We start from the raw sequence: 66,140 nt of genomic DNA on the forward strand, positions 1-66,140 counted from the left end.
GACCAGCACCAGGAGAAGACGCGTGACGCAGGAGCGGTCGCGGGAGCAGGTAAGAGGAGTCTCCCTGTCCCGGACGCTGCCAGCCAGCGTCAGCCTGCTCCCGGGCCACCCGGTGGAGCCGCCGATCCCGGGCGCTGCAGACGCAGACCTGCTCAGGATCCCGCAACAAGCCCTGCAGCCGAGCCCTCCAGACCTGGGCACTGCCACCACCAGCCCGCGCCCAGGTCCAAAGTCGCACCCCCTGACCCCGGGCGTCATTAACAGTACCACTCAGACCCCGAGTACCAAGAGGGCCCGGACGGGTCTGAACCTGAGAAAGAGAAAGGAGCGTGTGGAGCACACCGTTAATCGTAAACGGTAAAAGAGGAGATGTAAATAGTTACCCGACCGGGTATAAGGACTGTTGTGGGACTGTTTCCACTAAGAGTGTGGTCCCCGTTGGGACAGAAAGAGAACTGTTTCCCTTACCCCCTACCTGGCTGGGGACTGAGAACAGCCACCCCTTTTTCCCTCTAACTGGCTGGGGACTGAGAACAGCCACCCCTACCTGGCCGAGGACTGAGAGCGGCCATATCCTGTAAATAATTATGTGTTTCTAGTAATGTATAGGAGTCCTTGGTGGATTTACCGGGAATCCTTTGTACAGTTAGTGGAGCGTAACCCAGGATGGACTAAAAGACTGTTAAGGACTCGGGGCAGGACAGACCCCTACCTGGTTACGTCTCCCTGTTTTAGGAAAATGGACACCTGGTTGCAGAATAAACTGTGACCTGTTATAAAGAGACTTCTTCATGGATCTGCTGCTAGAAATGTTTTATATGAAAAATTTATATGCTAGAATGTGTTACTATGAAAAAGAGTTCCAGAACAGTACATATGCACTTATACCGTTTAAGAGAGAGCCGTTCCCATAAAGGGAAACTGAATGTTGATACCTGTTATACTTGTTGTTTATGAAAAATTTGCATGTTCTAATGTATACCCTGTCTTTTGCTCAGTTCCAGCCCGCGGACGTGCTGGGTTTTGCCAGGGGGGAATGTAGCACCCCGAGGGTTCGGTTGCTACAGAGGTATTGCATCTCACCCAGATGTGCGATATCTCACTTCCAGGTAAGGATGGAGTGTGGCTCAGGACCCTAACACCCACATGCACTACACCACATTTCCGGGGGACAGCTCGACGGTGCTCCCATTAGTTATGCAGGCACGAGTGAGCATGTCCCTGGCTGGAGTGGGGGGAGGGAACACCTAGAGAAGGGAACCTGGTAGTGTGTGCGTGGGGGAAGTAGATCCTGGGTGCACTCTGTACAGGAGTATAAAGGGAGGCACCATCTTGGAAAGGGAGTGAGTTGAGAGAGTAGAAGACAGGGAGCAGAGCTGCTTTATGGGCTCTGCTCCACAGGCAGGCCCTGTCAGGAGGCCTGAGCCTGGAGGAGGGAAGAAGGAGGAAGAGGAGCAGACTGGGCTCCAGGAAGGACAGAGGGGACCCCAGGGGTGTGGACTGGCTGGTAGCCACCACACGCCCGCCGCTACCTGAGTAGGGGGGTCAGATCAAGAAGATGGGAACCGGATCCCAAATTAGTGGAGGAGAGAAACTACCCTCAACTAAGAACCGGAGGCTGCGACATTACATGTGGAGCAGCCCCTCACCACACCCGCTAGAAAGGCACCACATAGGACCTGGGAAACGCAGGCCAACGTTTGCCCACCAAGAAGGTCCGAGGCAGCTGGACATAAGCGTGGTCACTAGTGGGGTTGAAGACCAGAGACAGGGGACATAAAGGGGGTCCTGCAAAGCACTCCAGAAAGACCTGGGAGTTAACCGAGCCCCTCACCTGGTGAGCACAGCGCGAAACAGGCGGCCACCTCTGCAGCGGTGGCCTGGAGCAGTAACCGAGTAACCGTGAGTAAAGACCCTGAACTGCACCACCAAGACTCCGAGTTGTCTTTGTTGCGCTCGTGTACCACCATCACCCCCATCATTTATCCCTGCTGCCCTGAGGCCATACCCCTCCCGTTGGGGGTTATAACATTATCGCTGCACCCATACCACCGGCCTCAGCGGACTGTTCTGCAGCGGCGGCTGCAAAGCCGCACTCAATGGGTGGCGTAGTCGACATCCAAGTTAACATCTACTGCCATAGACTGCCACTTAGTTTGACACCCTGGGCACGGACCGGATCACGGCCACGAGACTACAACCCTCAAGAGATCCGGCTCCGGGTAAGCTCCCGCGTGCGCAACGCAGCGCGACACAGGCCCAGGGGCGCGTCATATGCAATACAATTTTAATAATCGTTCTAAGCTATTGAAGGCTCCATTTTTCTCTTTGTTATAAATAATGGCATGTATATGGAGTTGTTTTTGGGGGACAAAAGGAGCACTGTTCCCACTTTTGAACCTCTAATCATGATGGTTGTGATCCAAATGGGTTGTTGTATAAAATAAACATTAGCACAGGTATGAATAATACACTTTTATGCATATCGCAATAATTAAAGCCCCCAAACACAATTAGACTAATATGGGGGTACCGGCAAACCAACTGTTGGGGAAGATGTCGAAAGGGCATGTTATAGATGTTTTCATAGAGAACACCAGAGTACTCGGCCGAACGAGCGCTCCTGTGCATGGGAGAAATAGCCGACAAGGCTGTCGACTAGTGTTGAGCGAGCATTAAAATGCTCGGGTGCTCGAAGCTTGGGCCGAGCTCACCGTGGTGCTCGACCCGAGCAACGAGCCCAATGTTAGTCTATGGGAGACCAGAGCATTTTTGCGGCGGCACCCCCGGCAGTCTGTAGAAAGCCTAAAAAGTGCCCAAAACGATAGTGACAGTGCTCAAAAGGCATGGGGATTGCCCCAGGAAGCATTTCTGACCCCCAGGTCACTGTTGTCAACAACGTGGTCAGAGGTATTAAGCCACTTTTAGGGGCTCCCAACAAACCGTTCAAAAACTAAACTGAAATGGTTTTCCTGTGAAATATGTTAAGGAATTTCCTTTCCAGAGTAAAGACTAGTGTTGAGCCACCCCCGTAGTGTTCGAGTTCGGTTCGGTTCGTCGAACACCCGTGTGTTCGCCGAACTGTTCGTCGAACTGTTCGTCGAACACCTTCGAACACCGTTAAAACCAATGGCAGGCAAACAAAAACACATAGAAACACATAGAAAACACCTTCAAAGGTGTCCAAAAGCTGACAAACTGCTCAGAAGACACAACTAACACATGGAAAAGTGACAAGTACATATAGTCATGCGAAAATAAAAGAGGTGGAGGAGTAAAAGGAGGGGGAGACACAGATATAGGCATGTCATGCCCTTCTAAAATCCAAAAAGTGAGAAACCGACACGGCCAGTCCGCTCCTGCCCGTGCCACCTCCGTGTCGCCGGGTTTGTGCCAGAGCCGCGGTGAACCCTGATGGCCAGCCCCCCTCTCCCAATACTGGTGCCTGTCCGCTGGTGGGTCGAGCGAGCCCCCCTGTGGTGGAGGCAGCTCTAAGCTTTTTAATTTAAATTGTCTCTCTAATTTGAATGAATACACTTTAAATCCATTTACAAGGATCTATTGGAGGGCAAGTCTCATGCCAGCAGCCGCGTAATTCCAGCTCCAGTAGCGTCCACTAAAGCTGCTGCAGTTAAAAAGCTTTTATAAGGATCGAGCTCGGCTGTCCACCGCAAGGCATCCTACTGCCAGTCCCAGCCCCTATGCCTTGGGGTGCCTCCTGATGCTCTTCACTGAGTATCCCATGGTCCCGAAGCATTTCCTTTGAAAAAATTAAGTGTCTAAACTACAGGTGGTGTAGCTTGCTTAACAGCCGGGATAAACCGCTGACTAGCAGACACTGCTACTAGGCACAAAGTATTTCCTGGGCTAGATGCAGTTAAGAATTTGTAATTAGATACTCTCGTTGGATGCTGAGAAAGCATTCCATAGAGTCTCCTGGCACGCCATATATGATTCTCTTAAAAAGCTTGGGGTAGGGGTCTAGGGGACCCTTTTATAGCCAAAATCACGGCCCTGTATCGCAATACGTCACCTAGGCTGAAGATAAATGGAACTGTAGCACCCTGAGGGCTCGGTTGCTACAGACGTATTGCACCTCACCCAGAGGTGTGATATCTCACTCTCAGGTAAGGATGGAGTGTGGATCAGGACCCGACACCTGCATGCATTACACCACATTGCCGTGGGGCAGGGCGACCGATATGCCCCTGAGATGGGCACGACAGTCCCTGTCCCTGGCTGGAGTGGGGGGAGGGAACACTGAGGAAGGGGAACCCTGTAGTGCAGGAGCAGGGAGGAAGCAGTTCCTGGGTGCACTGAGAAGGGAGTATAAAAGGTGGGCACCATCTTAGTTCAGTGCACAGAAGTCTGAGCAGAAGTGGCAGGGAGCAGGGGCTCTGCATGAGCTCTGCTCCGGAGGCGGGCCTAGTAACAGAGGCCCAGGCCTGGAAGAGGGAGAAGGAAGGAAGAGGAGCGGAGAAGGCTCCAGGAACGAGGAATGAAGGGATCCCAGGGGTGCGGACGGGCGAGTCGCCACCGCACGCCCGAATCCACCTGCGTGGAGGGGTCAGGCCAAAGGGGGAGACCGGTCCCCGAACTAGTGGAGGCAGGAAACGACCCTCAGCTAGAAACCGGAGGCTCTGACATTTTATGTGGCGCAGCCCCTCGCTACACCCGCTAGGAAGGCACCACATAGGGTCAGGGAAACTGGCGCCAAGTTTACCAAGAGGAGGCCCGAGGCAGCCGGACAGAAGTGTTGGTAAGAAAGGCCAGACAAAGGACACACAAAGGGGGTCCTGTGAAGTGCTCCAAAGTTATCTGGGAGTTGTCTGAGCCCCTCACCTGGTGAGCACAGTACGACGTGGGCAGCCGTTACCTGCAGACGTGGTCTGGATAATAAGAACTGTGAGTAAAGGCCCTGGACTGCATCACTGACTCCGTGTCGTTACTGCTGCTGCCCTGCACCATCACCCCCATCCTCTGCATACACTGCCCTGAGGCTATACTCCTCCCGTGGGGAGTTATGCTACGCTCTGCTGCACCCACAACACCAGCCTCAGCGGTCTGCCCTGTAGCGGCGGTTCACTCTGACCGCAATCCACGGGTGGCGTAGTCGGACATTTAAACATCAAAACCACATAAATAGTTCCGCCACTGGTTTGACCGCCCTGAGCCACGGAACCGGGTCGCCGCCACGAAGACTACAACCACCAGCATCCACCAAAAAGGGTCCGGCTCCGGGTGTCCCAAGGCCCAGGGGGTGCGTCAGAACATTTTCATCACCTTTCACAATCACCAATGGGACAAGGCAGGGATGTCCTCTGTCCCCTCTCTTATACATCCTAGTGACGGAGCACCTGCTCTCATCAATTCGCCATAACCCCAATATTAGGTGGATTGAGGTGGGAGGCACCGAGTACAAGTGCTCTCTATTTGCTGATGATGTCCTAGTATATATCACTCAATCACATATATCCATCCATGCTGTTATGGCTGAAATAGATCACTTTGTTACATGGTAAAATTTTAAAATCAATGCAGCGAAGTCTGAGGCCCTCGATGTCTCCCTCCCCAAATCCATATAGGATTCCATCCAGTCCAACTTTCCCTTTGCCTGGCCCTCACAGGGTATCAAATACTTAGGAATTCCTATTCATAGAGACCTCTCCCATCTATGTTATCTTAATTTTGGGCCCTTTATTGAACAATTCCATACAGACCACGGTTGGCAAGTTAGAACTGTAAGATTCACTACGTGAACCGCTGGTGTTTTGTGGAAAAGCACATGTACACCGCGTTCCAAATTATTATGCAAAAAGTGTTTAGGAGTGATAAGGGAAGAATTTGTTTGTTTGTCAGTTAAACTCATTGATGGTGATGTGTGTCTGGGCTCTTTATATCACTGTAAGCAATTGCAGACACCTGTGCTAATTAGTTTGGCAGGTGTGTCCAATGAAAGGCAAGACTACTTAAGAAGGCTGTCTCACATTATTAAGCAGCCTACATTTTCTGCCAAAATGGGAAAAAAAAAGGATGTGTCGGCTGCTGAGAAGCAACAAATTGTGGAGTGTTTAGGTCAAGGCATGACTACAATCAACATTGTGCGATGATCAGGATGAAGTGTCTTGGCAATCAAGAAGTATGTAGCTGATTCACAGTACACACGTGTGCGTGCTGATAAGGGCAAATTGAGGACTCTTTCCTACAGGCAATTACGTCAGGTTGAAAGAGCAGCGGCAAAAAAGCCTTGTCATAGCAGCAGACAAGTTTTTGAAGCTGCTTGTGCCTCCAACGTCCCCCGAACAACAAGATGCAGGGTCCTTTAGAGGTTTGCAGCTGTGCATACGCCATCCTGTCAACCTCCTCTATCCACTTCACACAAGCAGAAACGGCTCCAGTGGGCCAAACATTACATGAAGACTGATTTCAAAACTGTTTTGTTCACGGATGAGTGCCGTGCAGCGCTCGATGGTCCAGATGGATGGAGTGGAGGATGGCTGGTTGATGGACACCCCACGCAAACACGGCTACAGCGCCAACAAGGAGGAGGTGGAGTAATGTTTTGGGCTGGAATCATGGGGAGAGAGATTGTCGGCCCCTTTAGGATCCCTGAAGGCGCTAAAGATGAACTCCATAATGTATGTGGATTTTCTCAAACAGCACTTCCTGCCATGGTTCAAGAAGAAGAACCGTGTATTTCACAGCAAGATCATTTTTCTGCATGATAATGCACCATCTCATGCTGCACATAAAACATCTGCATCTCTGGCTGATATGGGCATAAAAGGGGACAAACTTATGGTGTGACCCCCATGCTCCCCTGACCTCTACCCCATTCAGAACCTTTGGAGCATCATTAAAAGGAGTGTCTATGATGGCGGGAGGCAGTTCACATCTAAGCAACAGCTCTGGGAGGGTATTCTGTCCTCATGCAAAACAATTGAAGCAGAAACCATCCAAAACCTGACAAATTCAATGGACGAGAGAGTTCAGAAGCTCCTTTCGAACAAGGAGTCCTATGTGAAAATGTAACATCACCTAGAATAAAGTTTTGAGTTGAAAACTGTTTGATTTCAGTTTCTAACAACCTGCTAATGCTTATAATTTCAAAAATGACCATTTTTTTGGTCTTTATTAAAATGAAAAGGTTGATCGAAAAGTTTGGGGGATCTAAGAGTGTGGCAACCCAGTAGTCATGATTACTTCGAATTCTGACAATATGAGGGTCATGCTGCAGGTAGTGCAGCAAGAAGGCACTTATGTGTCTTGCGCATCTCGGAGCCCCAAAATTATTTTCCGGGCTAGATGCAGCTAAAAATTATTTTTAATTTTAAATCTGGTGGAGCTTATTATAGATGGCCTAATAGGATCAGTGCTGCACACTGCTACAAAGCCCAAATTATTTTCCAGTCAAGATACAGATAAACATGATTAGTAATTTGAAAGCTTAAAACGTTTGGTAGGGTGATTTTAACCAATCATCAAGCTTTTACTCTCCCCAGGATGACACAGGGGTAGAAAAGTCGTTTCGGATCCATGATTTGTTCATCTTTATGAACGTGAGTCTGTCTACATTATCAGTGGAGAGCCGCGTGCGCTTATCTGTCAGCACACCACCAGTAGCGCTGAACACACGTTCAGACAGAACGCTGGCTGCGGGGCATGACAAGATCTCCAAGGCGTAAGTGGCTAGCTCCGGCCATTTATCCAGATTGGAAGCCCAAAAAGAGCAAGGGTCCAGTGACACAGTCGTGGCTTCAATGTTTACTTGGAGATACTCCTGTACCATCGTCTCTAGGCGTTGACTATGTGTCAGACTTCTTGTCTCCTGTGGCCTTGCAAAGGATGGGCTAAAAAAGTGGTGAAATGATTCCGCAAAATTGATGTTACCAGCAGATACTGTGGTTCTGTTACGGTTTGAGTGCTGAACACTTGACGGTCCCACGGTTGGCAAGTTGGAACTGTGAGATTCACTACGTGCACCACTGGTATTTTGTGGAAAAGCACATGTAAGATTCTGCAACAGTCTCTGCTGATACTCCTGCATGCGTGCATCCCTTTCTATGCAGGAATAATTTCTGCAAATTTACTTTTGTACCGGGGATCTAACAGTGTGGCAACCCAGTAGTCAGGATTATTTCTAATTCTCACAATTCGAGGGTCATGTTGCAGGTAGTGCAGCAAGAAGGCACTCATGTGTGTTGCGCATCCAGGAGCACCAAGTCCCTGTTGTGTTGGTGGCGAGGTAACAATCATGCTTCCTTCCTTTGTCCTCTCCCCCCAACCTCGCACAACAGAAATGTGATCAAGGTCTCCCTCATCTGATGAGTCTTCCATCAGTTCGTCCTCCACTTCTTCCTGGGCTCCTGCACCTTCCTCACTAGTTTGGCTGCTACCATGCGCCCTGGTAAAACCATCTCCCCCACCCTCACATGCCTGCCGCCTTGGTGCTGCCGACCTTCTGGACCTTGCAGATGTTAGCCCTTCCGCATACAACTCCTCCTCCTCTACTTCCTCCACCTCCTCTTGTGCCACCACCTGACTCCGAATTCTGTTTAACATGTGCTCCAGCATGTAAATCACCGGAATAGTCATGCTGATAATGGCATCGTCAGCACTAAACATCTTCGTCGCCATTTCAAAACTGTGCAGAAGGGTGCATAGGTCCCTGATCTGAGACCACTCCTCCAGCGTGATTTGCCCCACCTCTGAATCTCGTTGGCCCAGGCTATACATCAGAACGTATTGCACCAGGGCTTGTCGGTGCTGCCACAGTCGCTGCAACATGTGCAGAGTTGAATTCCACCGGGTAGGCACATCGCATTTTAGCCGGTGAAGTGGCAGGCCCAACGACTTCTGTAGAGATGTAAGTCGCTGAGCTGCGGGATGCGAACGGCGGAAGTGAGCACACAGCGACCGTGCCCTCTGCAGAAGGCCATCTAGTCTGGGATAGTGGGCTAAAAATTGCTGGACAACTAGGTTCAACACGTGAGCCATACAAGGCACGTGTGTGACATTGCCCCGGCAAAGGGCCGCACCCAGGTTTGCAGCATTGTCGCACACGGCCTTCCCTGGTTTCAGGTCCAGTGGAGACAACCATTCATGACATTGGTTCTCCAGAGCTGACCACAACTCCTCAGCTGTGTGACTCACATTTCCCAGACATTTCAATGTAAAAACCGCCTGATGACGTTGAGCCCTACTGCCAGCATAGTAAGGAGGTGTGCAGGATCCCTTCTGCGCAGTTAGAAAGCTTGTGGCATGACCAGACAGGCTTTGGGTGCAGGTGGAAGACCGAGAGGAGGTTGAGGAGGCAGAAGCAGTGGAGGAACTTTGACATAAAGAGGATTGACGCACAACTCGTGGGGACGGCAAGACTTGGACAGCAGCCCCTTGTCCTGCTGTCACCATAGTTACCCAGTGCCCAGTCAGCGACATGTAACGCCCCTGTCCATGCCTACTCGTCCAAGTGTCTGTGGTGAAATGCACCCTGTCACACACAGAGTTTCTCAAAGAAGCGGTGATGTTGTGTGCGACATGCTGGTGGAGCGCAGGCACACCTTTCTTTGAGAAGTAGTGCCGACTGGGCATCTGGTACTGGGGCACTGCGACGGACATAAGGTCTCGAAAATCCTCTGTGTCCACCAGGCGGAAAGGCAGCATTTCTGTAGCCAAGAGCTTGCAGATGGTGAAATTCAACCTCTTAGCTTTCTCATGGCTAGGAGGAAATGGTCTTTTACTTGTCCACATCTGAGGGACCGAGGGCTGGCTATTGTGCTTAGACGGGGTTGATAAGGGTGTCCCCGGCAAACTGCCGGTCTGTGAGGAAGATGCAGGCGGACATGTTAGGTTGCCTTCATCCAAAGGTGGTGCTATCGATGTCGGACAGCGCTCAACACCAGCTGGTGTTACCACCTCCAAAGAAAATGATGACCTGCCAATCACGCTGGCTGTTGCGGGTAAAGAGGTGGCAGGTCTGCGCCCCAAAACAGGTGTGACTGCTGTCCCCCCAGTCACAGAGGATGAAGGGGCCGCGGATGCACAAGATATGGCAGACGGTGGTTGGCCCGGCCGGCTAGGCCGCATTGTAGCACACTGAGCTTCCCACTGCAACTTATGCTTCATGTCCATGTGCCGGTTCATGCATGAAGTACTCAAACTATGTATTTTTTGGCCTCTACTTAGCTTTTGCTGACAAATGTTACAGATAACACGAGTTGGGTCATCTTTATCGATCTGAAAAAATGCCCAGGCTATGCAAGGCTTAGCACCCATGCGACCTGAAGAGCCACCACGACTTGTGGTGAGAGGCAGAGTTGTGTTTGAGGATGCAGTTGTTGACGTGCTTCCAGTACTACGTCTCTGTCCAGGAAGGCGCAACCTGACCTCGTCGTCACTAGCATCTTCCTCCACCTCCTCTGCTGACCTCATCTCTTGGCTGACTGTGGGTTGACAGTAAGTGGGATCTCCGACCTCATCATCATCACCCTGTGCGTTATCACACCCGTCGTCCTCAGAGCCAACCTGTTCCTGCCCTGACAAAAAACTAAAGTTGTCGCTCCAATCAGGTATTTGAGTCTTATCATCGTCTTCCTCATTGTCTCCACCAACAGGAGTTACAGTTTGGGAATGAGGGTCTACATTATGGTCAGAACCTTCTGCGTCTGGTCCTGGATCCGACTCATAAAGATTCTGGGCATCAGTGCAGATCATTTCCTCGTCTGGATTCACAGAAGCGCTGGAGTCGACCTCTGATTCCCAGGCTATAGTATGAGTAAACAGCTCTGCAGACTCAACCATCTGTTCTACCTCATACTCAGACGGGCAGCTGGAGATTTGGGAGCTGTGAGGAAGCAAGTGCGATTTGGGTGACACCTTTGAGGACTGGAGTATTTGTGATGTTGAAGTTGATGTGGAGGAGAGCCCACTTAAAGGAGCACTTGATATCCGTTGAAGCACCTGCTGTTTTTGTGCCTCATCTGGAATTTGTAGCGATTGGCCTGGCCGTAAGAAAGGGATCTTATCACATTGTCCGCTAAAAGAAGTAGACATTTTAGTTTGGCTGGAAGATGGTCTTTCTTCTGCAGATGTTACTGTTGCTTTAACACCTACCCCACGGACACAACCTTTTTTCCCCTTCCCAACACGCCTATTCCCCTTTCCACCAGCAGCAGGCCTTTTTCCACTCATTTTGGTGGTTAACTAATTCACAACTCTGGAGTTGTTTGCACAAAAAAACAATGGATGGTAACCGAGCAGAGCTGAGTGGCCAAACTGTGGTATTAGGCCAAAACTATTGGCTGGGTTAGATGCAGAAAAAAATTATTTTGAATTTGCAACCTGATGGAGGTCAGTATAGATGGACTAATAGAGAAAGTCCGACACACTACTAGAAGGCCAAATATTTTTTCAGAGCTAGATGCAGAAAAAAATTATATTCAGTTTGCAACCTGATGGAGGTCAGTATAGATGGACTAATAGAGAAAGTCCGACACACTACTAGAAGGCCAAATATTTTTTCAGAGGTAGATGCAGAAAAAAATATATTCAGTTTGCAACCTGATGGAGGTCAGTATAGATGGATTAATAGAACAAGACCCACACACAGCTAGAAGCCCAATATTTTTTCAGAGGTAGATGCAGAAAAAAATATATTCAGTTTGCAACCTGATGGAGGTCAGTATAGATGGACTAATAGAACAAGTCCCACACACTGCTAGAAGCCCAAATATTTTTTCAGAGGTACTGTAGATGCAGATAAAAATTAGTTTTAATTTGCAACCTGATGGAGGTCAGTATAGATGGACTAATAGAGAAAGTCCGACACACTACTAGAAGGCCAAATATTTTTTCAGAGGTAGATGCAGAAAAAAATATATTCAGTTTGCAACCTGATGGAGGTCAGTATAGATGGACTAATACAACAAGTCCCGCACACAGCTAGAAGCCCAAATATTTTTTCAGAGGTACTGTAGATGCAGATAAAAATTAGTTTTAATTTGCAACCTGATGGAGGTCAGTATAGATGGACTAATAGAGAAAGTCCCACACACTACTAGAAGGCCAAATATTTTTTCAGAGCTAGATGCAGAAAAAAATTATATTCAGTTTGCAACCTGATGGAGGTCAGTATAGATGGATTAATAGAACAAGACCCACACACAGCTAGAAGCCCAATATTTTTTCAGAGGTAGATGTAGAAAAAAATATATTCAGTTTGCAACCTGATGGAGGTCAGTATAGATGGACTAATAGAACAAGTCCCACACACTGCTAGAAGCCCAAATATTTTTTCAGAGGTACTGTAGATGCAGATAAAAATTAGTTTTAATTTGCAACCTGATGGAGGTCAGTATAGATGGACTAATAGAGAAAGTCCGACACACTACTAGAAGGCCAAATATTTTTTCAGAGGTAGATGCAGAAAAAAATATATTCAGTTTGCAACCTGATGGAGGTCAGTATAGATGGATTAATAGAACAAGACCCACACACAGCTAGAAGCCCAATATTTTTTCAGAGGTAGATGCAGAAAAAACTATATTCAGTTTGCAACCTGATGGAGGTCAGTATAGATGGACTAATAGAACAAGTCCCACACACTGCTAGAAGGCCAAATATTTTTTCAGAGGTACTGTAGATGCAGATAAAAATTAGTTTTAATTTGCAACCTGATGGAGGTCAGTATAGATGGACTAATAGAGAAAGTCCGACACACTACTAGAAGGCCAAATATTTTTTCAGAGGTAGATGCAGAAAAAAATATATTCAGTTTGCAACCTGATGGAGGTCAGTATAGATGGATTAATAGAACAAGACCCACACACAGCTAGAAGCCCAATATTTTTTCAGAGGTAGATGCAGAAAAAACTATATTCAGTTTGCAACCTGATGGAGGTCAGTATAGATGGACTAATAGAACAAGTCCCACACACTGCTAGAAGCCCAAATATTTTTTCAGAGGTACTGTAGATGCAGATAAAAATTAGTTTTAATTTGCAACCTGATGGAGGTCAGTATAGATGGACTAATAGAGAAAGTCCGACACACTACTAGAAGGCCAAATATTTTTTCAGAGGTAGATGCAGAAAAAAATATATTCAGTTTGCAACCTGATGGAGGTCAGTATAGATGGATTAATAGAACAAGACCCACACACAGCTAGAAGCCCAATATTTTTTCAGAGGTAGATGCAGAAAAAACTATATTCAGTTTGCAACCTGATGGAGGTCAGTATAGATGAACTAATAGAACAAGTCCCACACACTGCTAGAAGCCCAAATATTTTTTCAGAGGTACTGTAGATGCAGATAAAAATTAGTTTTAATTTGCAACCTGATGGAGGTCAGTATAGATGGACTAATAGAGAAAGTCCGACACACTACTAGAAGGCCAAATATTTTTTCAGAGGTAGATGCAGAAAAAAATATATTCAGTTTGCAACCTGATGGAGGTCAGTATAGATGGATTAATAGAACAAGACCCACACACAGCTAGAAGCCCAATATTTTTTCAGAGGTAGATGCAGAAAAAACTATATTCAGTTTGCAACCTGATGGAGGTCAGTATAGATGGACTAATAGAACAAGTCCCACACACTGCTAGAAGCCCAAATATTTTTTCAGAGGTACTGTAGATGCAGATAAAAATTAGTTTTAATTTGCAACCTGATGGAGGTCAGTATAGATGGACTAATAGAGAAAGTCCGACACACTACTAGAAGGCCAAATATTTTTTCAGAGGTAGATGCAGAAAAAAATATATTCAGTTTGCAACCTGATGGAGGTCAGTATAGATGGATTAATAGAACAAGACCCACACACAGCTAGAAGCCCAATATTTTTTCAGAGGTAGATGCAGAAAAAAATATATTCAGTTTGCAACCTGATGGAGGTCAGTATAGATGGACTAATAGAACAAGTCCCACACACTGCTAGAAGCCCAAATATTTTTTCAGAGGTACTGTAGATGCAGATAAAAATTAGTTTTAATTTGCAACCTGATGGAGGTCAGTATAGATGGACTAATAGAGAAAGTCCGACACACTACTAGAAGGCCAAATATTTTTTCAGAGGTAGATGCAGAAAAAAATATATTCAGTTTGCAACCTGATGGAGGTCAGTATAGATGGACTAATAGAACAAGTCCCACACACTGCTAGAAGCCCAAATATTTTTTCAGAGGTACTGTAGATGCAGATAAAAATTAGTTTTAATTTGCAACCTGATGGAGGTCAGTATAGATGGACTAATAGAGAAAGTCCGAAACACTACTAGAAGGCCAAATATTTTTTCAGAGGTAGATGCAGAAAAAAATATATTCAGTTTGCAACCTGATGGAGGTCAGTATAGATGGATTAATAGAACAAGACCCACACACAGCTAGAAGCCCAATATTTTTTCAGAGGTAGATGCAGAAAAAAATATATTCAGTTTGCAACCTGATGGAGGTCAGTATAGATGGACTAATAGAACAAGTCCCACACACTGCTAGAAGCCCAAATATTTTTTCAGAGGTACTGTAGATGCAGATAAAAATTAGTTTTAATTTGCAACCTGATGGAGGTCAGTATAGATGGACTAATAGAATGATGCTATGCCCAAAAGATTTTACTTCACTAGGTGCAGTAAAAAAATTGGTATTCTATACACAGGTGGTATATCTTGCAACACAGATAGGCTACTCCACTGACTAACACACTCTGCAATAGGCCAAAGAGGATTAGCTTTGCTAGATTCAGCCAAATGCTGTGAAAAAAACTTGCACAGCACTGGCACAGACCTGGCTGGCAAAAACTGATAGGAACTGATGTAACCTAGTCCTGAAAAGGACTGCAATTACAATTAGTCTTTACTCCCACAACCGATCTATTTAAGAGCACAGACCTCCCTGATAAAAGTCGTAGGAAATGCTGTAACCTAGTCCTTAAAAGGACTGCAATCACAACTATTCCCTACTCCCAAGCTATCTGTATATTTGTGCGAAAATTGGCTTGAAATTAACAAGGTATAGCGCACACAGCAACAGCGGTGCCGTCTAACACGCAGCTGCAGCAGTGAGAAAATGGTGGCGACGGGGAAAATGGCTTGGTCTTATAGGGCAAGGACATGTGACATACACTGCCAATGACACATGCCCTTGCTTGTGTGAAAAAAAGCACTTCGCTCCGTGTGTGCGCTGCTGATAGGCTGACAGATTGCACCTCCCCACTGTAAATGCGGGAAAGAGAAAAAAAAATGGAGATCTTCATTGTTCCTGCAGAGATCCATCCCCTGCCCCTCCCCACACCCCGCTGTACACTCAAACTGCGTATTAACATTAATTTTCATCATTACTGAGAAAAAATCCAGTTATGATTTTGGTGCACGAACAGTTATCGAACATAACCTCGAACAGCCGAATTTTTCTCAAATTGTTCGTGTTCGCCGAACGGCTCGAACACCGCCCAAAACAGCTCGAATTTGAGATTGGCGAACAGTTCGAGTAGAACAACGCTCATCTCTAGTAAAGACGTGTGTGTGTGTGTATAAGGTAAAATAAATAACCAAAAACTAAAATACTCCTCCACACCTTGGGCTATGTTCACAAGTAGCATTTTTCATGCGTTTTTGTATTGCTTTCAACCGTAACAAATGCATTCACTGGGAAATGTCATTTTAACATTTTACAATCTTATCTGGCCATATGCTGTATGACACATACATACAGTGCTGAAAAGACATGGGAACAGCATGGGGAAGACCCCTGGAAGCATCTCTGACTCCCAGGTCACTGCCTAAAAGTGTGCCCATCAGAAGTGATCCTTGCCGCATCAGAAGATGCAGACTTGCAACGATCCCCGTGCAAGTCCTTGTCCCAGGGCAATGTTCAATTGTACCTCCCCCATTCCTTGCAATGCAAGCACAAATATGCAGCCAACCACCCACCCACTCGCAGGCTGCAATGCCCTACTTGTAGCTTGCACTTGAAATGGGGCCTTTTAGTTTAGAGGAGGCCGAAGCTGGCCACTACCTCATGGCTGCTTCGGCAGCGAGGTATCCATACTCTGTCCCCAGCCACCTCACGGCCGGGTGTCCACACACGGTCCCCAGCCGCCTGGGGGTGGCTGGGTGTCCATAAACGGTCCCCAGCCGCCCCTATTTCTCCTGTCGCCTTCCTCCACACTTTTCTTAGCCTGACCTGCTTTAGGGCAGCATTGGACGAGCCCACCAGAGAACCAGACTCCTCCGGTGGACCCTGGCCTCTCCATCAGGGTGTTAGAACCCTCCTGTTAGTTTTTGCTATCTTGTGTTTTGCGGTCACGTGACCAGCTGCCTATATATATTCCAGCTCCGCTCTTCTGGCTTTGCTGGACTTCAGTGTTGTTTAGACTGTCTCTCTAGCCAGGTGCTTCGGTGCCTATCTCTTTCAGTTCTTGGTCCTCTGGGACCTTTAGTACCTTTTTGTCAGTTTGTACTTTTTGCTCTGCAACAACTTCTGTTTAGGAGGTGTCCCATTTTTGTCCCAGTCCTTAGTTCATTTAGGGACCCCTCCCTTGATTCTATAGGTCTCTGTTCAGACTAGCCGAGGACGAAGGCGGGTCTGTTCACAAGGAACAGGCAGCCCGCTACATCATAGGGATTCAGCTTAGTGTTACTGTAGGGACAGCTTTCCCCTATCTTTCCTTTGTTTATGTTGCAGATCACACACAGGCAGTTGAGAGTGCCAAGGTGAGGAGCATGATGATGATGACGATGATAGAAGTTAGCATCTGCTTTGTTTTCTTTTAATGCAAGCATAAGTGTGCAACCTGCCACCCACCCACCCCCAGGCTGCAATGCCATACTGCTAGCTTGCACTTGAAATGGGGCCTTTTAGTTTGGAGGAGGCCGAAGCTGGCCACTACCTCATGGCTGTTCGGCAACGAGGTATCCATACTCAGTCCCCAGCCGCCCCTATTTGTCCCGGTGTGCCTTATACATATCATTAAGCGCGCATACCAAAACATTACCTGTGCCCTCCCCAGTGCATTTAGTGGGAAGGACAGCCTATTCCGCTGTAGTGTGTGCATGCCAACCCCCTGTTCATCGTACATGCAAAGATGCCTCCCACCCTGCACCTGTCGTTGAAGACTTGCAACTATCCCCGTTCAAGTCCTTGTCCCAGGGCAGTGTTCAATTGGAACCTCTCCCATTCCTTGCAATGCAAGCGCAAGTATGCAGCCTGCCACCCACCCACCCCCAGGCTGCAATACCATACTGCTTGCTTGCACTTGAAATTGGGCCTGTGGAGGTGGAATCTGGCCACCACGTCATGGCTGCGTCGGCGGCCTGGTATCCATACTCAGTCCCCAGCCGCCAGGGGGCGGCCGTTTGTCCTTACTCGGTCCCCAGCTGCCCCGCGGCTGGGTGTCCACACACGGTCCCCAGCCGCCTGGGGGCGGCCGGTTGTCCATAAACGGTCCCCAGCCGCCCCTATTTCTACTGAGAACGTCGCCCACACTTTTCTTAGCCTGGCCTGCTTTAGAGCAGCATTGGACGAGCCCACCAGAAAACCAGCCTCCTCCGGTGGGCCCTGGCTTCTCCATCAGGGGAGTTGAGAGTGCCAAGGTGAGGAGCATGATGAGGATGATAGAAGTTAGCATCTGCTTTGTTTTGTTGGAATGCAAGCGCATGTATGTAGTAGCGGCTAGGCCTGAGGTGGTCAGCGTTTTGGCGCATATCCTACCTCCTCCGAGGATTGCTGGATGTTTTCCTGCTACTATCTCAGTTCTGACTCCCGTTAAAACAAAGCATCAGGTGATAAATGATGGATGAGGTAGTGGCAAAGGAGAAAGAGCAGGAGGAACAGGGACCATTCACATCAATATCAGGCCAGTCAACCACACATGTCATGTAGGATATGTTTCTGTAACAAAAGGAGCGGTTCAGCTACACAGTTATAGGGCATACAGTGAGTGCAATGCCTACCAAAAATTTCGAGGCACTCGAATGCCCCTTGAAAATGACATGGAGGTCAGAGGGCCTTAACTAAACCATTTTTTCCATTTATAGCAACTGGGTCTCCTGTACACTGTTGGCCTAAGCAGTGAATAGAAGGCTTTCCAAAAACTGAGGAACTGCAATGCCCCTTGAAACAGACGTGGATTACAGTGTACTAAAAACCTTCTACCCATTATTGGGGAGTGGGTCTCCGTTAGTTTTCGCCTTTGCATTGTAAAGCAAAAGCTGACTAAAATTAGGAGGAATTGCAATGCCCATTGGAAGAGTCGTTTAGGTTAGAGGTAATTAAAAACATTTCAATGCCCCTTGGAAGAGCTGTGGAGTTCAGAGTGGTTTAAGAAGACTCTTTTAATGCACCTTGGAAGAGACGTGGAGGTCGCAGTAGCTTGGCAAGATGGTTTTAATGCCCCTTGGAAAAGTGGTGGAGGTGGCAGTAGCTTAACAAGATGGTTTTAATGCCCCTTACAAGAGCCATACAGTACAGCATCTTAAAAACATTATTCCCATTATTGGGGAGTGGGTCTCCCATAGTCTTTGCTTATGCCTTCCAAGCAAAAGCTGCCAAAAATAAGGACGGAGGAACTTTCAATAATGGCAACACGGACCACGGTCACCCTGGTGGCATAGTGGTGGTGGAGGCTGAGGATAAGGAGAAGAGCCAAAAACAGCCGAAATGAGGAAGCGTATACCCATGTGTGGGTGTGAAGCGGTGCATGGGAATACACCTCCCGAAATAACACAGTGGATTTGACTTTATGTTACTCTGCTGTCATTTGGTGGTGATGAGAAATCTGGCCCAATCCAGCCCCTGTTCATTTTGATAAGGGTCAGCTTGTCAGCATTGTCAGTTGACAGGCGAGTGTGCTTATCAGTTATAATTCCCCCAGCGGCACTAAAAACACGCTCCGATAACACGCTAGCGGCAGGGCATGCCAGGACCTCCAAGGTGTACAGAGTGAGTTCATTCCAAGTGTCTAGCTTGGATACCCAATAATTAAAAGGCACGGAGGACGCTGGTACGGTCGGCAAGGTACTCCCACACCATCTTTTGAAACTTTCTACTCCTTGTGAGTACCCCGCTCCTCAGCGCCTGTAAGCTGGGCGAGTCTCAGAAAACTGTCCCAGAAAGTTGACAGTGTTCGCCTGCCTCTGCTGGATTGGCGTTGCATCTCTCTCGCATATACGCCTTGGTTGGTCAACGAACTGTGACCTCTGCCGCTAGCGTGTTCAGATGGGAATTTTTTTAAGAGTTCTGCAGCAAGGGCCTTCTGGTACTGGCCCATTTTTGTAGACCTCTCCACCTCAGGAATAAGAGAGTGAAAATTCTCCTTGTAGCGGGGGTCTAAAAGTGTCACCAACCAGTAATGACTGCCACCCAACATTTTGACAATGCAAGTGTCATGGTTAAGGCAGCGTAACATAAAGTCAGCCATGTGTGCCAGACTGGTAACGGGCAAGACTTCCGTGTCCTCACCAAGATGATGACTGACCATGTTCTCCTCCTCCTTCCCCCCCCTGTCCTCAGGTCACCCACGCTGAACCGACGGTATGACAGTTGTACAGGTACTATCATCTACCGTGCATGATTCCTCATCCTCATCCTCATCAGATGAGGCTGGGCTGTGTAATCGCCCGCTACTGCTTCTTGATCCATCTCATCATACTCTGGCTGCAATGCCTCCTCTTTAATTCTCTGCAGAGAGCGTTGCAAAAGGCAGACAAGTGGAATGCTGATGCTAATGATGGCATCATCACCATCTGGGTGGACTCCTCAAAGTTTGTCAAGATGGTACATATGTCAGACATCCAGGTCCACTCCTGAGGTCTTATGTGTGGAGTCTGACCTGAATATCGACGGCCTTGTTGCAGCTGGTACTCCACAATTGCTCTCTTCTGCTCACAAATCCTTTGCAACATGTGGAGGGTAGAGTTCCAACGTGTGGGGACATCACACACCAGTCGATGTGCCGGAAACTGCAAACGCTGCTGCAACACAGCAAGGGCGGCGGAAGCTGTAGCCGACTTCCGAAAATTAGCTGACAGGCGGCGTACTTTGACAAGCAGATCTGGCAACTCTGGGTACGATTTAAGAAACCGCTGAACCACGAGGTTAAGCACAGGAGCCAGGCATGGTACGTGTGTGATCTCGTCTCGCCTCAGAGCCGCCTCCAGATTACGGCCATTGTCACACACGACCATGCCTGGATGTAGGTTCAGCGGTCTCCGCCACAGATCTGCCTGCTCTTTCACAGCTGATCACAACTCACAAGCAATGTGAGGTTTCTCACCTAAGCTTGAGTTTCTGCACAGCCTGTTGCCGCTTGATGGAGGCAGTACTGCAGTGCTTCCAGCTTGTAACTGATGTGGTGATATCTGAGATGGAGGATGATGCGCAGGAGCTGTACACTGTGGGGGCAACTCTGACTGACATAGGGCCCACAATCCTCGGTGTGGGGAGGATGTGTTCCGTCCCAAGGTCCGACTGGGTCCCGGCTTCCACGATGTTTACCCAGTGTGCCGTCAGGGAGATGTAACGTCCCTGGCCACAAGCACTTGTCCACGTGTCCGTTGTCAGGTGGACTCTCCCAATAACTGCGTTGTTGAAGGCACTGCAGATGTTTTGGGACACGTGCTTATGTAGTGCGGGGATGGGACACCGGGCAAAAATAGTGTCGGCTGGGGACCGAGTACCGAGGGACAGCCACCGCCATAAGGTTGCGGAAGGATTCCGTCTCCAGCCTAAAAGGCAGCATTTCTAACGCAAGCAGTCGTGAAATGTGCGAATTTAGGACTGTGGCCTGTGGGGCGTTGGCTGTGAATTTCCGCTTTCGTTCAAAGGTCTGGGATATGGACAATTGAACACTGCTGTGGGACGTGGACATGGACGTTGATGCTGTTTCTTGAGAAACTGCCATAACAAGTGAAGACTTAGAGGAGGGGGTATCTTTACATGCAGTATGGACAGGGGATTGCCTTGCACACACAACAAGGGGTTCTATTGCACGCACAACAGTGGAAGAAGCAGTGGTGACACCCGCTGACACTGGTCATGGACCCTGGGGTTCACCCCACAAAGTCGGGTGCTTTGCTGCCGTGTGCCTGATCATGCTGGTGGTGGTAAGGCTCGTAGTTTTGTCACCCCTGCTGATGATAGCATGGCAGGTGGTACAAATGGCCTTTTTGGGGTTATCAGCAGAGTCTTTAAAAAAATTCCAGACTCTGGAAGACCTACAGGTTGTACTGGCAACATCCCTCGTGTTGGTGTTACGGGGAACTGTTGCCTGCCTTCTGTGTGCGGCCACCACACTGCTTCTTCCTACCTGTTGGGGTACTCTGCCTCCCTCACCCTGTGTGCTGCTGGCCTCGCTCTGCATGTCCTCCTGCCATGTTGGGTCAGTTACTAGATCATCCACCTCCTCCTCTTCCACTTGCGAACCACGATCCTCCTCCTCACTTCTAGGCAATTGTGTCTAGTCATCGTCCACCTCTTGTGACAAATTGCCAGCGTCGACTTCCTGTGGCTGTTCAAATATTTGGGCATCGCTACATGGGATCTCCTCTTCCACCCCTTCTAGCGGAGCAGACGAGGGGCACAAATCTGGAAATGGACCAGTGAACAGCTCTTCAGAGTGTCCAAGTGTGGGATCAGTTGCTGTCTGACACTCGGCATGGTGGGAGGAAGAAGCATCAGGGTGAGGAGGAGTATGCGGTCGAGACTCACGGCTACTAAGATTTGACCGTGTGGAAGACAGACCGGAGCTGGTGGTGGCCAGGTAACTGGAATTATTATCTGCTATCCAATTAATAACCTGTTCACACTGATCAGGTCGCGATACTGGTGGTGTTCTGTGCTTCCCTAGTAATTCGGTCAAGAACTGGGAGTGAGATGTGGCTGTTGGTTGTGGCACATTTTCACCTTGGCCAGGGCCCCGTCCTCTGCACGCACCATCACCAGAACGTCCAGTTCCACGTCCCTTGCCACTCGCCTTGCCCATTGTAAATGAAGTAAAATAGCTTACACTCGCACGATCAATGGAAAAAGGTTAACAAAAAGTAGATTGTAACCGTGGAAGAGGAAAACCAGAGTTCTATTTCTCTGGCCTACACTTGACTCTTTTAAACAATCAGGGAGAAACTATTACTGTTTATCTTTACGGAAAAAATACCAAAAGCTGGATAATAGAGATTTTTTTACCGTGGAACTGCAAAACCACAGTTATAATTTACTGGTGTATACCAGACTTTTTTAAATAGATATATTTGCGGCTGAACAGTGAGCCACACACTCAAACTGTTTTTTGTTATTTTTTAGGTAAAAATGGCCCAAAAGCGGATAATACAGAGGGTTTGAACCATGGAACTGCAAAACCACACTTCTATTTCTTTGGCATACACCAGACTCTTTTTTTTAAACAGATATATTTGTGTCTGAACTGTCAGACACACTTTCTTTTTTTTTTTTGTTGGGGGGGGGGGGGGGGTTTCACCAAAAGGTTAATAAGACGGGTATTTGTACAGTGTGAAGGAGGAAAAAAAAAGAGGATTTCGATGAAAAAAAAGGATTTTTCCTGGCCCCCGAGACCTGGAGCTAAGTCCCAGAAATTTCAGTAACAGGAGCACACAGGACTGTAATGCAGCGTTTGCTGGTATAACCACTGCGTCTCCTATACAGCCTGCCTGCCTGATATCTGGGATGGATATTAGTCCTGAGAAGGACTGTTTGTTTGATTTGGCAGCCATTACAGACCCTACACTAACTATTTTGCAGTATATATCTCTCCCTAAATCAGCAGCGCTGTCCCTACACTGTCTGATCCCAGCCGTCTGTGTCCAAGATGGTGGCGCCCAGTTTTAAATACTCGAGGTGACGCTGTGCGGCCAGCCAATCAATGTAATGCCCACAACCAACATGACTGCGGCATTACAGTGACTGGCTGGCAATCCCTGCATGTTCATTGGCTCTGTAAAGAGCGCCAAACATGCAGGGTGGAGACCCGAGCTCCCGCCCGAGTAACCCGGAAATGCTCGGTGCTCGCCGAACATCCCGAGTAGCGTGATGCTCGGGCCAGTACCGAGCAGTGTCGAGCATGCTCGCTCAACACTACTGTCAACCAAACAATCGGCAAAAGCTTCTAATTGTATGGGGTCCTTTAGGATCCCTCAGCATTCGTATTATACCGGTTTTGGTCAGATAAGATAAAAGCAGCCAAAATGGACATTTTCACTATAACAATCGATCGTCGGGTATTTTTGTGAAAAAAAAAAAAGATTGATGAAAACAATGTCTGACCGGCAAATCATCGTTCTAAACACAGATCTCCGATATTGGATATTTTTTAGCCTGATGATAACCACTGGCTGCATCAATGGCTGAAAACAGTCTAACACGGTCAATGTGGTCTGAGATGATGGTTTTCTATCACCAACGAACAAACGTTCACACAAGGAATGATCATTCGGCAGAGGACCTTTGTCTTATGTGTTTGGGGGACTTCTCAGTGGTTAATCCAATGGCAAAAATGATCAAAATGTGTCACAATGAATGACAGTAATCACTAACGGGCTGCAATCTCCTCTACTTATACAGAGGGAAAAGCTATTAAGATTAAATAGTAAAACAGCGTCATACAAAAATCGTGGAGATCAGAATCAATGAAGCTTATTAACTTATACTAGGGACAGACAAACATCTAAACTTGTTCTTCCAAGTGGGGGGTCCACAAGACAAAATAACAAATACAGCTCATACAATTGAAGCTTCCATAGAGGGGCATGGAAGTTCAGTCTCTAGTAACACCCTCCAACTGACATTAGCCAAAACAAATGCTCCACTGCATAATTTAGGGCTTACAGGGTGAGTATATTTTTCCCGCGATGCTGGGTGGGTCCCCTGAGTATATTTGGCCCGCTATTCTGGGTGGGTTCCTCACCCGGCATTGCACTTTCAACTGTATCGGCATCTTAGATGCCTGTGAAAGAAATGATGCAGGACGGAGAGTCAGGAATCAGCTGAAACTCCCTCTCCCCTGACTCCCCCTTTGCGTCTGATGTCTCAGTGCAGCGGGTGCGATGACATTGTTACAAAGCGCCCGCTGTACCGAGATGTGCAGAGGATCTGAAGACACCATGAAGAAACCAGAGCAGAGAGGGAACGGGCAGAGGTGAGTATTTCTTTTTTTAATGTAGGCCCCTTATACTGTATGGAGCCCCATGTAGGACCCTTATTCTGTATGGAGCACAATGCGGGCCCATTATTCTGTATGGAGCACTATGTGATGCCCATTCTGTTTGGAGGACTGTGTGGGGCCCATTATACTGTATGGAGGACTATGTGGGGATTACAGTTGGAGACCCATACTGTGAAGGGGTCCATTATTTTTTGTTGGGTGGATTTATGAAGGGGCGGTACAGTAGGGTTATCATACCGTGCGTGTGGAGGAATTCACGGTGGGTGTATCAGTGTGTTTGGGTTCACTATTGTTGGCATCATAATGCATTATCCAATGTTTTATTACATATTTAAATTAGACCTATTGGGCCATATGCTTTTTACTGATCTTACATAAAATAAAATATTGGAGTAATATAATATAAGATCTATTAATTAAAATGTTCTTTGTTCGTGGGACAACCCCTCTAAGTTTGTTTCCATATGAAAAAAATCATCGTTATATTTGATAAGGAGAAATGTCCTCAATAATTTTAGGCATTTTTTTAATAAATATCAAGGTTGGCCACGACTTTGTCCAAGCTGTTAATTTTGGCCTCTGTGTATTTGAGTTTGACATCCCAGGTTCGGGGTAACCATTCACATGGTCAATGAGTATATTCCACTGCAGTATGAAAAAGTGGGGCCGCTAAATAATACAGATGTCTACTGATGAGTGAACAATGAACTACGGAATACGGAAAAGGAAGACATCATAAACCACCAGAACTCCTCCCATATGGATAAAGAGACATCTATATTCAGGGTCGGACTGGGCTGGCGGGATACCGGGAATTTTCCCGGTGGGCCCCGCCCCTTGCTGCAGAGGAGAGGGGGAGAAAAGAGCAAAAAAAAAAAATCCTGCGGTTTTAAGGGGCACAGGCCCTTTAAAAGCGCAGGCACAGTGTATGCGGGGACGCACGCACGCGGCGTTCATTACCTGAACCACCGCGGCGCACGTCCCAGTGAAGCAGCTGAAGCGGCGCGTCTCCCTTCGCCGGCCGGCGTATGACGTCATCGTCATGCGCCTGCTGTGAAGGAGGCGCGCAGCTCAGGAGAAGGAGGACACCGCACGGGAGCGCAGGAAGGTAAGAGGTGTGTGTGTGTGTGTGTGTGTGTATGTAATGGTCTGGGCCCCTGGCTGGACACACAAGGGGGGGAAGCCCAGCTGGACAGACACACAAGGGGGGGAAGCCCAGCTGGACGGACACACAAGGGGGGGGAAGCCCAGCTGGACGGACACACAAGGGGGGGGAAGCCCAGCTGGACGGACACACAAGGGGGGGGGGAAGCCCAGCTGGACGGACACACAAGGGGGGGGGGGAAGCCCAGCTGGACGGACACACAAGGGGGGGGGGAAGCCCAGCTGGACGGACACACAAGGGGGGGAAGCCCAGCTGGACGGACACACAAGGGGGGATGCCCAGCTGGACGGACACACAAGGGGGGAAGCCTTATAATCAAAGTTTCTCAGCAGGTGCATATTAACTAATAGTTAGAGCTCCATGGCTAGCACCTAATGACATTTACTGTAGGCAAATCGCTAATGATACATATACCGCGAAGGAAAAAATGCGATCAAAGCTACACAGCAGGTAGTTGATCATAAAATATAGCTTTTATTAAATATATGATTTAAAAAGAATACATCACATAATATAGCAGAACAGTGCACAACGTACATAACAAAAATATCTTAAAATACCATCATATTCAATGGACAAAGAAGTCCACACGTGAGGCGCCCACCAAAAATATATAGTATAGACACTAGTGGTCCTGATCAACAGATCTCTAATGTATATGTCCAAGTAGTGTATCATTGGTGGTCAGCTAGTGCTGCCCAACTGTATAGCAAGATACCCATGTCAGTGACCATATAATGTAAAAGTAAAGTCTACCTGGACAGAGGGCTGACAACGAAAGTGCTCACATGTGCTCACATGTGCTCACGAAAGTGCTCACATGAAGAAGGTAACGCCGAAACGCGCGTCGGGGTGGACGCGTGGTCCACATGTGAGCACTTTCGTTGTCAGCCCTCTGTCCAGGTAGACTTTACTTTTACATTATATGGTCACTGACATGGGTATCTTGCTATACAGTTGGGCAGCACTAGCTGACCACCAATGATACACTACTTGGACATATACATTAGAGATCTGTTGATCAGGACCACTAGTGTCTATACTATATATTTTTGGTGGGCGCCTCACGTGTGGACTTCTTTGTCCATTGAATATGAAGGTATTTTAACATATTTTTGTTATGTACGTTGTGCACTGTTCTGCTATATTAAGGGGGGAAGCCTGCCTGGACACACAAGGGGGAACCCTGCCTGGACACACAAGGGGGGAAGCCCACCTTGCCTGGACACACAAGGGGGGGAACCTTGCCTGGACACACAAGGTGGGGGAACCTTGCCTGGACACACAAGGGGGGACCCTGGTTGGACACACAAGGGGGGACCCTGGCTGAACCCAGGCAAAGGGGGGGTGGGCAGGATGGATATATGGGGGGGGGCAGGCTGGACTCATGGCGGCCAGGATGGATATATGGGGGCAGGCTGGATATATGGGGGGGCATGCTGGACACATGGGAGGCCAGGACGGATATATGGGGGGGCAGGCTGGACACATGGGAGGCCAGGATGGATATATGGGGGGGCAGGCTGGACACATGGGAGGTCAGGATGGATACATGGGGGGGGCAGGCTGGACTCATGGAGGCCAGGATGGATCTATGGGGGGGCAGGCTGAACACATGGAGGCCAGGATGGATCTATGGAGGGGGGGCAGGCTGAACACATGGAGGCCAGGATGGATATATGGGGGGGATAGGCTGGACACATGGGGGGCTAGGATGGATATGTGGAGGGGCAGGCTCGATACACGTGAGCTAACATAAATATATGGAGGGGCACGCTGGATACATGGGGGGTGTCAGGATGGATATATGAGGAGGCAGGCTGGACACATTGAGGCCAGGATGGATATATGGGGAGGCAGGCTGGAAACATGGAGGCAAGGATGAATATGTGGGGGGGGCAGGCTGGCCACATGGGGGGCTAGGATGGGTATATGGGAGGGGGCAGGCTCGATACACGTGTGCTAGGATAAATATATGGAGGGGTCACACTGGACAAATGGGGGCCAGAAGGGATATATGCAGGTGGGTGTCAGGATGGATACATGGAGTCCAGGATGGATACATGGAGGGGCAGGCTGGAAACATGGAGGGCTAGGATGGATATATGGGGGGGGGCAGGCTCGATACATGTGGGCTAGGATAAATATATGGAGAGGCCACCCTGGACATATGGGGGCCAGAAGGGACATATGGGGGTGCCTGGCTGGACAAGGGACTTAATTACTGTTTGGGGGACAGATTGAAGAACATACTTTATTAGTTTATGGTGGCCAGTGGGGAACATTATTACTTTAGTTTCCTATTATTATTATTATTACATTATTACTTCAGTAATATAATTTACTTTTTAGGAAATTGTTTTCCATGGGATGGGACAAAAGAGGGGTCCTGTTACTTTGCAGGATGGCACTATGTTGCTTTTTTTCTTCAACTGGTATAGTGTAGAAGTCGGGGGAGTGGGAATGTGCTCTAGAAGAGATCAGTTATTGATAACTGTGTGTTATTTTCTGCAGAGACGATTCCTGGCTGGAAGAAGTGATGGCCGTCTGTGCCAGATGAAGATGAAGGACTTCACCTAGAGATGTCACTGTTGAGTCAGTGTGTTACATGTACACTTACACTACACACGTGGTCAAAATTGTTGGTACCCCTCGTTTCATGAAAGAAAAACCCACAATGGTCACAGAAATAACTTGAATCTGATAAATTACAAACTTTTGAAAATGAACAAATGAAAGTCAGACATTGCTTTTCTGCTTCCACAGAATTTTAAAAAAAATTAACCTCATGAAATCGGCCTGGACAGAAATGATGGTTCTCTTCTTCTTAACTTAATATTTTGTTGAACAACTTTTTGAGGCAATCACTGTAATCAAACGATTTCTGTAACTGTCAATGAGACTTCTGTACCTCTCAATAGGTATTTTGGCCTACTCCTCATGAGCAAACTGCTACAGTTGTCTCGTGTTTGAAGGTTGCCTTTTCCATGTTTCAGCTCTTTCCAAAGATGCTCAATAGGATTTAGGTCAGGGCTCATAGAAGGCCACTTCAGAACAGTCCAATGTTTTCCTCTTAGCCATTCTTGGGTCACTATCCTGTTGCAAGACCCATGACCTGTGACTGAGACCAAGCTTTCTGACACTGGGCAGCACATTTCTCTCTAGAATTCCTTGATAGTCTTGAGATTTCATTGTACCCTGCAGAGATTCAAGACACCTTGTGCCAGATGCAGCAGAGCAGCCCCAGAACATAACAGCCTCCCCCATGTTTCAGAGTAGGGACAGTGTTCTTTTCTTGATATGCTTCATTTTTCCGTCTGTGAACATAGAGCTGATGTGCCTTGCCAAAAACTTCCATTTTTGTCTCATCTGTCCATAGGACATTCTCCCAGAAGCTTTGTGGCTTGTCAACATGTAGTTTGCCAAGTTCTAGTCTGGCTTTTTTATTATTTTTTTTTTCAACAATGGTGTTCTCCTTGGTCGTCTCCCATGAATTCCACTTTGTATCAAACAACGATGGATAGTATGATCTGACACTGATGTTCCTTGAGCTTGAAGTTCACCTTTAATCTCTTTAGAAGTTTTCCTGGACTCTTCTGTTACCATTCATATTATCCGTCTCTTTGATTTGTCATAAATTTTCCTCCTGTGGCCACGTCCAGGGAGGTTGGCTACAGTCCTATAGATCTTAAATTTCTGAATAATATGTGACACTGTAGTCAAAGGAACATAAAGCTGCTTGGAGATGGTCTTATAACCTTTACCTTTAACATGCTTTTCTATAACTTTCTTTCTAATCTCCCGAGACAACTCTTTCCTTTGCTTCCTCTGGTCCATGTTAAGTGTGGTACACACCATGTCACCAAACCTCACAGTGAGTATCTGTAGCCCTATATACAGGCCCACTGACTGATTACAAGATTGTAGACACCTATGATGCTAATTAGTGGGCACAACTTGATTTAACATGTCCCTTTTGTCACATTATTTTCAGGGGTACCATAATTTCTTTCCAGGCCTATTTCATGAGTTTATTTTTTTTTTAAATTCTGTGGAAGCAGAAAAGCAATGTCTGACTTTCATTTCTTCATTTTCATAGATTTTTAAATTTATTATTACTTTTGTCAGATTCAAGCTATTTCTGTGACCATTGTGGGTTTTTCTTTCATTAAACGAGGGGTACCAACAATTCTGATCATGTGTCTATATAGTATATACAGAGCTCCTGTGTATGTCACTGGTGATCACTGTATTACCTGTACACTATATACAGAGCTGCTGTTTATAATGTCACTGGTGATCACTGTATTTATTACCTGTACACGAACACTATATACAGAGCTCCTGTGTATAATATCACTGGTGATCACTGTGTTACCTGTACACTAACACTATATAGAGAGCTCCTGTGTATAATGTCGCTGGTGGCAATAACAGTGTTGTTAGTATTGTGGTTTGTATTCATGATCAGTATTGTAGTATTTGGTCACTTTGGGGTGGTAATATGTGGTCTGGTCATGGTGTGGCCATATTTATTCCTTGTATGTGGTATTATTCGGTCACTTTGTGGTGGTAATATATGATCTAGTCATGGTGTGGCGATATTTGTCCCTTTTGTATGTGATATTATTGGTGTTGATATAGTGAACTGTGTTGTGTATGGCGGTCATTTTGTTCTTGCTGATATTAACTAGGAAAAGATTTTTTTCCATTAGGCCACAGCCCCACCATTAGTATTTGGTCAGTATTTTTTCTCAGGAGTCGCTGCCAAAACAAGTAGTGGGTGATAACTGCAGAATTGTTGCACTTGTTCCTATTCTACCTTTTCTCTGATTGTTCCTCACCTGGTTTTGTCTCCCACTCCTGAAAAAAAAAATACTGACCAAATACTGATAGTGGGGCCGTGGCTTTAGAGATTAAATACTTGGACCAGAGCGGCAGAGATGCACTTACAGGGGTTCTCCGGTGAAAACAAGTAATCACCTCTGCACAGGATCAGTAATAATATTGATTGGTGGGGGTCTGACTGCTGGGACACAATCGGCAGAATGTGGAGCTTTTCTCCCCATTAGACTGGAGCTCATGTGCGACTCGACCACTGATCCAATCATTCCCTCAGTGGCTGTAAGCGCTGCTCTTTTTTGGAAGCCCCCAAGAGAATGAATGGAGCTGCGGTCAGACGTCCCACCTGTCGCTGCATTTTAAAATGGGGATAAGTGTCCTGTCAGGGATGAAACTTCCCCATTCTTCTGATAGGTGCGTTTTCCAATGTTCGGACCCAAACGATCAATAAGTTATCACCTATCCTGTAGAGCCCATGGATCGGTGATAACTTATTTTAACCAAAGAAGCCCTTTACTGCAAACTACCGTAATTCTACATCCCAGTTAGTGTCGCACAGTATATGTGCAGGAGCCGCCAGTCAATGCTATGCTATAACAGGGATAGCGGATAACAGATATTTGCATATGGCTGTAGGTGGGCCCCTAGAGTCAGTTCTCCCTGTGGGCCCCAGACACCCCAGTCCGACCCTGTCTATATTCTTAGTATTTATATGTAAGCTCATAATTTTCATCTAACACCATATGTCAGCCCGTGGATGACGGACGTAACACGTCTGTATCTAAACTGCCCCACGGTGGTACCCACTAAAATCTATTGCACCTTCATAATATTGTAGATGGAATCACAAGGGAAATCAATAAATGATTATTAATTTGGTCTTTTGAAAATGCAACTCTTCAGACAAGGGCACAAGCTGCCATCACTATGGGCGTTTATATACATAAGGGGCGGCAGGGTATACACTGAGTGTATGCACAATATATACATGACAAAACATATCTTAATGATGGATCACACCCAAGGACTGAAACTTTGTGTATTCATACTGCTATTGTCTTTATGGATCTAGGTCTTTCTATAGCAGTTGAGATGTTACCAGCAATGGGCTCCATCTTGTTTTGGTGGTATTAACATAACAAAGCCTGAGGTGGAGGGATCAGCACTTAACAAGCCCTTTTCACATCTGATCTAATATTGGCATCTGTGAAGACAACAACTCAAACCTCAACTTTAGTATCCAACCCCAGGAAACCTTCAATATGCCATCACCGATCCTGTTCAGCATTGAGAAGATACTGCAGATGGACTCCAACATGGGTGGTGGTGTAGGAGAAGACGATGGTCCAGTGTGACCCAAACATGACATCAGGTCAAGAGAAGAAGTCCTCCAGGAAAAAGAATTACCAGCGATACCCCAAACCTCCATACTCTTACCTGGCCATGATTGCGCTGGTGATACAATGTGTCCCAGACAAGAAGCTGAAGCTGTCGCAGGTAAGAGAACGATGTTATAAAGGACAATTAGAGGATATCAAGAAATCATTTAAGGCTGTTCTCACACTGAGTGGACAAATTATGTCTTCTGCTCAATCACACACAGGAAAAAATACTAAGATTTCCCTGCATTGTGTGAATTAACTGATAAATGTTATAACAGCAGAAAACATCCAGGTTCAAAGATTTCTAAACTTCTTGCTGGTTCTTTACCCTCAATACAAAACTTCAGTTCTAAGAAATGCTCTATAGAAAAGCATTCTCAATTTAGGATAGAAAGGTTCACTGTTATTAAGAAATTTGTAGGACTGAGGTTTTTTCTTTGCTTTTAGATTTTAGAAAAGATCAGCGACTTCTTCCCCATCTTCAATGGAGAATACTAAGGATGGAAAGACTCCATGACACAACCTGTCCTCGAACGACTGCTTCAGAAGGGTGAGGACTCAGCGTGGTCATTTACTGGGGTGACTCTCTTCTAATGGACGTTGCTGGTTTTCATGTATGAGGGGAGATTTCTATACATTTTAAGATGCATCATTTTATGAGATGGTAAATGGTGGAAATCGGGTGAAATCATCAATATGGTGCACGGAGTAACACCTACTTAACTAGCTACAAGTCCTGTCTTAAACCTTAAACATTTCATGATTCTAATACAAGATCTAATAAAATTGCTGTATTTTACAATGGTCTCTTAGATCAGATCTCACTTTCTGGACACGTTTCAGCTCATAGTAATTTTATCTAATTCGCTTCGTACACGCCAGGTTCTCCTCCATAAACCTCATCACACACAGCGCTGTAGTTCTCCTCTAATGAGTCAGGACTTTTCTTCATCTCACAGAATATTTATAACCGCAGTAACAATTTTCTAGCTCATGAATTTCATCTGCTTAATTTTAGGCGTCTTTTTTGTTACAATATTTTTTAAAGAATTTGATATTATTTTAGAAGGTATCATATTGATAACAGTTTCTGAAAATCTATTTCCCATTCCTAATATAATTGAAAAATAGTGCTTCCTAAAGACCCCTAAAAATAAACTCAAAGATGCCAGACTTTTCTATATTGATAGAAAATTTCCCTAGAAATTAGGGAACGATCCTACACCCCGCTCAAGGCCTTCACACAAGACACAGACATGGATACAGACATTACTTACATTAAAAATGTAGAAGGGAAAAGTCTGAGGCTCTGAGTAAAAAATGGAAACCTATTGTATGAACGTCTTCTACATGACTATGTATATACACGCTCAGTAGTAACCCTCCACATTTTCCATATAGCCACCCTTCCCATTTACAAAGTTATTATCACAATAACTTATTCTCTATGACCCCTATATACAGTAGTGACTTTATGTTCCTGAAATTAGAAATGTATTTGAACCATTATCTGATTTTATTTCATCTTTATTTCAGGAGCTGAAGGATCCAAAACAGACTCAGGCCAAAGGAAACTTCTGGACAGTGGATGTGAGTCGGGTCCCTCCTGATTCCATGAAGCTCCAGGACACGGCGGTCAGCAAGCAGGACATCTACGCACCTGACCTGGCCCCTACATCCTTCATGGATATCCCTACAGATCTATAGGTTCCCATCCTCATTCTCTTCCAAACCACATAGATCCCATCAGATCAGAAACAGAAGCAACTGCTCCGGCCAACTTTTCTGCTCCAGATTCCGAATTTTCTTTCCCAATGATTCTATGGAACCTTCCCACATCATATCCAGATGCGTTGATCCCCCTCCCAGTATACACCCACTTGTGCGTCATCCCAACTACCCAACCATAACCTTGTATAACTACCCATCACCATCTTATTTTTATCCCCCATTTCCATCTTCTTCCAATCCGCCTTATTAATACTCCTCTAATCTACGACCACATTTACCCCTCCCCCACGGCCCCTGGATATGAATCCCCTTCTGTCAATTTTCCCCCAACAGAACCGTGTTTGACATCTCAGGATACTCCACACACGCTGGGAATATTCCCCACCAAAGTCCATCCAGGGACCACCAAGGACACTTCAAGCTTCCCCGGCTTTTGTAAATAGTTGTTCATTGTTTGCTTGTTTTTGTTTTATTCTTAATAAACTGCTTTTTACTATAAACAGTTATTATCCTGGTTCTTTATATGTAAATGTGACCCTAAAGCTTCCCGTGAAAATGAACGTTCTAGTCACCAACTATCTGTGTAAGATTCCGGCCTTAGTCATTTTGGGTCAATATCTCCATAAACCTCTTGAGAAGAGATTCTGTATGTCTCATTATATAACCAGAGGCGCAGAGGATCAGTATGGGCGCCTCGTCTCCGCATGTAGAACCAGATTTTCATTAAAAAGCCTCACTCTGCTCTATCAATCAGTATGTTTATTCTGATATCAAATATTTACACTTTATGTTTTACTACGTAAAAATAAATAGAAAATTCAATGTCAAGTGATTTTATATATATATATATACACATTTATCTCACTTGACATTGAATTCTCTATTTATTTTTTTATATATAAAATAGATTTTTTTTAAGTGCACACCTTTTGATGGCTGTTTAGCCCATTTTTGTTGGGAGGCAAACAAAGCCTGCAATTATTTTCTTTCTGTGTTAGATCCAATGACATTTATTGTGGGATCTGATTGTATTAGTTAAAGATGGTTTCTGGCTGTATAACACTGACATTAATTTGTTCTCCAAGAGTCAAATAGCGCTCAGTCCCTTCCGAGTCTCATTTTCTCCTATTATGCCTATTAAAATTAATAACTTGGGGCCAAAGCAACATTTTAGTGGAAAAATTGTAATTTTTCATTTATTCAGCAATTATACAATTTTGTGAAGCGCCTGAGTGTTAAAAATGCTCAGTACACCCCTAGATGAATTTCTCAAGAAGTGTAGCTTCCAAAATGAGGTCACTTGTGGGGGTTTCCGCTGTTTTGCATTTCAGGGGCTCTCCAAATGTGACATAGCGTCCGCAATCTATTCCAGCCAAAATTACGCTCCAGAATTTAATTGGTGCTCCTTCCCTTCTGAGCACTGCCATGCGACCAAACAGTAGTTCTCCATCACAAATGGGGTATCAGAGTAGTCAGGAGAAATTGCGCAACAAATTATATAGTCCATTTTCTCCTGTTAACTTGTGAAAATGAAAAATTTGAGGCTAAAGCAACCTTTTTTGTGGGGAAAAATTAGATTTTTTTTCTTTTCATGGCTCAATGTTATAAAATTCTGTTAAGTAGCTGGGGGTTCAAGGTGCTCACCACACCTCTAGATACATTCCTTGAGGGATCTAGTTTCCAAAATGTGGTCACTTTTTGCTGTTTCCACTGTTTAGGCACAACAGGGGCTCTGCAAACACGACTTGGCTTGTGCTATCGATTTCAGCCAGTTTTGCATTCCAAAAGTCAATTGGCGCTCCTTCCCTTCAGAGCCCTGCTATGTGCCAAAATAGTAGTTTTTCACAACATATAGACTATTGGTGAACTCAGGAGAAACTGCACAACAAATTGCATGGTCTATTTTCTCCTGTTACCGTTTTAAAAATGCAAAATTTGGGGCTAAATCAATATTTTAGTGGGGAAAAAGTACAATTTTTAGTTTTTCCTTACACATTTCTTTAATTCTGGTGAAACCTGTAAAGGGTTAATACATTAATTGAATGTAGTTTTGAGCACCTTGAGGGGTGCAGTTTTTAAAATGGTGTAACTTTTGGGTATTTTCTGTCATATAGACCCCTCAAAGTCACTTCAAATGTGATGTGGTCCCTTAAAAAAATTGGTTTTGTAAATGTTGTTGGAAAATAAATCGGTGGTCAATTTTTAACCCTTCCAACTTCCTAACAAAAATAAAAATTGTGCTGATATAAAGTAAACATGTGGGAACTTTTATTTATTAACTATTTAGTGTGACATAACTCTCTGGTTTAAGGGCATACCAATTAAAAGTGTGAAAATTGCAACAATTTTCAACATTTTCTCTAAATTTCCAATTTTTTCACAAATAAACACAAGTCATATTGAACAGATTTTACCAATGTCATCAAGTACAATATGTCACGAAAAAATCTCAGTATCAGTGGGATCCATAGAAGTGTTCCAGTTATTACCTCATAAAGTGACAGAATTGTAAAATTTGACTCGGTCAGGAAGGTGAAAACAGGCTGGGGATGTGAAGGGGTTAAAGCACTGATATAGCAGGAAATCCCGATAAATCCCATATTATCTGTGTTAAGGGAATGTGAAAATTGAAAGAGCGGAGAACTATCGTATTTTTTGGACTATAAGACGCACTTTTTTCCTCCAAAATTTTGGAGGAAAGTGTGTGGTGCGTCTCAGTCCGAATACTATATACCTGTATATACTGTATGGCTCTGTGTGGTAGGAGGTATGGGGGAGCGGCAGAGGGGGATCAGCGGGGCACAGGAGGTAGCAGCCGCTTGCTGCAGCCAACGCTGTGCCCGCTACTAAAGAAAATGAACATTCGCTGCTCCTCATGCCCATGGGCGTGGAAAGCAATGAATATTCGGTTTCCTTAATAGCGCGTACACTGTACCTGCAGCGCGCTCCTGCTGCCGCTCTGCGGTCTTTGTGCCCGCTAATAAAACTCATGAATATTCCCTACAACCCACTCCCATGGGTTGTAGTGAATATTCATGGGTCTTTAACAGCAGGCACGCTGGCCGCAGAACGGCAGCAGGAGCCGGGGTGCTGTACAGTGTGACGGCTATTGAAGAGACTGAATGGTCACCGCTCCCCACGCAGAGTCCCGGCATGAGGAGCAGTGACTATTCCGGCACAGCACTTCACTGTGTGAGGGCGCATTGCAGGGATGTCATGTGCGCCCTGCCATGCGCAACTCATGCAGTAAGAGTGTCAGCAGAGAGAGGAGGTGAGTATGATTATTTTTTTGTGGGCAGCATGACCGGGGCCATGCATACCAGGATAGAGGATCAAGGGGTGCCATGCATACCAGGGTGGGGGATAAAGGGGTGTCATGCATACCACGATTGGGGATCAAGGGGTGCCATGCATACCAGGATTGGGGATCAAGGGGTGCCATGAAGACCAGAATGGGGGATCAAGGGGTGCCATGCATACCAGGATTGGGGATCAAGAGGTGCCATGCATACCAGGATGGGGAATAAAGGGGTGTCATGAAGACCAGGATGGGGGATAAAGGGGTACCATGCACACCAGGATGGGGATGAGGGCCACGTATATAAGGATGGGATAGGGGCCACATATACCAGGAAAGAGGGGCCATACATACCAGGATGGAGAATATTAACAGAATTGGGAGACATTACCCCAATACCAGTGTCAGCAGCAGACCCCCTCCCCCATAACAGGGCATCATGACCACATTTTTTGCTTACATTTTTTTTCCTATTTTCCTCCTCTAAAACCTTAGGTGCGTCTTATGATCCGGTGCGTCTTATAGTCCGAAAAATGCGGTAATCCAACAATTGATTTTTATTACTGAATTACTAATCGAGGACAAATGGTTCTCCGGAGAATTTCCTACATTGTGAGAACACAAATGCCACATTAATCGGGTATTAATTATTGAAAGGAACTTCTACATCTCTATAGGGACAGCAGCCAATTATAAAAATAAATGGAAATTATGGACAGAATTTCTAGGGGACGAGCGAGGACACTTATTTGGTGAAGATCGAGCTGAAACAATAGATTGATAAAATTCTTTCCCAATCCAAGAGAGGAAAAAACAAGGAAAACCTGTATGTATGAAGATGGTTATTACAAATTCAGAATGAACAAAACCTTTGAGGATTCTTAGGTTTTATTTTTTTCTCAACTCACAGAAACAAAAATTGTATTTTTTTTTCCTTCTGGGGAAGGAGAGTGGGGGGCCGCCTGTGGAGTGGTGTGGCCTGGAATTGTGGGGGCTCAGTCTTGCAGTATGGGCGCTGGGAGGGTCCGGGCCGCCTGCCCTGCTGGAGCATGGCCACTGTGGCGGTGGTGAGCGCACGACGCCGCTCCTTTAAGGCAATAAGTTTGGACCCACTGAGAGGTTCGCCGTGACGTGGCAGTGGTCTTCATACAGTCTGAGCAGAATGTTAAACTAGGAACCTCATATTCAGTATATACATTTTTGCCGAGAGGCATTAGATCAATGTATGATTTTATGATTTTTTTCCTCTGCGGTCCATATCTCTTTTTTCAGCACTTTGCAAAAACTGTAACTTTTGTTTCAGGAGAATGTGAAGTAAAATGTCAAAATGTCTGTCTTTAACCCCCTCCCTTTCTCCATAGAATTTTGCAAGCACCAACTGCCATCTATCTCAGTCATGTCTGTCTTTCTTCATTGAATACAGATTTTACAAATGTTCCCCCTGAGTTGAGAGTGAAAGCTCAGTCCTGGAGGAGAAAGAAGCAGATTTCTCTGAGATATAGGACGTTGTTACTTATTTTCATGGCCACTATTGAGTTATGAAATAAAAATTAAAACGTCTGTTACTCTTTAATCGTTTTCTTGTGAATGGGGTGCCCACAAGACGAAACAGTAAATGCACCTTGTAAATTCAGACTTCACTAGACGAGGCGTAGAGGTCCAGTTTTCGGTGACCCCCTCCCTCCTGATATTAGCCAGAGCAAATACTCGGTGGTTGGGATCAGGTTCGCCGTTCACATGGTCAATGAATATATTCCCTCAGAGAATACAAATGAGCGAGTGCTAAATAATACATATGAAAGGCAAGGAACCCCCACTGCTTTCTCCCCCTATAAGACCCCCTTAACACCTTCTCCGCTCCCCTCTTTCAGCTTCTTCTTCTTAGCCCACTTTCTTCCATACATTTTTGACACTTGGAGCATTTTAACCATTTCAGTACCCCCTTGGTTCTGGCTTTGCACCAGACTTCTAGCACCGCACCCATTTACTGCATCGGTCTCCTCCGTCTATATCGTCATTAACCCTTTCCAGCCTTCTTCGTCTTGTCAGATTCTCGGAGACAATGCCAGGACATTGCAGCCAATTCTCCCACGGTTTTTCAGACTTACTTCAGGCTTTTCTCGTCATAGAGATTTTCCTTTCAAGTTGTTTCTTCCCGATCAATGAATTTATTCTTTCCACTCATCTTGGAAGTTTCTCCTGTAACCAACGTTTCACAATCATTTTCCTGGCTTGATGAAGTATTTTTGCAATAACCAATTGATCTGCAGCCGGACCCATTAATTCCCCACATATCCCAACAACCCCACTGTAGGATCTCTTGGCCCCTTACATTACATATTCTATAAATCAGTCCTATTACCGCTCTCCCCAAAAACCCCAAAACATGTGTTTAAGATCTGTTACGATGTCTTCAGGGCACCTGGGACACTTTCCATCTGTTCTCAGGACCGTTTTCCATTGGATTGTTGGGGATTTGTTTCTTCATTTTTAAATGTTAAAAAAAATCCTTTTATTAATTATATTAAAATAAACATACTCGTCATCACAAAAAAATCCTGAATCAGAGTGGAAATAGCTCTGGGATTGCATCCTGTTCCAAACATCTTATATATACCTCCACTTAGTCAATAAGTTATAACCACAGTTCATCAATAGTACATCATCTTCACGAGGGAAAGCTAGGCGAAACGCGCGTCGGGCGTGTGGCAAGAGCACTGGGTCTGTATCCTTATCTCCCTTTGTCTGCCATTCTTTAATGGACTATTGACATTTTTTGGCTTATGTTTTGCTAATACAGTTTTGCACTGGTCACTTTACAATAGTATTTGATGTGATGAATTTATGTATTATCTTTATAGTGGGCGGTATGCACTATTCACTTTATTTGTCTACAACTATACTACATAAATCCAAAAGAGCAAAATAATTGGTGACCAGATATCCCTTATTGAATAAAGAATCTATAAATGTGACTCATGGTCAGTATAAAATGAACATTTATTGAAAAATTAATAAAAACACATAAGAGACAATAATACAAAAGAGGAAAAAAGTAAACAGAAAAATGGGCATCTGAGGGTAGGTAGAAGCATAAATCAATATATAAAATCATGTACAAAAAACACACAATGACCAAAACCAGCCTAAGTAAAGACACATATGGAAACTATCATTTGGGTAAAGTGCAAAGTGCAACAAGAATGTCCCAAGTGGGTAAGTCTTATTACTTAGTAGTCTTAGTACTTACCCACTTGGGACATTCTTGTTGCACTTTGCACTTTACCCAAATGATAGTTTCCATATGTGTCTTTACTTAGGCTGGCTTTGGTCATTGTGTGTTTTTTTGTACATTATTTTATATATCGATTTATGCTTCTACCTACCCTCAGATGCCCATTTTTCTGTTTACTTTTTTCCTCTTTTGTATTATTGTCTCTTATGTGTTTTTATGAATTTTTCAATAAATGTTCATTTTAAACTATACTACATAATAGATTTAATTAGCAATTGGATATTTCACCCCAGTATTAAATTTTTGATAGAGTGCAATCCAGAACCTTAATAACTAGATGATGTACTATTGATGAACTGTGGTTATAACTTATTGACTAAGTGGAGATATATAGAAGGCGTTTGGAATAAGATGCAATCCCAGAGCTATTTCCACTCTGATTTAGGATTATTATTTGTTTATTAGTGATGACTAGTGTTGAGCGATACCTTCCGATATCGGGAAATATCGGATCGGATTGGATCGGACCGATACCGAAAAAGTATCGGATATCGCCGATTCCGATACCGGAAACCAATGCAAGTCAATGGGACAGAAATATCGGAATGAAAATAAACCCTTTCTTTCCTTGTAGGTTAATTCTACATGAAGGAAAACAACTAAGCATAATGTAGAATGTATTGGGGGAGGTGGGGGAGACAATAAAGGCATAGAGGTTTAGCCCAATCAAATGGAATAGCAGGAATTAATATATTTTTTAAGACGTTCTGAGTTACGGAAATATTGACTATGTTAAGTATTTTTATATTTTGTCAGATATTTATGTTTCACTACTTCCATGCTCTTCACCTTCTTTTTTACTTCTCCCACACTTTCTCCTTCATCATCCTCAGCATCTTTTTCATCCTCTTCTTCTTCACCTTCTTCATCTTCTTCTTCTTCAACTTCTTCGTATTATTCTTTTTTTTTTACATTCTTCATATTCTACTTCTTCATCTTCTTCATATTCTTCTTCTTCATCATATTCTTATTTGTGACAGGCATTCCTGTAGTTGTTATCTATAAAAGGTTGGACATTACACCTTTCGTTCTGCCCGTCACAAAAGATTTACAACAGGATTTGTCCGCATTCAGTTTGGCCTACAGCAGCAGGTCTTTTCCAGGGGCACCACGAGGAGGAACGGACTCACCCCCATACACTGCTTAGTCATCTTCTGCTTATAATTTAGATATTATCTTTTGCTCTGATTTTTAGTCTTATGCTTAATGTTCTTCCGCTTTTTGTTCTGCAGCTTCTTGTATTTCTGCTTCTTGGTTTTCTGTCTCTTGTTCTTCTGTATCTTGGTGCTTGTCTTCTCTTCTTTGTCCTCTTGGTCAACTTCTTCAGGGTCATCTTCTTGGTCTTCTTCGGGGTGGTCTTCAGGGTCGTCGTCTTCGGGGGTCCTCGTCTTCGGGGTCCTCGTCTTCTTCGGGTTGGTCTTCTGGGTCCTCGTCTTCGGGGTCCTCGTCTTCTTCGGGGTGGTCTTCAGGGTCCTCGTCTTCTTCGGGGTGGTCTTCAGGGTCCTCGTCTTCTTCGGGGTGGTCTTCAGGGTCCTCGTCTTCAGGGTCGTTGTCTTCGGGGTTCTCGTCTTCTTAGGGTTGGTCTTCAGGGTCCTCGTCTTCAGGGTCCTCGTCAGGGAGATCCAGAGTGATTACCAAGAACCATTTCAAAAAGCTTGAACTTGGAAATGTAGCAGAAGGTACAAGAAAGCTGAGGAACTACCGAGAACCAGCTGACGGTACTGGAACCCGGATGGGTAGCAGAAGGTACAAGAGCCAATGGAACTGCCGAAGACCAGCTGACGGTACTGGAACTCGGTTACTAAGCAGGAGGTACCTGTGCCAGAAAGCACTACCAAGGACCAGCAGACGTTGGTGGAACTTGGATACCGAGAAGGAGGCACCTAATCCAAAGGCACTGCCGAGAACCAGCTGACGGTACTGGAACCCGGATGGGTAGCAGAAGGTACCCATGTAAAAAAAAGTTCAAGGCCGCGAGCCGGTCGCAGTTACCAAAACCCACAGTCCTACAGGGGGTGCTTGTCCTATTGGCACTATGGAACCAGCCTTCATTGCCTGATCCCGCAGCCCACATAGGAGTCACCTAAACTGCAGGCACCATAGAGTCTGCTAACCCGACCGCAACACAACAGGACAACGCATTGGAGGCAAAGTGACGTTGACACTACCCGGAAACAGCTGGCGTGCTGGAACCAGGCTGGGCAGGAGGGAGTACCCGTGCCAAAGTCACTGCCGAGAACCAGCTGACGGTACTGGAACCCGGATGGGTAGTAGAAGGTACAAGAGCAAATGGAACTACCGAGGACCAGCTGACGGTACTGGAACCCGGATGGGTAGCAGAAGGTACAAGAGCCAATGGAACTGCCGAAGACCAGCTGACGGTACTGGAACTTGGTTACTAAGCAGGAGGTACCTGTGCCAGAAAGCACTACCAAGGACCAGCAGACGTTGGTGGAACTTGGATACCGAGAAGGAGGCACCTAATCCAAAGGCACTGCCGAGAACCAGCTGACGGTACTGGAACCCGGATGGGTAGCAGAAGGTACCCATGTAAAAAAAAGTTCAAGGCCGCGAGCCGGCCGCAGTTACCAAAACCCACAGTCCTACAGGGGGTGCTTGTCCTATAGGCACTATGGAACCAGCCTTCATTGCTAGATCCCGCAGCCCACATAGGTGTCACCTAAACTGCAGGCACCATAGAGCCGGCTAACCCGACCGCAACACGACAGGACAACGCATTGGAGGCAAAGTGACGTTGACACTACCCGGAAACAGCTGGCGTGCTGGAACCAGGCTGGGCAGGAGGGAGTAGCCGTGCCAAAATCACTGCCGAGAACCAGCTGACGGTACTGGAACCCGGATGGGTAGTAGAAGGTACAAGAGCAAATGGAACTACCGAGGACCAGCTGACGGTACTGGAACCCGGATGGGTAGCAGAAGGTACAAGAGCCAATGGAACTGCCGAAGACCAGCTGACGGTACTGGAACTCGGTTACTAAGCTGGAGGTGCCAGAAAGCACTACCAAGGACCAGCAGACGTTGGTGGAACTTGGATACCGAGAAGGAGGCACCTAATCCAAAGGCACTGCCGAGAACCAGCTGACGGTACTGGAACCCGGATGGGTAGCAGAAGGTACCCATGTAAAAAAAAGTTCAAGGCCGCGAGCCGGCCGCAGTTACCAAAACCCACAGTCCTACAGGGGGTGCTTGTCCTATAGGCACTATGGAACCAGCCTTCATTGCAAGATCCCGCAGCCCACATAGGAGTCACCTAAACTGCAGGCACCATAGAGTCGGCTAACCCGACCGCAACACGACAGGACAACGCATTGGAGGCAAAGTGACGTTGACACTACCCGGAAACAGCTGGCGTGCTGGAACCAGGCTGGGCAGGAGGGAGTACCCGTGCCAAAGTCACTGCCGAGAACCAGCTGACGGTACTGGAACCCGGATGGGTAGGAGAAGGTACAAGAGCAAATGGAACTACCGAGGACCAGCTGACGGTACTGGAACCCGGATGGGTAGCAGAAGGTACAAGAGCCAATGGAACTGCCGAAGACCAGCTGACGGTACTGGAATTCGGTTACTAAGCAGGAGGTACCTGTGCCAGAAAGCACTACCAAGGACCAGCAGACGTTGGTGGAACTTGGATACCGAGAAGGAGGCACCTAATCCAAAGGCACTGCCGAGAACCAGCTGACGGTACTGGAACCAAGATGGGTAGCAGAAGGTACCCATGTAAAAAAAGTTCAAGGCCGCGAGCCTGCCGCAGTTACCAAAACCCACAGTCCTACAGGGGGTGCTTGTCCTATAGGCACTATGGAACCAGCCTTCATTGCCAGATCCCGCAGCCCACATAGGAGTCACCTAAACTGCAGGCACCATAGAGTCTGCTAACCCGACCGCAACACGACAGGACAACGCATTGGAGGCAAAGTGACGTTGACACTACCCGGAAACAGCTGGTGTGCTGGAACCAGGCTGGGCAGGAGGGAGTACCCGTGCCAAAGTCACTGCCGAGAACCAGCTGACGGTACTGGAACCCGGATGGGTAGTAGAAGGTACAAGAGCAAATGGAACTACCGAGGACCAGCTGACGGTACTGGAACCCGGATGGGTAGCAGAAGGTACAAGAGCCAATGGAACTGCCGAAGACCAGCTGACGGTACTGGAACTTGGTTACTAAGCAGGAGGTACCTGTGCCAGAAAGCACTACCAAGGACCAGCAGACGTTGGTGGAACTTGGATACCGAGAAGGAGGCACCTAATCCAAAGGCACTGCCGAGAACCAGCTGACGGTACTGGAACCCGGATGGGTAGCAGAAGGTATCCATGTAAAAAAAAGTTCAAGGCCGCGAGCCGGCCGCAGTTACCAAAACCCACAGTCCTACAGGGGGTGCTTGTCCTATAGGCACTATGCAACCAGCCTTCATTGCCAGATCCCGCAGCCCACATAGGAGTCACCTAAACTGCAGGCACCATAGAGTCGGCTAACCCGACCGCAACACGACAGGACAACGCATTGGAGGCAAAGTGACGTTGACACTACCTGGAAACAGCTGGCGTGCTGGAACCAGGCTGGGCAGGAGGGTGTACCCGTGCCAAAGTCACTGCCGAGAACCAGCTGACGGTACTGGAACCCGGATGGGTAGTAGAAGGTACAAGAGCAAATGGAACTACCGAGGACCAGCTGACGGTACTGGAACCCAGGGTGAATACTAAAAACAGAGTGGAGCCAGAGGTGTAATTGGAGCAAGTTTTAAATCAGTAGTACAGTGGATGTGGACAAAGCAGGTGAATTTGCCGGACACACAGCAGGGGAACAGCTGACGTTACTGAACCCCAATAACACGGCAGCAAGTGTTGACTGTGCAGACGGCACTTCCGAGCGCCAACTGGTGGTGTTGGAGCTCAGGGATAATACTGAAAACAGAGGAGCCAGAGGTGTAATTGGAGCAACTTTAAAATCTGTAGTAGTGAGAATGTGGACAGAGCAGGAGAAATTGCCATCCGCACAGCAGGGGAGCAGCTGACGTTACTGAACCCCAATAACACGGCAGCAAGTGTTGACTGTGCAGACGGCACTTCCGAGCGCCAACTGGCGATGTTGGAGCTCAGCGATAATACTGAAAACAGAGGAGCCAGAGGTGTATTTGGAGGAGGTTTTAAATCAGTAGTACAGTGGATGTAGACAGAGCAGGAGAAATTGCCGTCCGCACAGCAGGGGAACAGCTGACGTTACTGAACCCCAATAACACGGCAGCAAGTGTTGACTGTGCAGACGGCACTTCCGAGCGCCAACTGGCGGTGTTGGAGCTCAGGGATAATACTGAAAACAGAGGAGCCAGAGGTGTAATTGGAGCAACTTTAAAATCTGTAGTAGTGAGAATGTGGACAGAGCAGGAGAAATTGCCGTCCGCACAGCAGGGGAACAGCTGACGTTACTGAACCCCAATAACACGGCAGCAAGTGTTGACTGTGCAGACGGCACTTCCGAGCGCCAACTGGCGGTGTTGGAGCTCAGGGATTACAGTTCAGGTGGTAGAAACATGAACAGAACATTAGACCTGGATACTTTTGCAAACAATTATTTATTCTGGAAGAGGACTGGCAAATTCATGAGAGATCCAGTCCTTGTTCATTTTGAGAAAAGTAAGCCGGTCAACGTTATCGGAGGATAGTCGCATGCGACGGTCTGTTAGTACACCACCTGCGGCACTAAAGACGCGTTCCAATAATACACTAGCAGCAGGGCAAGCTAGCACCTCCAATGCATACTGACTTAGCTCTGGCCATGTATCTAGCTTACAGACCCAAAACTTGAAGGGAGAAGAGCCGTCTGGGAGTACACTAAGAGGGCAAGACATGTAGTCTGTCACCATCTGACGGAAACGTTGCCTCCTGCTGACTGGAGCCGTCTGTGATGGTGTAGACATTTGTGGCGGCGGGGACACAAAACTTTGCCACATTTCGGCCATACTGGTCTTGCCTTGTGCTGAGGCGCTGCTTCTGCTCCCTCTTTGTGCAGAGCTTACTCCACTGCCTCGACGCACTGAGCTGCTTTGTAAAGCACTAGCAGCACTGCTCTCGGTTGGAATGGAGAACATGATGGAATGCACCAGTGCGTCTTGGTACTCCCGCATTTTACGCTCCCGGTTCAACGGTGTTATGAGGCTTTGTAAGTTGTCCCGGTAGTGAGGATCTAGGAGGGTGGACACCCAATAATCAGCCGTGTTGAGAATGTGGGCGATGCGGCAGTCGTTTCTCAGGCAATGCAGCATGAAATCAACCATGTGCTGCAGACTGCCAACTGGCCAAGAAACGCTGTCCCCTGCTTGAGGCGTGATCTCTGCCTGCTCTGCATCACCCCACCCTCGCTCTAGATACTGACTACTAGAGCATTGTGTACCTCCCTCCTCTGGACAGATGTCTTCCTCATCCATTGACTCCTCCTCATCCTCCTCACAAAGTGTCCCCTGCCTAGGCCTTTGTGAGGAACCACGTTGCGCAGAGAAGCAGATGGCATTTGTGACTCCTCATCCTCCACCTCTTCCAAAACCTCGTCCCTTAGTGCTTGCAGTGTTTTTTCAAGCAGGCAGATAAGGGGGATAGTCATGCTGACTAGTGCATCATCTGCACTCGCCATCCGCGTGGAATAATCGAAGGCACGCAAAACGTGGCAAATGTCCTTCATAGAGGCCCACTCAGTGGTGGTGAAGTGTGAACGGCGCGCACTGCGACTTGTTTGCGCCTGCTGCAGCTGGTACTCCATTACTGCTGCCTGCTGCTCACACAACCTCTCCAACATATGTAACGTTGAATTCAACCTGGTGGGTAGGTCACATATGATGCGATGTTCCGGAAGACATAATCGGCGCTGCAGAGCTGCAATGCGTGATCTTGCATTGCTGGAACGCCGCAAGTGAGCGCACTCTATGCGGACCTTGTGAAGCAGTGCATCAAGATCCGGATAGTCCCTCAAAAAACTCTGCACGACCAAGTTGAGCACATGTGCCAGACATGGGATGTGAGTGAGGTTGCCTAGGCCCAGAGCTGCCACCAGATTTCGGCCATTGTCACACACTACCATGCCTGGCTGGAGATTCGCTGGCACAAACCACACGTCGCTCTGCTGTTTGATGGCATTCCAGAGCTTCTGCGCTGTGTGGCTTCGATTCCCCAAAGAAATTAATTTTAATACGGCCTGTTGACGTTTGGCCACGGCTGTGCTCATATTGGTCACCATAACAGGTAACCGTTCACGGGTCGATGTGGAGGTAGACCGTGACGGCTCCTGCAGCGCTGATTCAGAGGAACTGGAGTATGAGGAGGAGTCAATGTGTACAGACTGGATTCCTGCAATCCTTGGAGTTGGCAGAACATGTACAGCGCCACTCTCAAGATCTGTACCCGGCTCCACAACATTTACCCAATGGGCAGTGAGGGAAAGGTATCGTCCCTGTCCATGCTTACTGGTCCACGCATCGGTGGTCAGGTGGACCTTGCTACTGACGGCGTTTTGTAGCGCATGTTTAATTTTTCCCTCCACATGATGTTGCAGGGCAGGGACGGCTTGCCTGCTGAAATAAAATCGGCTGGGCACGTTGTATTGTGGGACTGCCAATGCCATAAAGTTACGGAATGTGTCAGTCTCCACCTGCCTGAATGATAGCATTTCAAGGGCCAGTAGTTTAGCAATGCCAGCATTCAGAGCTTGTGCTCGGGGGTGGTTTGCCGAGTATGGGCGCCTTTTCTCCCATGCCTGTGCTAACGATGGCTGTAGACTGGCCTGGGAGTGTGAGGATGACTGGGAAAGTGGTGCTTTGGGTGGAATTACACTGTGTCTCTGTACAACAGTGCCAGAGATTCTTCCATGGTGATCCTGTGAGGAAGCCGAACCAGCTGTGTGTGAGCTGGAGGAAGAGGCTACAACACGAGCTGAAGAGGTGGTAGGTGGCGCTGTAGGTTGGCCTAGGTCTTCAGTGTGTTTTTGTAACTCCACCACGTGCTTGGTCCGCACGTTTCCACATATTTGTGGTATTGAGGTTGCTGACACTTTTCCCTCTTTTCACCTTCTGATTACACAGCTTGCATTTGACAAAGCAAATGTCATCTGCAACTGTGTCAAAAAAGGACCAGGCACTGCAAGTCTTGGGAGCGCCCGCTTTGGATTTTGGAAGAGCCATGCTTCTAATGGGTGCCGAAGTGGAGGCTACAGGCAACCAAGTCTGCCCCCTCCCTCTCCCTCCTTTTTGGGCTGTTCGGGGAATCTCTTCCTCAGAGCTGCTTCCACCACCTTCCTGTCCCTCACGCCATGATGAGTCAAGGACCTCATCATCTACACCACCCTCTTCAAACAACTGCTTCTCCTGGGTAGTCTCGACAGCACAGTACGCACCAGAAAGTGGCACCTGAGTCTCATCATCAGATGCGTACTGAGGTGTGCTGCTGACCATAGGCACTGGCCCATCCGCCTCTTCAGATTCAGAGAGACAAAACGGTTGCGCATTACTGCATACTACCTCTTCTTCAAATTCTCGAATTCTGCTTGGCTGGCCCCCTCTTTCCAAGCCAAGAGATTCAGAGAACAGAAGTAGAGATGGCTCCTGTCCAGGGCTCTCTGACTGCCTGGGCAATTTGGCAGGTGGTGAAGAGACAGATGGGTGCTCTTCAGTGCTCAGGACCTCAGAGGATCTGGAACTAATTGAAGTCGATGCGTTAGCTGCCATCCATCCGACAACGGCTTCAATTTGGTCCTCCCGCAGCAGTGGGGTACGGCTAGCTCCTACAAAGCTGCGCATAAAGGACTGTTCCCTGGTAAAATTGGGGGATGCTGAGTCACTGGTGCCCGCAGCAGGCACAGAATCCCCACGTCCTCTCCCTGCAGGCACAGAATCATCACGTCCTCTCCCTGCAGAAACTCCACGCCCACGCCCACGACCACATGCCTTACTCCCTGCCTTCTTCATCTTGGTAGACTGATAAAGATAGGCAGAAAAGTACTAAGGGCTTAGTGTGCTTATTCCTGAACAGCTGCTAACAGGTATAAGAAACACTAATTTTATAAAGTGTGGACTAGACTTTAATATGAGCTAATGTGGACTACAGAACTGTAAAGTGGAGTGTTTGGTGAACTTTATTTAGGTTTTTTTGTCACAAAAAGACACTGGATGTGCCTAAAGATGTAATAACGATAGTATCACAAACTTTTTGTAGCTATTACAATGTAGGAAGGTAACCTACAATGCAATAGATGAGGCTGCAAAAAATAGGCTAATACTAATCTGGCTGGGGCTGCAGGGCCCAATGCTGCAGAAAGGCTCCTCTAACTACTCCTATATAGTGTGTTTGGAACCAATTTAGCTGAATACGGATGGAACCACCACACTAATAGGAGATATCAGGAAAAATTATGAATTGGTGACGCGCCCCCTGGGCCTGTGCTGCTGCTGCTGTGCAGGGGGAATACCCGGAGCCGGATCTGATAGGGGTAGTAGTCCTCGTGGCGGTGACCCGGTCCGTGCCCAGGGTGTCAAACCAAGTGGCAGAATTTTATAGATGTTATAGAGTTCGACTACGCCACCCGTTGATTGCGGCTATGAAGCCGCCGCTGCAGGGCAGACCGCTGAGGCCGGTGGTACGGTGGTGCAGCGTGGATGGTATAACCCCCAACGGGAGGGGTATAGCCTCAGGGCAGCTGGTGAGGCAGGGAGGAATGATGGTGGTAGTGGTAGTGTGGCAAGGAATCACTGAGACGTGCAGTTGCAGTTTTCACAGCTTTACTCACAGTTCTTTATCAGGTCACTTGTGCACAGTAAGGACCACCCGAGCCGTGCTGCGACCACCAGGTGAGGGACTCGGCTAACTCCCAGGCAATTCCGGAGCGTGGTCCAGGGCTCCCCTCTCTTCCTTTCTACTGGCCGTCCCCACCAGGGACCCACCTTTGTCCGGCTCCCTCGGGCCTTCTGGTGGCGAAACCTTTCCCGGCTCCCCTGACCCTATACGTGGTATGCCTTCCTGGTGGATATGGTGAGGGGTCGCGCCAAGGCTTGACCACGACCTCCGGTTCCTAGCTGAGGATAATTGGCCTCCACCAGTTTGGGATCCGGTACCCTGTTCTGCCAACCCTTCACCCGTTAACTCGTGGGATCTCAGGGTTCCCTCTCTTCTTGCGTCTCTGGGCCTTTCCTGGTGTTCCTGTTCCTCCTTCTTCTTCTTTCTCTCTCTCTCCCTGCCTCAGGCCTCCACTTCAGGCCTGGCTCTGGAGCTGGGCCCGGACTGAGCCACAGCTCCCTGTCAGCCCTCTCTGGCTGAGCTCCTCTCCTCTTCTCCTCCAGACTGCGCTGAACCGAACTGACTTAAGATGGTGCCCACCTTTTATACTCCCTTCTGACACCCGAGCCCAGGTGACCAGCACCCAATGGGCTCCTACCTATGCCCAGAGTCCCTCCCCTGTCTGCTCCTACACCACTGAGATATTCCTCCCCCCCTCCCACTCCAGCCAGGGACAGACGCTGTCGTACCTGCACATCTATCTGGTGGGAGTACCGTTGATCTGTCCCCCGGAAATGGGGTGAGTGTAGTGCATGCAGCTAACTGAGCTATGTTCCACACTCCATCCTTACCCGGGAGTGGAATACCGCACCTCTGGTTCGAGGTGCAATACCCCTGTAGCAGCCGAGTCCTCGGGGTGCTACATTCCCCCCTGGTAAATCACAGCACGTCCTCGGGCTGGAATAGAGCAAAACAATTAGACATACAAAAATTTTAAAGTGCACTCACATATAAAATATTAACTATGAACTCATCCCTTTATGGGAGGTACTCTTTTCTTTTTAAACGTTACAGGTATAAAACATTTTCCTATGACATTATAAAATATCTGGCTAATGCCACCGGAACTCTTTTGTAAAACATTATGCAAGACTTTGGCATTACTGTTTTAGCAGCATAATAAACTTTCTATTATAAGACATTTTCACATACAACGTTTTCAGAACATATTCTTGATTTCTGGCCACGGTGCAACTTGTGACCAGGTAAAGTGCAACAGTCACCAATTCCGTAGTAGAAAAACAGTTTCTTATAAAACCAGTAGGGGGCACTTTAAGAAGCGCAACTATTTACAGGGTGTTGACCGCTCTCAGTCCTCGGCCAGTGGGAATAGGGAATGGCTGCTCACAGTCCTCAGCCTGATTAGGGATTAGGGCACACAGGTAACAGTCCCTTTAATAACTCCATACTAGTCCCAACGGGGACCACACTCCAATTAGCAGCATGACAGGTACCCTTACGGGTAACTATATACAGTTTCAGTTACCGTTCATTAGTAACAATGTCCTCCTGCTCCTTCCTGAGGGTAGTCCTCAGACCCGTCCGGGTCCTCTTGGTCTTCCTCATACTGCATCTCCTCCTCAGTCAGCCGGTGTACGTGAAGGGCGTACGGTCCTTTAGCACACTGATGCCGGGTGAAGGCGACCACATCACCCGGGTAGAGGTCACGTCCGCGGTGTCCCTCCGGCAGGTGGCTCTCGACATCCCTGCGGGTGACAAAGACGTCGCCGGGAGTTCGGTGATCCCGGATAAAGCCCCAGCCATTCTCTAGCTGGAACTTTATTACAGTCCCGGTGGTGCGGGGGCCGTGGGCCGTACGGGGGTTTCGTCGGGCCCGGCGTTTCTGCTCCGCGCTTTGGGCCTGCAGCTGTTCCTCGCGGATTCGCCTCTCTCGCAGTTCTCTCCCAAAGACCTCCAGCTGTTGACGGCAGCACTCCTCACGCCGGGCTGCGTCTGCCCGGGTCTCCTTGGTGAACCCCATGAGGTCCTCACCGGTCGGATCCCATGCAAATTGGGCGTCCTCCAACGGGAGTGGAACAATTTTGGCGGGCGCCGGAGCCGGGATCAGGGGCTCACACAGGGGCCGTCCCTTCCGGAGTCGGGGGTTGACGTACTCCGGTGGCCACACGAAGGGCAGCCCGTCCGGGCTAGTATGCTGCGCGAAGAGATCTGCGCCCAGGGGTGGCACTGTGGAGGCAGAGGGCGCGGTGGGAACCGCGGCGCCCGGGGGTACTCGGCCTTGCGTCCAGGCCGGAGGCATCCTATTTGGGTCTAGGAATGGCACCTTTGGGGAAGAGGGCGCTGGCGGTGGCTGTGGCAGTGAAGCTCTCCTCTGTATCCGACATCCTCCTCCCCCCTAGTGGACCGTGGCCTACCTTGCGATGATCCTCTTCCGTAGGCCGCGGCTCCACAGTGGATCGTCAGGGTTGAGGACCTTCCGTCACGCTCCTGTGACGTCGGCGTCTGCTGGGCTCCTTCCAGGACCTTACGCAACGTCCGGACGTGAGGCGGAGCTTCAGTTCTCGCGGGCTTTCGGAGTCCACGCCCCTCTTCTTCCCGCGCGGCGTCCTCAAGATGGCGTCCAATGGCGGGAAAACTCCACGGATGACGGGAAGAAGGCAGAATATGGCGTCGGATGGCGGGAAAACTCCACGGATGGCGGGAAGAAGGCAGAAGATGGCGTCGGATGGCGGGAATCTTCACCACAGGTAAGTTTAACAGTCTTTTTCAGGCACGCAGTACCCGGTGGTTGCGGGCACGAAATCCTGCCGACTACGCCAAAGTTGACGCGCCCCCTGGGCCTGTGCTGCTGCTGCTGTGCAGGGGGAATACCCGGAGCCGGATCTGATAGGGGTAGTAGTCCTCGTGGCGGTGACCCGGTCCGTGCCCAGGGTGTCAAACCAAGTGGCAGAATTTTATAGATGTTATAGAGTTCGACTACGCCACCCGTTGATTGCGGCTATGAAGCCGCCGCTGCAGGGCAGACCGCTGAGGCTGGTGGTACGGTGGTGCAGAGTGGATGGTATAACCCCCAACGGGAGGGGTATAGCCTCAGGGCAGCTGGTGAGGCAGGGAGGAATGATGGTGGTAGTGGTAGTGTGGCAAGGAATCACTGAGACGTGCGGTTGCAGTTTTCACAGCTTTACTCACAGTTCTTTATCAGGTCACTTGTGCACAGTAAGGACCACCCGAGCCGTGCTGCGCCCACCAGGTGAGGGACTCGGCTAACTCCCAGGCAATTCCGGAGCGTGGTCCAGGGCTCCCCTCTCTTCCTTTCTACTGGCCGTCCCCACCAGGGACCCACCTTTGTCCGGCTCCCTCGGGCCTTCTGGTGGCGAAACCTTTCCCGGCTCCCCTGACCCTATACGTGGTATGCCTTCCTGGTGGATATGGTGAGGGGTCGCGCCAAGGCTTGACCACGACCTCCGGTTCCTGGCTGAGGATAATTGGCCTCCACCAGTTTGGGATCCGGTACCCTGTTCTGCCAACCCTTCACCCGTTAACTCGTGGGATCTCAGGGTTCCCTCTCTTCTTGCGTCTCTGGGCCTTTCCTGGTGTTCCTGTTCCTCCTTCTTCTTCTTTCTCTCTCTCTCCCTGCCTCAGGCCTCCACTTCAGGCCTGGCTCTGGAGCTGGGCCCGGACTGAGCCACAGCTCCCTGTCAGCCCTCTCTGGCTGAGCTCCTCTCCTCTTCTCCTCCAGACTGCGCTGAACCGAACTGACTTAAGATGGTGCCCACCTTTTATACTCCCTTCTGACACCCGAGCCCAGGTGACCAGCACCCAATGGGCTCCTACCTATGCCCAGAGTCCCTCCCCTGTCTGCTCCTACACCACTGAGATATTCCTCCCCCCCTCCCACTCCAGCCAGGGACAGACGCTGTCGTACCTGCACATCTATCTGGTGGGAGTACCGTTGATCTGTCCCCCGGAAATGGGGTGAGTGTAGTGCATGCAGCTAACTGAGCTATGTTCCACACTCCATCCTTACCCGGGAGTGGAATACCGCACCTCTGGTTCGAGGTGCAATACCCCTGTAGCAGCTGAGTCCTCGGGGTGCTACATTGGCAAAAAAGGACAATGTATGAGGCAGTGACACACACTGAGTGCACTACAACCAGACGTGGTTGAAGCACACCCTACAGCGTGAGCTGCACTCACACACCAGACCTTGCAGACAGCGGTGAACAGTACAGATGCAGGGCACTGTGCACTAGCGCTGCAAGACCAAAAAAATTTCTCTATCTACTCCTATATAGTGTGTTTGGAACCAATTTAGCTGAATACGGATGGAACCACCACACTAATAGGAGATATCAGGAAAAATTATGAATTGGCCAAAAAGGACAATGTATGAGGCAGTGACACACACTGAGTGCACTATAACCAGACGTGGCTGAAGCACACACTACAGGGTGAGCTGCACTCACACACAGAGACCTTGCAGAAAGCGGTGAACAGCACAGAGAACTGTGCACTAGCACTGCAAGGCACAGCGATTTATAAAGTAGCTTGGGTAAAGCAGAATAGACCAAATAGGTAGCTAAAACTGTCCCTCAGAACAACAGCGTCCTATCCCTAACTGAATTCACAGCAGAGTGAGCTGAAAATGGCGGCGGCGGCTTTTATAGTTCATCATGACATCATTTCAGCAGCCAATCACAGCCATGCCATTAGTTAAGATGCCTACATGCCTAACAGGATGTGCCCACACTTCTTAGGATCCTCATTGGCTGAATAAAATGAAAATGGCTCATTGCATTATGGGAACTTCCGATTCCGGTATACGATATTGCAAAAGTATCGGAATTAAGTATCGGAATTCCGATACCGCGAATATCGGCCGATACCCGATATTTCAGTATCGGAATGCTCAACACTAGTGATGACAATTTTGTATATTTTAATATAATTAATAAAATGATTTTTTTTAATAATTGTATTGTGTGTGTGCAATTTATAGGTTTAATAAGTTAGCAAGCTCACACTCCATGAGATACCTGTTCATCTTGTTATGAATTCATTTGAATTTTTATGTTTTTTTTATCTTGTGGCCTTGGATCGAACTCGGACGCTGCTGATAAAGGCCGGTGTTATATACAGAACACAGACAGTACCTGCCGATGCTTCTTCTCTATACACCCGCACCGTGACGGAACAGCATTTCCTGGGGCAAGAAGGGTTAACATCCAGGTTTCTGGTTTATAAAGGTAATTACTTACACATCAAACCTGTGTGGAGGAAATCGAGCAATAGGGAGAGATTTAGGATTGTTCCCCAATATTTAGGTTATACCCCAATATCTTCCGCCTCTGATCCACACAACAGTCTGGTGTCCGGCAGAGAAACATCGGAATTTTGCAGTAACAGATTCCATCATAAGTGAAATGGGAAATCGATGAAGGAAAAATGACCAAAAGTCAATGGCCGATATTTATCAAAGCTCCAATCTGATATCAGAAACTTATTCTCATCATTTTATCCTATTTATGTTAATTCACAGACTTTATTATACAGCTTAAGATGAAAAACAATGTTTGTCTTCAATGTGCCCTGGAAGAGGCGGATTTTCTCCACATTACCAGGAAATGCCCAAAGATAGAGAATTCATTGAATTGTTGGGGTAAATCTAAAGATTGAAGGAGCGCAGTGGTCTAATCCAACAACTGATCTTCATTGCTCCATTACTAATTGGGAATAAATGGTGATCACCGGAAAATTCATTTTTAAATTTTCTTCCCCAATTTTTTTTATTCTTCTTTTCTCATCTCTAAGAAACAACTTTTTTTTCAGGAGGTGATTATGGGATATAAACATTCAACAGGAAAAATATATAGTAACATTTATATCAATGGCTACTAATTTATAATTTATTGGAAAAATATATCCGTACATACTGCCCCCAAAAGAGCCTAAATGGCATCAGCCGGAGGGGGCTGTGCCTCTCTGAACTCAAAGATTGAACATTTGTTGTAAAATTTTACACTTTTTTGTGTCTTCATTTCCAAGCAGAATCTACAAAGAAGTATTTTCTTACATATCTGATATTAGATCAGATAAAAATGTTCTAAAAAATAAGGAAATGGCAAAAAGTAATCTTTAATTATAATGAAAAATATGGTGGGATTTATAGGAAGATGGAAACATGGCTGGCGACTTATCCCCGCACTTTGTAATACTATGTAAATCTTCTGTTCCTCGGAAGCAGAAACATCGGGTGGGGAAGGTGTTACATGACAACAAGTCTTCTATTCTCAGCAGAGTCCGGAGGGATCAGGAATATGGAGCCTCCTGCGGTGAGAAATCAGTGGAACAAGGGGGTCTTCATAGGGGGAGATTAGGGTCAATCACATTGTAACTAATGTAAATACACAGCAGCCGGAGCAGAAGACGACCGGAGCCGGACAGGGAGATCTTACACAGAAAATAATCACAGCTTTACTGTTACCATTGTCATATAGAATTCAATAATCCATAGTTGTTGTAAGGAATCCGGCAAATCAGATTCTGGTGAAGCTACAGAAAAATTATCATTCAAGGACTTTTTTCCACAGGTTTTTAAAAAACCTCACATCAAGCAAAGGTTCCCAATCATGGCTACAAAAGTGCAGAAATCACAGGGTCAATGAGAATTCGCACAGTTATCTCTTATCGTATTTGTTATTAGAACATAATGTAAAAAAATTCTACTTGAGTAAACAGCAGAAAAAAGAAAAAACAAGTGTTCAAATGATATGAATTTAGGTGAGGAATCTTTAAGAAGAGTAAAACTTTCACCATCAGAGTTTTCACAGATTTTGCTTTGCTGATGAATGGGATGAGATCCATCTGTACATTTCTTTTGAACTTTGCATTACTTTAAAAATTGGAAAATGAACTTTTCACTCTGTTCTTGTGAACATTAGAGCAGGTATGAATAATGCACATTTAAGCATATCTCAGAGACTAGAGCCCCCCCGTACACATTACACTATTGTCGGCCAAACTCTCTGAAACTGATAGGTGCCACCAGCACTAAGGTGTATGGGAGATCGGCCAGTTGATTGTCGGGGGGAGATGTTCATCAGACATGTCTGATTTTGGACTTTCGTCTGCATTGTTCTCCTAGAAATAAAATTCTGGCAGAGATGTCTGTTGGTCGCTTTCTCATAGAGAAGACAGGAGTGCTCGGCCAGTGTATGAGAGAGACAACCGACTCGGCTTTCACCTGAAAGATCGACCAAAGCATCGTCTTTAGGGTCCCTCAGGATTCCAGTTTTTGGTCATATAAGATAAAAGCAGGCCAAAATGTCCAATTTCAGTACTAACAACTTATCAAACAACTGAGGAATGATCATTCGGCAACCCACCTTTGACTTGTGTATGGAGGACTTCAGAGTGGTCAACACAATAGTAATAATGATCAAAGTTTGTCATTATGGATGACAATAATCACCAGCTGGCTGTAATCTCCTCAATTTATACACTTGGAAAACGTTATTAAGATTAAATAATAAAACCGCGTCATGCAAAAATTATGGAAAGTGGAATCCATGAAATTTATCAACTTAATCTAGGGAAAGACAAACATCCCAAAATGTTTGTGCAAATGAGGTCTCACAAGATAAAACGATATGTACATAGTTACATAGGCTGAAAAAAGAATCAGGTCCATCAAGTTGAATGAATCGCGTAAATTCAAGCTTCTTTAGAGGGGTCTAGGGGATCAATCTTTAGTAACACCCTCCCCCCTGATATTAGCCACAGGAAATAGTCCACTATAAGGTTGGGGGTAACCACTCACATGGTCAATGAGTCTATTCCCTCACTGTATAAATATGAGTAAGTGTGTGCCGCTAAATAATACAGACGTCTACTGATGGGTGAACAAGGAACTTACAAAATAAAAAAATAAGGAAATGGCGCAAATCATAAACCACCAGCGCACTTTCCATATATACGTATAGAGAGACAGTAATTGATATATGAAAAGTATAAATTATACAAAAAAAAACAGTAAAAGCATATGTTATCCAATAGATATCAGTCATCGTAATCCTGCATCCAAAGTGCCCCACTGTGGAAACCCCCCACTAACAATCTAATGCACCTGAATAATGATAATGAGATAAAGACAAAAGTAAGAAGTGTAAAACCTATAAATATATTCATCAGAATACATGGAATAATGGGTTGGAGTGGGAAAAGCCATAATTATCAATGTGGAAGATAATATTTTACTGGATTATTTAAAATATATATTTAAGAGAAATGATTGGTAATTTGGTCTGTATGTGACTTTATACAAACTCGCAAAAAGTAAGATCTTCAGGCAAGGCTTAAAATGTTGTCCCTATAGACAGTCTATTTCATTCTAGGCCTCAGCATTATCTATGCGGCCGGTGATTAACACACAAGGGGCCACATGGTATACACAATATATACATGGTAAACATGACAAAAGATATTTTAACGATGGATCACACCCAAGGACTGAAACTTTGTGTATTCATACTGCTATTGTCTTTAAGGATCTAGGTCTTCATATAGCAGTTGAGATGTTACCAGCAGTGGGCTCCATCTTGTTTTGGGGGTATTAACATAACAAAGCCTGAGGTGCGGTGATCAGCACTTATCAAGGCTCCTTCAATGGTCCAGGGTCACATCAGATCTAATACTGGCATCTGTGAAGACATCTGTGAGACATTAACTCAGAAGTCCAAACCAAGGAGACCTTCAATATGCCAACACCGGACATGTTCAGTATTGAGCACATGGAGATGGACTCCAACGTGGTCAGTGGTCAAGGAGAGGAGAAAAATGAACAGTGTGACCCAGACATGACACCAGGTCTGGAGGAGAAAACCTGTGGGAAGAAGAATTACCAGCGATACCCCAAACCTCCATACACTTACCTGGCCATGATTGCGCTGGTAATACAAATATCCCCGGACAAGAAGCTGAAGCTGTCGCAGGTAAGAGAACGATGTTATAAAGGAATAGGTTAGTGGGAGATGGACTTAGGACACAACAAATCTTTTAAGGCTGTACTTCTACTGAGTGGTCTTCTAACAATTTGTAGTAAAGGAGAATTCACAATAAAAGCGGTTCACTATTATTAATACATTTACAAAACTGAATGTTGGTTATTTTTTGTCTTTTTAGATTTTAGAGAAGATCAGTGAATTTTTCCCAATCTTCAATGGAGAATATAAAGGTTGGAAAGACTCCGTCAGACACAACCTGTCCTCTAACGACTGCTTCAGAAAGGTGAGGACTCCGTGTGGTCATTTATTGGGGTGACTCTCTTCTAATGAACGTTGGGTTTTTGCATATAAGGGGAGATTTCTTTATATTGTAAGATGTATTCATCTATAAGATGGTGGAAAACATCGAAATGTCAGGTTTCTAATACAAGTTCAAAAGAAAATTGTTGCATTTTACCATTAGATCAGATCTCTTTCTGGACACTTTTCAACTCTGATACAAAAAGTAATTTCACCATAATAACATTAGCGGATTCCAGGTTCTCCTCCATAAACCTCATCACACACAGCGCTGTATGTCTCCTCCTATTTATAACCTCAGTAACAGTTTCCAGCTCATGAATCTCATCTGCTTAATTTTAGTTGTTTTATTATTACATTATTTTTTTGTAACAATTTCACATTATTAGAAGTTATCGCTTTGCTACATAGTTTCTGACAAGCCATATCCCATTCATAATATAATTGATAAATGCCCCCTCACCCTAAAGACCCATATAAAAACACCCAAAGTTCCCAGACTTTTGTATCCCGAGGTGATTATTCCCTAATTTCTAGAGAAATTTTCCTCCATTATCCACCCATCCCCCGATCAAAGCTTTCATCCTACTGAAGGCACAGATATTACATTAAATATGTAGATGATACAAGTGTGATCCTCGTAGTAAAAGAAGAGACAACCTATTGTATGTACCTTTTCTACATGACTATCTATGTACACGCCCTGGAGCAACCCTCCATATATCCCATATAGCCACTATTCCCACATACAAAGTTTCACATAATTTCTTCTCTATGACCCCTATATACAGTAATAAGTTTCGTGAATTTAAATTTTACTTGAATCATTATCTAAATTTATTTCATTTTTATTTCAGGTGCTGAAGGATCCACACAATACTCAGGCCAAAGGGAACTTCTGGACAGTGGATGTGAGTCAGATCCCTCATGATGCCATGAAGATCCAGAACACTGCGGTCAACAGGCAGGACATCTATGCACCTGACCTGGCCCCCTACATCCTTCATGGACATCCCTACAGGCCTTTGGCTTACAACCTTCATCCTCTTCCAACCATGGAGCCCAACAGACCAGACCAGGAAGCTGCTGCTCCGTCCACCTCTTCTTCTCCAGACCCCGCATCCTGTTTTCCATTGATCTTGTGGAATCTTCCTACAGCTTATTCAAGATGTGTTGCTCCCAATGTAGTTGCCCCTCCCAGTGTACACCCGCTTGTCCTTTATCCCAACTTCCCATCCATACCCCAGTATAACTATCCATCACCATCTTATTCCAATCCCTCCTTCACATCTTGTTCTAATCCTTCTGTCCAAAACCTCCCCAGCCTGGGACCACAATTACCCCTCCCCCTACGACCCCTGGAATTTAATCACCCTCCTATAGTTTTCCCACCCAACAGAACGGTGTTTGAAATCCCAGGATACATGACTCGAGCTGGGAATATTCCCTGTCAAGGTCCATGAAGGGAACACCAAGGACATAGCTCAATCTTCTCCGGCTTTTGTAAATAGTTCATTTGTGTTTGTTATTTTACTCTTAATAAACTGCTTTTCACTATAAAAATTATTATCCTGGTTCTTTATATGTAAATGTGTAAAGCTTCCCCATGAAAATTAACTTTCTATTCGCCAAGTATCTCTGTAAGATTCCAGTTTTAGTAATTAGAGATCGTCAAACCCAAACGGTAAAGTGCCCGTGGAAGCCCATGGTACTGTTCAGCATCCCGAACAAAGTTTGTTCAAGGGCAGCAGCACAGCCAATCAACAAGCTTTGCTGGTGTGGGCACTTCCAGCTCAATCACAGCTATGTCACGTATTGGCCTGGCTGTGATTGGCTGGGGCACACTGTGTAAAAAAAACAAATAAAAAAAAACAAACATACGGTCCCCGCTATTTTTCCTAAGCAGCAACAGCAAAGCTGATAGCTGTGAGCTGTAGCCCCCAGCTGTCTGTTTTATATTGGCTGGTTATCAAAAACAGAGGGGTACCATGCCATTTTTTTTTAATTATTTAAAAAAATAATTTAAAAAAATGGCGTGGGGTCCCCCCATTTTTGACAACCAGCCAAGATAAAAGCAGACAGCTGGGGGCTGGTATTCTCAGACTGGGAAGGGGCCATGGATATTGGCCCTCCCCAGCCTAAAAATAGCTGCCCGCAACCGCCCCAGAAGAGGTGCATCCAATAAATGTGCAAATTTGGGCGCTTTGCCCTGCTCTTCTTCTCACTTGCCCTGGCACAGTGACAAGTGGGGTAATATTTGTGGGGTTGATATCAGCTTTGTAATGTCAGCTGACACCAAGCGCAGGGGTTATTAATGGAGAGGCATCTATAAAACACCCCCATTACTAATCCCGTTTTGAAAATTAAATAAAGACACAGGAAAAAGTCTTTCATTTGAAATAGACACTCTCCATCCTCTTTTACCCATTTATTACTGTAAAATTTTAAATAATAAAACACCATAGTTTTCATCTGTCCGCCGATAATCCTTATGTCCCACGAAGAGGCCAACTCTGTTTCATCTGGATTGCATGGCTGAGCGGTTGTATGATGCGACTTCTCAGCCGTGAATCCAGGAGATACTGAGCTGAGCCTGAGAACGCTGCTCCAGTGCTGAGCAGTGATATCAATAGGATGATTGGAGTTCATAGCCGATGAACTCCAGTCACCTCACTGATGTCACTGCTTGGCACGGAAACTGCGTACTCAGTTCTCACTCAGAACTCCTGTTTCTACTGCAAGTTATTCCTCGGATATCTGTTGTTATTCACTAGTACAATATGTAACCTAGTATTTATTTACTTGGGTTTCTTAGCTGTCTGCTGATATCTTCTACTATACTTTGCCTTGGTCTTGCTTCATTCGTTATGTACTTTTCATGCTGAAACTAACCTAGCTTAGTTTGCGGTGCCATTCATAGGTCATTTTGTGTATTTTACCCTAGTACATCCTATTTTTACTTTAAATATGTTAAAATAAAGTTTAGTAATTTTATAATTTACAAGTGCACATTTTTTATGTGCTGTTATACTCCCTTCTGCACTGAACTCTTTAGTTGTTGCTAAACAATAGATTTACCTTACAGTTATACTTAAATAATTTACCTTTGCTGATAACTCGCATATGTAAGGCATCCTGCGTAGAGCTATGCAGAGTACATCAGGTTGTAATATGTACCGCATTTTGTGGACTATAAGACACACCAAAATTTTGGGTAGGAATATAGGGAAAACAATTTTTTAAAATAAAATAGTGGTGTGTCTTATAGTCCAATTTTACGGAAGATTTCTGGGGGGAGGGGGCAGGGTGGCTGCGATGGAGCAGGGTCACAGGAGGCAGGGGCACCGCTGCAGGAGGCCAGCGGCAGCAGAAGTAGGGTGATGCAACGGGTCACGGGCTGGGAGTAGAGGGTGCCCCGGCAGTGGGCTTCAGGAAAATAGCCGCCGGAGGTAAATATCTCGTCTCCAGAGACCTCAAATCAGCACATGCACCGCCTCCGGCATCCAATTTCCTAAAGCCAAATGGGAAAGGGATTCTGCTCACCGCTGACATTTTATGAAACCCCAGGTCCACAGCCTCATATCGCCAGGACACCCCCTCCTCCAAGCCCGGGACCTGCAGCAGCGCCCCTCTCCTGCAGCAGCGCCCCTCTCCTGCAGCAGCGCCCCTCTCCTGCAGCAGCTCCCCTCTCCTGCAGCAGCGACCCTCTCCTGCAGCAGCACCCTTCTCCTGCAGCAGCGCCCCTCTCCTGCAGCAGCACCCCTCTCCTGCAGCAGCGACCCTCTCCTGCGGCAGCGCCCCTCTTCTGCAGCAGCACCCCTCTCCTGCAGCAGCGCCCCTCTCCTGCAGCAGCGACCCTCTCCTGCAGCAGCACCCCTCTCCTGCAGCAGCGCCTCTCTCCTGCAGCAGCGACCCTGCCTCCTGTGACCCCGATCCACAGCAGCATGTAAATTACATTTGGATTATAAGACGCAGCCCATTTTCCTTTGGGAGGGGGTGTGTGTGTGTGTGTGGGGGGGAGTGTGTCTTCTACTTTACACAACATAACGTATTTTTCGGATTATATCAGGTTGTCATATCCAAGTTATTCAGTCGTGCAATCAATTAGAGCAAGTCACACTTTTAAACAGTCTTTTATACACAGGCCAGGTTTGTCGAGGGATGGGGAAACACTCAAAAATGGTGTATTTTCTTATCCCCTTCTGTAACACTTTATGGCCTTCCATTCTTCCCAGATCGGGGGGACCTCTCTAGGGAAATGTTGCCCTGGTACGATATGAGCACCTTCTGTTCCAGAGGTACTGGGACCCTCCCTTCCTTACTTCCAAATATGAGGTCCTTGATCACTACCTCCTGTAACTGAAGGAAGGTCCCGGTCTGGCCTGCACATCATGATCGCACGTTGGCGTCATACAATACCATCTGTACAATGTGCATGCTCGGCTTTTTGTACCACACCGTAGCTTTCCGCATGACACTGTAGGGCTGGAGGACTTGGTCAGAGAGATCCGCTCCGCCTCCCCCCCCCCACCATGTTCTTATGGTACCCCAGGACACAGTCTGGCTCAGGGATCTGTGTAGGGGTACCTCGCACAGCGGTGGTGGTGCTGCCATCACTATGTACAGGAATAATTGGTGGATTTTCTGCGCTGCTGGAGAGCAATAAGATCCATGACACACATGAATGCGGTTTTATTATCGACGCGTTTTGAAGTTGGCACAATTCTTCCTTAGGCTATAACCACATGTCACATATGGTTACATCCTGCCAACTTCGAAACTAGTCGATAATAAAGCCATATTCATTACAGTCTGTATCATGGATCTTATTGCTATTCACCATCTCCAGCAGTGTGAGTACTCGCCCTTTCTGAGCAGCTGCACAAATAGCGACCTCGGGAGGCCTCCCTGGTGCCTGCGCCCGGTACTGCAGGCTGCGGTAGATCCGGCAGAGAGGGATCTGAAGAGTGAGATGCTGGTGTAGAAGTTATCCACGTAGAGATGATAACCCTGATCTAGCAGTGGGTGCAACAAATCCCTCTCACTCCCAGTACAGGGGGGCATTCAGGGAGTTCAGTCCAGGTGTCCCTTCCTTCATCAACCCTAAACCTGTGAGTGCACCCTGAGATACAAGCTGTGCGAGTACATTTTATTCCTGTACCTGGCCCTCTACTGAGCAGGTATTGCAGGAATTTGAGCCTCTCTCTTGGAATGTATTAGGGACTCATCTACACAGATGTCCCTTTGGGGAACGTACACCTCTGCAAGTTTGTTACTGACGTGATCAATGACTGGCAAATTTTGAAAAGTTGGGTTAGTCTCAGGGTGGAGACTGTGCATGATTGTTGTAGTGCAAAAATCTGTGGCTGGCCTCAATGTCGGGTTATAGCCATACGGAAAACTAGAATATTACATAAAACATCAACACTCAGATATTACCGAACTTCTGGCTTCTTCACTAAGGAAAAGGCCCCAAAACAATTTCTAAGGGGTCCAATTAACATATGACGATGTGGGGTTTTGAGCAAGAAATTATTGGGTGTATAAATTTCTCGAAGCCACCATGAGGTTTACGAAATTCTTAGAAAAAGAATTTGAAAGTCAATTTCTGTGAGGCTGGTAGTGTCAAATCGTATCCCTGATCGAACCCCAAAATCAGGAATCTGAGGCTCATTTTTCAGGCAGTGTGGTCCGTGGAGGGTTAAGAGGGGGTGTCACTAATAGTGGGTGCTGGCTCATTTACTGTCCTGGTGCATCTGCATGGGGGTTCGGTATCACTGGGGTTAGAAAAAAAATAAACTAACATGTAAGTCGTGTACCGGGAGTGTTCAGGACACGGCGGAGCCACGGGCGAGAAAACAAACTCTTACACAGTTTGATCTCAAAAGGAATTATTTCACTTGTTTAAGTGTATATTTCCACCCAGACAATACAAAAACATTTAAACATTATGCAAACATTAGTCACCAGCTTGGACCTCAGTGCTATACAGCGCGGCACCTAAGCAATCTGTATTTAATGTTTTTTTCTATAGATTTGCCTGCAGGCGTACCTGTCTAAACTGGCCGCCTATTACCGTTTTACACCCTAAGAATTGGTTTAATTATATGCGTGTAATGTCCAGGCTAGCCTGCGGTACAACACTGAGGTTTCACAATCTTACAAATATTTCCTATATTTCCCCAACCCAAATTTCCCTTTCCCTTCTCATAGTGTTTACAGAGGAATAGAAAAAACTGTCCTGTACTTCAAAAACAAGAAATAGGTGTGAACAGGTGCTTACTAGCAGCAGCTACCTCCATATAGAACTAACAAACAAAGCAGCACACCAACGCTAAAGGTCCCGTCACACTAAGCGACGCTACAGCGATCCCGACAACGATACGACCTGTCAGGGATCGTTGCTGCGTCGCTATGTGATCGCTGGTGAGATGTCAAACAGTCAGATCTTCCCAACGACGCAGCAACGATGCGGCGACCCGTAACGTTCTGTATAACGATGCACGCCTATGTGTTTCTGTGTCTGAGTCATCAACAAGGTCATTGGTAAGGTGTCAAACACACTGATGCATGCTACCCAGCGGGGCCTCAACGATCAAAGAAATGTCCAGACCATTCCGACACGACCAGCGATCTCACAGCAGAGGCCTGGTCGCTGCTAAGTGTCAAACATAGCGAGATCGCTGCTGAGGTCGCGGTTGTGTCACAAAACTTGTGACTCAGCAGCGATCTCGCTTAGTGTGACGGGGGCTTAAGTAGGCGAAGATGAAATATATGAAATGTGAATAGCATTACTGCTGTAGAAAAATAGAAATAAATTAGAAATCTTAGCGCATAAATTGGCCAAATTCATGTGTACCTGGCAGCCGCGATAAGGAGTTTCTCAAAAAAAAAAAAACAGGACCCTATCAATGTGAACTCCTCTCAAAGTGACTGTCTGCGTGTGTGTGGTGTGTGTGTGTGTGTGGTGTGTGTGTGGTGTGGGTGGTGTGTGTGGTGTCTCTGCGGTGTGTGTGTGGTGTGTGTGTGGTGTGTCTGCGTGTGTGTGGTGTGTGTGTGGTGTGTGCGTGTGTGTGTGTGGTGTGTGGTGTGTGTGTGGTGTGGTGTGTGTGTGTGTGTGGTGTGGTGTGTGGTGTGTGTGTGTGGTGTGTGTGTGGTGTG

At 46.7% G+C, this 66,140-nt stretch overlaps 1 protein-coding gene and 1 pseudogene across 1 annotated transcript; both read left to right on the plus strand.

Moving 5' to 3' along the window:
• The first annotated feature begins 24,083 nt into the window (after positions 1-24,083).
• LOC141229500 (forkhead activin signal transducer 3-like) lies at positions 24,084-38,129 on the plus strand (annotated as a pseudogene).
• A 17,729-nt stretch (positions 38,130-55,858) lies between these two features.
• Positions 55,859-60,442, plus strand: LOC141229501 (forkhead activin signal transducer 3-like). Its single transcript, XM_073667485.1, has 5 exons — positions 55,859-56,009; positions 56,409-56,434; positions 58,569-58,667; positions 58,858-58,962; positions 59,837-60,442. The coding sequence occupies exons 1-5, from the start codon at positions 55,859-55,861 to the stop codon at positions 60,440-60,442; spliced, it is 987 nt and encodes a 328-aa protein (XP_073523586.1).
• Positions 60,443-66,140: the final 5,698 nt, after the last annotated feature.

This window comes from Phyllobates terribilis, unplaced genomic scaffold, assembly GCF_046119375.1.
Source record: "Phyllobates terribilis strain yellow unplaced genomic scaffold, ASM4611937v1 Scaffold_482__1_contigs__length_1377538, whole genome shotgun sequence".
NCBI lineage: Eukaryota > Metazoa > Chordata > Amphibia > Anura > Dendrobatidae > Phyllobates > Phyllobates terribilis.

What these genes read in the sequence shown, in the direction of transcription:
- LOC141229501 (XM_073667485.1), top strand. Translation starts at nt 55,859, where the DNA reads ATGGCTGGCGACTTATCCCCGCACTTTGTAATACTATGTAAATCTTCT. An exon ending in GGAATATGGAGCCTCCTGCG is followed by an intron (nt 56,010 to 56,408) that starts GTGAGAAATCAG and finishes ATTCTACTTGAG; the next exon opens with TAAACAGCAGAAAAAAGAAA. An exon ending in GCAGAAAAAAGAAAAAACAA is followed by an intron (nt 56,435 to 58,568) that starts GTGTTCAAATGA and finishes ACCTGTGGGAAG; the next exon opens with AAGAATTACCAGCGATACCC.